We start from the raw sequence: 69,951 nt of genomic DNA on the forward strand, positions 1-69,951 counted from the left end.
CAGGTATACAATGAAATGCGGCTGGTCTTGCCCGCGACGATGTGCAATACAGTGGTACAACATATAATAGAATCCAATAAAAATACAGTGGTACAACATATAATAGAATCCAATAAAAACAACAGTGCAATAAACAGGTAACATGGTGTGCCATCTCTGTATCTGTACATAGTATTTACAGAGCATATAGGACATGCTAGGTAGCTTTAGTAGTGCAATACACTGTTCCTGTTGTTTTACTAATTTAAAGTGGCCTTTCCTCTGGCCATAAGTGTGCGTGTGTGCGGCATGAGTGTTAAAGTGGCTGCTAGTGTGTGAGCGTGCTCAGCGTGCGTGTCGTGTGTGTGCTTGTGTGTGGATAGTTCAGTTTCTGTGTCTCTCAATGTTCATTGTTCAAGGCTCTGATGGCCTGGGGGAAGAAGCTTAGCCTAAGCCTCTCCGTCCTAGTAGCTGGGGTTCGCAGGCGTCTGCCTGACCTCAGCAGCTGGAACAGGCTGTTATTGGGGTGGTGGGGGTCTTTCATTATCCTGCAGGCTCTGGATTTGCACCTCTTGTTGTATAGGACCTGCAGGGGAGGTAGCGCAATACCCGTGGTACGCTCGGCTGAGCGCACCACTCTCTGTAGGGCCTTCTTGTCCTGTGCCGTGCTGTTCCCATACCAGGCAGTGATGTTTCCGGTCAGGATGCTCTCTACAGCTCCTGAGTAGAAGGACTGGAGTATCTTCCCCGATACTCTGAACTTCCTTAACTGTCTCAGGTGGTAGAGGCGCTGCTTCGCTTTCTTTACTACTGTGTCTATGTGTGTTGACCATGTCAGGTCCTCTGAGATGTGGACCCCCAGGTACTTGAAGCTGCTCACCCTGTCCACGGTAGCCCCGTTAATCATCAGTGGTGTGTGTGTCTCCTGCTGTCCTCTCCTATAATCCATGATCAGCTCCTTGGTTTTACCAATGTTCAGGAGCAGGCTGTTGTCCTGGCACCAACGTTCCAGTACCTCAACCTCCTCCCGGTAGGCCTTCTCGTCGTTGTCCGAGATCAGCCCCACCACCACCGTGTCGTCCGCGAACTTCACTATGGAGTTGGAGCTGAACTTGGCCACACAATCGTGTGTGTAGAGTGAGTACAGCAGGGGGCTTAGAACACAGCCCTGGGGGGACCCGATGCTCAGGGTGATGGTGTTGGAGGTCTGACCCCCCACCCTGACCGCCTGGGGTCTTTCACTCAGAAAGTCCAGTACCCAGGCGCTCAGGGCGGAGCTCAGACCTAGCTCGATCAGCTTGTCCACCAGTCTGGTGGGGACTATGGTGTTGAACGCTGAGCTGTAGTCAATGAACAACAGTCTCACATAGCCCCCCTTCTGACGGTCAAGGTGGGAGAGAGTGCTGTGCAGTACCTGGGAGACCGCGTCGTCAGTGGACCTGTTTGTCCTGTATGCAAATTGCATAGGGTCCATATCACTGGGGAGGGAGGCACAAATGTGGGGTTAACCCTTTCACTGCGGCAATACACCCTTTCACTGTCACACTACCAAAGGGTTAACCCTTTCACTGCGACAATACAGCATGTTAACCCTTTCACTGCCACACTACCAAAGGGTTAACCCTTTCACCCCCTCCTAATGTACAGTCTCCTCCCCACCGCATGTATATATTCTCTCCCCACCGTATGTATATTTCTCTCCCACCCACCCACCCCCTCCTAATGTACAGTCTCCTCCCCACCGTATGTATATATTCTCTCCCCACCGTATGTATATATTCTCTCCCCACCGTATGTATATTTCTCTCCAACCCACCCACCCCCTCCTAATGTACAGTCCCCTCCCCATCATATGTATATACGCTCTGTCAGGATCTAGGGGTAACAGTACTGTATATTTGAATATCGTATATGTCACAAATGTAACAGTACTAAATACCTGTATGTCATGTATGTCCCTATGCCATAAATGTCATGTATGTTGTGTATGTCATAAATGTCACTATGAATTGAAAATGGGGGACCCTGATGTAAACAAGACAAACGTCTTTCTCTGGTCTGCATCCCCTTAACAATTGTGTGTATTGAGCTGTACTAGTATTGTACCCATTCTGCAATCTGTTAATAAAGTTTTCAATCAATCAATCAAAGCCCTTCATTCAAGTAAAGCGTCGCACGAGCCACCCCTCTAGCCCCGCCCCTTTCTCAGTGACGTCGCGGCCGAGGAGAAAATGCACATCCCTCTGCGGTCCAATCAGCAGCGCCGCCGGGCCCACGTGGTTAGTGTTTAAACATGTGTTTAAACGGCTCCGAGCAGACGGTGAGGCTCGAGAGAGACAACACTTCTAACTGACACTAGTGATGGCGGCCGCCGTGTCCGTGAGTAGCGCAGCAGCTGCTGACACTAGAGAAGAGAGGAGCACCGACACCACCGGGAGCACGGACACCACCACCACCCCCACAGCCCGCCCGCCGCCCCACCACGGGAGCTGCTACCCCGGAGACCCACCGGAGCTGGAGCCCGTCACCGGGGACCCTGAGCTCGAGCCCCCGGGGTTAGGCACCGGGAGCGGGGAGAGTCACCACCGGGAGCCGCTGACGGCGCTGAGCGCGGAGGAGGTGGAAAGCCGCCTGGACAGGACGCGCCGCGAGTTCTTTAACCGTCGAAAAATCATCATTAAAAACCTGCCCTCGGATGTTAGTAACCAGGTGAGAAGAGTTATGCTATTAATATTTATATTATATTATTATTATTATTATTAAAGGGACGTTACACAACTTTTAGTTTGGGGGGGAAGAGTTGATCCGAGTGGTTAGCCCGCCGGCTAACTCTAAGCTAAGCTAACCTGGCTAACGCTAAGCTAACCTGGCTAACGCTAAGCTAACGGCTGGCTAACGCTAAGCTAACGGCTGGCTAACGCTAAGCTAACGGCTGGCTAACGCTAAGCTAACGGCTGGCTAACGCTAAGTTAACCTCGCTAACGCTAAAATAAGCTAACGGCTGGCTAACGCTAAGCTAACCTGGCTAACTCTAAGCTAACCTGGCTAACGCTAAGCTAACGGCTGGCTAACCCTAAGCTAAGCTAACGGCTGGATAACCCTAAGATAAGCTAACCCGTCGGCTAACCGCTATAGCCGAGGTTCCGACAATAATGTTTCAAGTTTCTTTATTAGTTGTCATACAAATTTAATTTAATATAGCAACTTTATACACAACTCCACAAGTCATCTTATAACTTTATTACACAATAACGCTGAGCTAAAGCTAAACAGTGTTGCCTGGTTGGCATATAATAATGACTGGTTGGTTCTAACGGTGAGCTCAGCGGCAGCCAGCCGGTGCATTGTGTAGAAAGTTGCTAACGTTCGCTCTTTAATTAAAACATGTGTATTTTCCCGTTCTTCTCGTGTGCGATTCCAAAAGAATTACAAAAATAAATAAACAGACACACCCGTTAATAATAATCGTTAAACGGTCTCTGTGAACCGAGGGCGGCCGGGAGAATAGACTTGTAATTGTCATTGTTGCACACAAGTATACAACGACATGTCAGGGGAGCTCCCACAGACCGTAGTACAATATACATGTAACGCATAACACTGTACATAATATAACAGAATATATTTTAAATAATAAAGTGTAAATAGTTAGTGCTGGGACGGTTCAACAGGTGGCCAGATGGTGGTCAGTAATGGTCCCACCTCGGCCTGCATCACTCCACCTGACCCCGTCATCACCCTAACCCCCGGCCTAGCAGCAGTGTGGCCGTCATCACCCTAACCCTAACCCCCGGCCTCCATCATCACGCGTGTCAAACATCAAAACCACTAACGCAACTGTCCTCGTCCACCGGCTGACTGGTTTATTTGTTCTACAAGTCCACCTGGGTGACATTGATTTAGCCCGACCGGTTGTCATCATCAAGCAGCCTCGCATCAGTTTCACATGACGCCACATCTAGTTGGAACGTGCTTGACTCGTGGGGAACGCACCCCGGGCCCTGGGGCCATTGTTTGTGTTGGGAGTTCGAGATGGGGACGGGAGGGAGTATAATAACAAAAGCTGCAAGGCGTGGAGACAAAAACGTTTCGGAAAATGCTAGACAACAGCATTGCCATTCGTTTGTGGAACGGGCAAAGCATTGCAGAACAATTTCTCCTGCTACAATGAGTCAGTTATTTACACACACAGGTGTCATTACCTTAGGGTTCCTAGGATGTCACATGAATGGCCTGATTTTATGTGTTAAAATCCTGTGTATTCTGCTCAAACATAATGTTTAAAGTGGGCTTTGTGGCCAGGTGATGGGGATGTATTGATGAACATGAAGATTGAGATGTTGTATGCGTTTTGTGTTTCAGGAGGTCCATGAACTTCTCAGCAATTACGACCTGAAGTACTGCTTTGTAGACAAATACAAGGGCACAGGTTGGTCTGACGTCTCGCCCAATGTACTGCTGTTTGTGAAGATCTCTTTCCACCAAGAATCCAGTGGTGATTCCAGAGAATAGTTAAGATATTTGTCAGAGGTGCTTTTTTGGGATTACAAGAAAACCAAAACTTTGCCCCATGATATTTGATAAGATGTAGAGGTGGTGCGCAAATTTTCTTATTTTTTCAGAACCGATGATACTTTTAAAACAGATTGGCCAGTATGACGTGATTAAGTAAGGTTACAGTCATCCATGCTGATGAGTATTAACCAATTACAAAACAATTCTGTGTGTCAGCAGTAGTTTTTTAATCAGACTTCCATGTTACTGACGTTTTTAAAGGGACATCTTTTCTGTCATGTTATTTCGTTAGAAATGTGCAGGTGCACAATAAACATCACCATTAACACATTGGTCGCCAAAATCGCTTTCCAGCGTTATTACCCGCCATGCGTTGACCGCCAACATCGCTGTACAGTGTTTTTGAGATCAATATTTAATTTCTTCGCCATGGCATTCATAATTCATCCACCCAACCCCCGGTGCCCTAGCGGGACCCTAGATGGGACTGCAACGCCTCAATACCGCCGCCTGGTGGATGGTAGGGCGAGTTACACACTCAAAAACCGGATGTTGTCATCGGTGCGTTGAGGAAATTCCTCCGGCAGTCACATCTCGCTACCGGACTCCTGACGGACACTATAGTACATTTGGATCGCTGCCATAACGCAATAATCAATATGATTTCAGCGTTTATTGCGCCATACAAACCGGAAATGGATCTAGGTGATCGGCATCGAATAATTGGGATCTTTCTCCACCGTCTCATCGGCGCACAGTAAGAGAACAGTAACGTTTTTTCAACTCGATTGTGCATTTCCTTGTTTGCAAACAGTCTGATCAATATATCCACCCATACTACATAAAGCCGTTACTGATGATCAAGGAATTATAAACGACCCCCCCCCCCCTTTCCTCCATGCATGATGAAGCATAATGTATACCGATCACATTTTTTAATAGTGTGTATGGGAAAGAAACGCCATCGATCATATGCGTCAGGGCCTATAACTACTGTTTTTGGAATTACAGCAGAAAAGATTAAAAACATACTTATATTCTCGAAGGTATTAACCCTTTAATCGCCATGGATGACTTTAGACGTCATTCCTCGCCATGCGTAATCTGCCAATGACGTCGTACAGCGTCTTTGAGATCAATATTTCAAAAATCTGTCATGGCAATCATATTTCACCCACGGAGACTTGAGATCTTCTGTAGATCTCCTCAACTCTCCAACGGTTCAAGACCGTCATCTGGTGGCCGATCGGCGAATCGCCAAAACCGGAAGTGACGCTCCGGAAGTGGTGCTCACCCATATTTCGTCCGGCCACTCGCTATCGCTAGCGGGACTCCATCTTGATACACTGGACATCGATCAGTTGCCAATAACTCGATAAACAACATGATTTGGACGTATATATTATTATACAACCTGGAACTGGACCAACTAGATCGACATACCATAATAGCGAACTTTCTGCGCCACGCTGATCGCCCAACGCTACGAGGAAGCCGCGGTGAGTTTCAGCGTGTTTGATTATTATTATACATACGAACTGCTATGATCAACATATCACCCATACTACACATGAATCATTTAACGTCGGCCACGGACTTATAAACCCCCCCCCCCCCCCCTCCGGTCACCAGCAGATGATGAGGCATGACGTTTAGGACCTTGTACAATTGAAATTTTTTATCTGACGTCAATCGGTATCAAACTACATTTGATGATCTAATATATGTATTTGTGGCTATAACTCACGTTCTATGGAATGCTGCAGAAAACGATAAAAACATATTTATACTTTAGACCATATTTTAGTATGAATGTGTGATTGAAAAAGTAGAACGTTGCTACATCCTAAACGATAGATACTTGATGTTGAATGGGCCATAGTAATGTCAATTTAGCAATACAATTTAAAAAGTTATAGCCCTGCAATAAGGCCTAACAAAATTAATAGTTGGTTTCAGGTTGCCGACCGACCCTGCCGATTTAGGTGCGACCCAATATATTTTATGAGTTTAAAAAAAAATATATATATAAAAAAAAAAAAAACGTTTTTTTTTTTTTTTTTTAAGAATAAAGTTTCATAGAAATCTTAGTCAAACATTTAGTATTATGGATATTAAACATGCTGGCAGAGTACATGCATCCATGTTGTTGTGAACATTTTAATTAAATAAATAAATTCCCTATCCATAGTCGCCGTGGGAAAGAATAAAATAAAAAAATAAAATAAAATAAATTCCCTACCTACCCATGGCCAAACTGACAACCAACCTGAAACCAACTATTAATTTTGTTAGGCCTAAGGGGAACATCTCCATAGACAAATAGAGCTGGCAGAGGACGGTATAAGGATGGATATAAGCGTGTTGTGTCTCTCCAGCAATGGTCTTGGTCTAGTTGTGTCTCCAGCAGTGGTCTTGGTTAGTGCTGAGGATGGTCTAGTTGTGTCTCTCGTCTTGGTCTAGTGCTGAGGATGGTCTAGTTGTGTCTCTCGTCTTGGTCTAGTGCTGAGGATGGTCTAGTTGTGTCTCTCGTCTTGGTCTAGTGCTGAGGATGGTCTAGTTGTGTCTCTCCAGCTCTTGGTCTAGAGCTGAGGATGGTCTAGTTGTGTCTCTCCAGCAGTGGTCTTGGTCTAGAGCTGAGGATGGTCTAGTTGTGTCTCTCGTCTTGGTCTAGTGCTGAGGATGGTCTAGTTGTGTCTCTCGTCTTGGTCTAGTGCTGAGGATGGTCTAGTTGTGTCTCTCCAGCTCTTGGTCTAGAGCTGAGGATGGTCTAGTTGTGTCTCTCCAGCAGTGGTCTTGGTCTAGAGCTGAGGATGGTCTAGTTGTGTTTCTCCAGGTCTTGGTCTAGTGCTGAGGATGGTCTAGTTGTGTCTCTCCAGCTCTTGGTCTAGAGCTGAGGATGGTCTAGTTGTGTCTCTCCAGCAGTGGTCTTGGTCTAGAGCTGAGGATGGTCTAGTTGTGTTTCTCCAGGTCTTGGTCTAGTGCTGAGGATGGTCTAGTTGTGTCTCTCCAGCTCTTGGTCTAGTGCTGAGGATGGTCTAGTTGTGTCTCTCCAGCAGTGGTCTTGGTCTAGAGCTGACGATGGTCTAGTTGTGTCTCTCCAGCAGTGGTCTTGGTCTAGCACTGAGGATGGTCTAGTTGTGTCTCTCCAGCAGTGGTCTTGGTCTAGTGCTGAGGATGGTCTAGTTGTGTCTCTCCAGCAGTGGTCTTGGTCTAGTGCTGAGGATGGTCTAGTTGTGTCTCTCCAGCAGTGGTCTTGGTCTAGTGCTGAGGATGGTCTAGTTGTGTCTCTCCAGCAGTGGTCTTGGTCTAGTGCTGAGGATGGTCTAGTTGTGTCTCTCCAGCAGTGGTCTTGGTCTAGAGCTGAGGATGGTCTAGTTGTGTCTCTCCAGCAGTGGTCTTGGTCTAGTGCTGAGGATGGTCTAGTTGTGTCTCTCCAGCAGTGGTCTTGGTCTAGTGCTGAGGATGGTCTAGTTGTGTCTCTCCAGCAGTGGTCTTGGTCTAGTGCTGAGGATGGTCTAGTTGTGTCTCTCCAGCAGTGATCTTGGTCTAGTGCTGAGGATGGTCTAGTTGTGTCTCTCCAGCAGTGGTCTTGGTCTAGTGCTGAGGATGGTCTAGTTGTGTCTCCAGCAGTGGTCTTGGTCTAGTGCTGAGGATGGTCTAGTTGTGTCTCCAGCAGTGGTCTTGGTCTAGTGCTGAGGATGGTCTAGTTGTGTCTCCAGCAGTGGTCTTGGTCTAGTGCTGAGGATGGTCTAGTTGTGTCTCTCCAGCAGTGGTCTTGGTCTAGTGCTGAGGATGGTCTAGTTGTGTCTCTCCAGCAGTGGTCTTGGTCTAGAGCTGAGGATGGTCTAGTTGTGTCTCTCCAGCAGTGGTCTTGGTCTAGTGCTGAGGATGGTCTAGTTGTGTCTCTCCAGCTCTTGGTCTAGTGCTGAGGATGGTCTAGTTGTGTCTCTCCAGCTCTTGGTCTAGAGCTGAGGATGGTCTAGTTGTGTCTCTCCAGCAGTGGTCTTGGTCTAGTGCTGAGGATGGTCTAGTTGTGTCTCTCCAGCTCTTGGTCTAGTGCTGAGGATGGTCTAGTTGTGTCTCTCCAGCTCTTGGTCTAGTGCTGAGGATGGTCTAGTTGTGTCTCTCGTCTTGGTCTAGTGCTGAGGATGGTCTAGTTGTGTCTCTCCAGCTCTTGGTCTAGTGCTGAGGATGGTCTAGTTGTGTCTCTCCAGCAGTGGTCTTGGTCTAGTGCTGAGGATGGTCTAGTTGTGTCTCCAGCAGTGGTCTTGGTCTAGTGCTGAGGATGGTCTAGTTGTGTCTCTCGTCTTGGTCTAGCGGTGATCTCCTGAACCAGCAGCTCTGCTTGTAGAATAGAAACGCAGCGATGGCAGACTTCAAGATTCAAGACATTTATTTATCGCATACATATTACCAGGGCATACCGTGAAATGCGGTTGGCCATGCCCACTTCGATTGTGCAAGAATACAATGGTAAATAAAATAAGTAGAAGATGATAAAGTAGACATGTTAATAAATCCTGAGATAATTGCAATACAATGACTTTCATTCTCGCCAGAATCAAAACCGTGACACTCCTATTATATCACCAAATGCTGATAATCTTTGACTGGTATAACAGTTATTGCAATAAGCTCAATAAACACTGATAATATTTGACTGGTATAACAGTTATTGCAATAAGCTCAATAAACACTGATAATATTTGACTGAGCTTATTGCAATAACGTTATACCAGTCAAAGATTATCATCGTTTGAGCTTATTGCAATAACGTTATACATTTACATTTAGTCATTTAGCTGAACGCTTTTATCCAAAGCGACTTACAAGTTCTGTACGGCAAGTCATCAGGAAGGGCACAACTCTATCAGCTGAGTAACAATGTTCATAAAGTGTTGAGTGCTACAGTTAGGTTAGTTTATTAGGACAAGTGCATGACAGTAAGGTTAGTTAGGGTTAGATTTTTTATTTAATTTTTTAATCATTTCAGATACTGGTTGAAGAAGTGAATTATACCAAACGCTGATAATCTTTGACTGGTATAACGTTATTGCAATAAGCTCAATACTAGGACTGTCACGATTCGTCGCCGAGTAAATTTAGTCGATTTACATAATATTCATGATCGGCGCGTCGTATTGTTAATTGTATGTCGTGCCTTTTGCGGTGGAAATGGCAGACGTTCAAAGTCATAACATGCGCAACGTGTAGTTTAACTAATGCTCAGTGAATCGCGTTCAAAATAGAATTAACTTCTCTTGGACCACTATTGGTTGTTCTGCCTAGAGCCAGGACTCGATGTCACATAGCTTCTGTGTTTCACTCCAGCTGGAAGCGAGGGGCTGAGCCGGGTACCCCCACTTTACAGTTTCAGTTTCACTCACTTTCATGGAGTTCTAATAGTGAGGAAGGGGGGGGGGGGGGCTTAGTAGCCAAAATGTACACTATAAAAACTAACTTGATAGTTGATGATGATAAATATTTCACTTCATTAGCAAAAATATTGTAACATCATTAAGTCTGCTATAAGCTATTCTCCCTCTCGTGTGTGTGCAGACATTTACATTTTACATTTGTTACTCTTTTTGACACGGATTAGGCTAATTAGCTTTAACAATCCTGATTCCTGAGCCTATTTTATTCAAAAGGAAGATATTGATTTAAATATGTATAGCCTATATATAAAGAGACATTTTAATTGTATCTCCTGTGCTGGCACAAGCACTACCATAGCATGGAGTGGAGATATAACACACCATCTCGCGTGTGTTAAACTGCATGACAAATAAAGACTTCTAGTCAGTCTAACAATTATACAATACATATAATAATTCATGGAAATATACTAAAAAGCTATTTATGGCCGGTAATGATCTCTCTGGCTGGTAGTTTAAATAATTTTTTATATATAAATCTAACGCTAAAAAGGATGAGGATATTTATTAAACATTTTGAAATATTCAATTGAAATAGATATTTCTGGTAAATTAATGATTGATTGACAAAATAATCAACTGATTAATTGATAACAAAATAGTCGTTAGTGACCCCTGACCTCTCTCTCCCCCCCTCATGACTCCTGACCTCTCTCTCTCTCCTCATGACCCCTGACCTCTCTCTCTCCCCCTGACCTCTCTCTCTCCCCTCCTCATGACCCCTGACCCCTCTCTCTCTCTCCTCAGCCTTCGTCACCCTCCTGACCTCTCTCTCTCCTCTCTCCCTCCTCCTGACCTCTGACCCCTCTCTCTCTCCTCAGCCTTCGTCACCCTCCTGAACGGCGAGCAGGCCCAGTGCAGCATCAGAGAGTTCCACCAGCATGTGCTCCGTGAGCGTGAGATCTCGGTGCAGCTGCAGCCCACCGACGCGCTGCTCTGCATCGCCAACCTGCCGCACGCCTTCACGCAGCAGCAGTTTGAGGAGCTGGTCCGGCCCTTCGGGAACCTGGAGCGCTGCTTCCTGGTGTACAGCGCCGCCACTGGCCACTCCAAGGGCTACGGCTTCGTGGAGTACATGAAGAAGGACTCTGCGGCGCGCGCCAAGTCGGAGCTGCTGGGCAAGCAGCTGGGCTCCCGCATGCTGTACGTGCACTGGACCGAGGTGGGCTCCCTCACCTACCCCCTGCTGCACTCACGCTGCCTGTGTGTGGACCGCCTGCCGCCCAGCCTGCTGACCGCCCAGGACCTGCGCCACGCCCTCGCAGACACGCACCCCCCAGCCTTCTGCCAGGTACACCACCCCCCCCCCTTCTGCCAGGTACACCCCCCCCCCCCCCCCCCAAAACATTCGAATTTTTTATAAAACATTTAATTTTTTTTATCTTTTTTCTGTCTATTCAATCTGTTTAAACCAATGGGGGTTTTCTTCACAGTTGCAGTTAAAGTTTAGGCTACACTAATATTATACTATAAGACGTCACCATCACTTTCATACCAACCGTGCCCTTATTGGATTATTTATGTTGACGGAACTGATAAAGAAAGTTGAAAGACTAATTTAATCAGATTAATCACTTTATTCAAATTGAGGATTTAAAAAAATGTAAAGGAAAAAAAAAATAATAATATTAACACTTTGAGTGCACGATTTATCGCTTGAATGCCAGCAATTTGAGACTGATTTTCTGATCATGATTTTCGCGGAGCCATTTCTATATTCTATATTATGGCTGTGTCTAATACGCCCGTGGCTTATCAATGACTTGCTTGCAGTCAACATGTACGAAACGGATTGTTTTTTCATCTGTACATTTCTGTTTTATACAGTTTGAAAAACGGACGTTTTTGAAAATGTCCAGAAAATAAAAAAGATTCCGTGATAATAGCTCTTTAGTGGAATACACAAAACATGTTGTAATTTTTCGGCCTATTTATTAATCGTTTTCAAATAAACGCTAGATTATCGATAGTATGTGTACTTATGCACGCTAGAGAAGCGGGCTGAAGAATCATTTATTTCCATGTCAGTGCTAATGTCATACACGCACAGACAGACACGTTGAGATATATGTGAAAAATACATCTGATTACTAGGGGTGGGGAAAAAGCCTGTCGCATCTTTTCACCTGCCAGCGTGGACTCATTGGCGAGGTGTACCGTGTGCAGGGAGCGAAATTAACTTTTTGACTCACCGGCCAGTGGCGGGTAGATGGGAAGAGTCTACCCGCCAAGCATATTTCTTACCTGCCAAATTTTTTTTGATTAAAAAAATATATATATATATTTTATATAATTTTTTTTTTTAAATAAAATATATATTATATAATCATACTTGTAGTTGTATTATCTGCGAGACATCGCCACCACGCAATAAGTCAAAATGCTTGCTATCTGCAAACAGCTCCACTGTCTGTGTGTATACTTGAGTAGCCTCCAGCTCCAGCAAGGATTCTCCGGCCCTGCAGCTAGACCCTATATTCAGCTAGACCCTACATTCAGCATGCAAGGATTCTCCGGCGATGCAGCTGGACCTATTTATAACGTTACCGTTCTTTTGTCAAATCACATTCAACATGCCCTCAGCTAGAATACGCATTCAATCAATGTTATAAGACATTGATATCAGGAGCTATCTGTAGCTACTGCTAGCCCGGTAGATAACGTTAAGACAATTTAGTTTACTGGGACATATGGATCAACGTGAGCTAGCTAAGCTAGCTAACGAGGGACCGGAGGTATTATGCACTCGAGTAGACTATTGCTGGAGCATTTGTTGATATCAGCAGCTATCAGTAGCTAGCCAGCTAGATACCGTTAGACAATGCCTCGTCATGTATTAAACTAAAAGTGAATAGTTGACTGGGTCATTGTTTAAACAGTAACGTTAGCTCTTGGAGGTCCGATATAGACTAGAGCAGATGAAGTAAACAAGCCAGATAGCTTCCGATTGGTCATTTGCTTTTTTTCTCATGAAACCAGTCACGTCACTCTACTGTGATTGGACCTAGTGCGATGTGGGACTTGTAGTTTTTTAACGATCTCGCGGCGGAGAAAAAAAAGACGAGCGGCTATAATCTGTACTCGCACAAGAGTATCGTTATGAAGTTATGAACTACACGTCTACACGCCACACGGCGGGCAGCCCTCTAAGTGTCATGCGCCAAAGGTAAAAACAGCCCGCCCCTGGCGGGCGGCGGGCTTTAGTTTCGGTCCCTGACCGTGTGGGAGGCTCACACTGCCCCCGCCATTTCCTGTCTCTGCTGTGCAGGCGTCCCCCAACCGACCTGTAGGAGTCGCTGTCCACAACGTCCAGATTACCACCCATCGACTTCCACCCGCTAACTCTGCCAATTGAGTCAGTATGACGGCCGGCCCGAACCGGAGGCAACGCCGACAGCCGGATTCGAACCCGGTGTCTCTTGAGTTGGTTATGAGCACAGTGTCCGCTGCACCACCCAGCCACTTTTGTTGTTGTTTTGTTTCTGTTAAATTAATTGATAAAATAATCGGACAAAATAATCGTTTTTGACAGCCCTAGTACTATAGACGAGGAAGATTAATTGGTGGGAAAATCCATGATTGTAGAAGACCGTAAGAGGGTTAGGTTTTTCTTTCTTTTCATTTCAGATATTGATGTGTTTTTAGTTGATGGCGACCGACGGGTGGGGTTTGGGCCACCCTCCATCAGTCTGTGATTCAGACGTGACCTGTGCAGCAGATGGGATGAGGGAAACATGCAAACAGTAATGTAACTTTAATGAAACGCCTCTGGCAGTTTACATGACTGGGATAGAAATTGTAATAATAAAAAAGAAAATCCAGCATTTCATATTTGTCTGTGGTTTTGATCACAATAGCTCTCACCCTGCCCTGCTCTCCCCTGGGCCGCTCGGTTTCTATAGCGATGAGCAGCATAGCTGGTTTCTATGGCGATGACCACCTGACTCCCCCAGGTGGTGTCATTCAGCAGGCTGTTCTGGAATGAGAGAGCAGTGTCCTGTTGGCTTCACACTCTGTGATGCTTTCGGTTGCTTCCTGGTAGAGAGAGAGAGAGCAGTGTCCTTTTGGCTTCACACTCTGTGATGCTTTCGGTTGCTTCCTGGTAGAGAGAGAGAGGTGTCCTTTTGGCTTCACACTAGGGGTGGGAATCTCCAGAGACCTCCAGAGACCTACTATCGCAGCGGTTCCCAAACTTTTTTGGCCGCGCACCTCCCGACCTAGCTTGCGCACCCCCCAATGCAAACATAAAAAAATAAGTCCCGAGTCCGTGCTGACTTTAAATAACGAATTCCGTTATATTGGACATTTGTATTAATTATATCAAGCGAATAACTGAGAAATTTGGCAGAGAGACGGCAACATTATCGTGAAATATAAACGTTGCGTGATGACTATTATATCTCCCCTCCCAGTCCCAACGAAGCACATCCCAATAGTATGCAACTGCAGAGCCGCAGAGCCAGCGGCGCTCTCAGGTCCGGTCTGGGGACCGCTCAGCAGCGCCCCCCACCCAACAGCTGAATTGCCAATGGCTGAATTGGAGTATTGCACTGTGCGCGCACAACTGTCTGCTCTGCGGCTCTGCAGCTGCATGCTTCTCGCAAATCTAGCTCTCGCTGCCAAACCAAATTAATCTCGACATCGCTTCACCAATAGTCGTTATCAGAACACTACACGCATATCATAATTATAGAACACACATCGTTGTCATTATTAGACCTGTGCTTAGAGGGAATTATTTAAAAAAATGTACCGAATGTACAGTGTATACCAACAGATTGGCCAGATTTGCCACATCAGTGGACTTATCTACTTGGAGAGAATAAAACTCAGTTATTCACGCGACTGACTAATGTAGCCAGGATGTTTTCGGACATCATATTGATGCGTCGCGACACCGTGTTGTTGGACACCGGGATAATATCCAATGTTTTTGCTTCTTTCTCTCCAATCATACATTCAACCATATCTTTGGCAATTGGCAGGCACAAGTCAAGTCAAGTCAAGAGTTTTAATTGTCACGGCATACAGGTATACAATGAAATGCGGGTGGTCTTGCCCGCAACGATGTGCAATACAGTGGTACATATAATAGAATCAAAAGAAGAAACAACATTGTGCAGTAACAGGTAGCAGGTAACATGGAGTGACATCTCGGTATCTGTACATAGTTATTTACAGCGCATGTGTGACATGCTAGTTAGCTTTGGTAGTGCAATACACTGTTCCTGTTATTCTAATTTAAAGTGTCCTTTCCTTTGGCCATAAGTGTGCGTGTGTGCGACATGAGTGTGTGCCCGCTCATGTTAAAGTGTTAAGTGGCTGCTCGTGTGTGAGCGTGCACAGTGTGCGTGTCGTGTGTGTGTTCATGTGTGCTTGTGTGTGGACAGTTCAATGTTCTGAGCACTCAATGTACATTGTTCATGGCTCTGATGGCCTGGGGGAAGAAGCTGAGCCTAAGCCGCTCTGTCCTAGTAGCTGGGATTTGCAGGCGTCTGCCTGACCTCAGCAGCTGAAACAGGCTGTTATTGGGGTGGTGAGGGTCTTTCATTATCCTGCAGGCTCTGGATTTGCACCTCTTGTTGTATAGAACCTGCAGGGGGGGTAGTGCAATACCCGTGGTACGCTCGGCTGAGCGCACCACTCTCTGTAGGGCCTTCTTGTCCTGTGCCGTGCTGTTTCCATACCAGGCAGTGATGTTTCCGGTCAGGATGCTCTCTACAGCTCCTGAGCAGAAGGACTGGAGTATCTTCCCCGATACTCTGAACTTCCTTAACTGTCTCAGGTGGTAGAGACGCTGTTTCGCCTTCTTTACTACTGTGTTTATGTGTGTTGACCATGTCAGGTCCTCTGAGATGTGGACCCCCAGGTACTTGAAGCTGCTCACCCTGTCCACGGTAGCCCCGTTTATCATCAGTGGTGTGTGTGTCTCCTGCTGTCTTCCACAAGTGTGTGAGGTAGTCCCTTTTTAGCAATTCTGTAACTTGCGAGATAAGAAGACTTTCATGCCTTTGTGTTAGCTCCACCACATGAATGAAACTGGAGTTTATTTTGTCTGCCTTTCAAGTCCTCCAATTTTGATTTGAAAAATGCAAGGGGTTCTTTAGTAACTTCGGCATGCTTAGTCGTTAAGTGGCGACGTAGATATGAGGGCTTCATGCTGCTGTTAGATAGGACGTCACCGCTAGGGATGGGTACCGAATTCGGTACTTTTGAGGTACCGAACCGAAACACGTCGGTACTACAGAGTATCGAATCAAGTGAGAAACCGGAAAAAAAATAATAATAATAAAAAAAAAAATTACATTTTTTTTTTTTACTTTTTTTTTTTTTTTTTTTTTTTTAACTTTTTTCTTTTCATGTCAACGTTCACACGCACAATATATGCTTACCTAGGATTTGACTTGATTCAACAACAAAGCAGTCGGAGCAATGACGAGCCGAAAACTGTCGAAATTGTAGTTATTTGAAGTTTGGATTTTTTTTTTACGACTGAGGTAGGTAAATTAAATTTCTTGAGACTAAAGTACCGAAAAAAGGTACCGTTGGGTACCGGTATCGATTCACAGGTACCGGTACCGGTATCGGTTCAAATGTGAAAGGTACCCATCCCTAGTCACCGCACATCACACTGGGGATCTGGGTGATCCACATCACCAATCTAAGTGAAGCCCAGACAGATAATTTTCATCATATTTCCCTTTGCTTTTTCCAGTCTGTCGCCCAGTCTCGTTGTCTTTTTTACCCTGTTTTCTTGGTGGAGGGCCGGGCTGTTGTGTCATCATCACTCTCTGTCTCCACTCTAACGCTGCTCTCCGCTTCTCTCGCCTCCTGTCCTCTTTCATTACTTTTATTGACTTTAGATTCACCTGACAGTTTCCATGTTTTTAGCCAGCTCTGCATGTTGTAAGTGCCACAATCCCGCGCTGGTCCCGCGCTTTTGGCAGGAAGTTATTATGTGCACTGGCTTGTGCTCGCTACTGTCATCGGCCCGCTGTTAAGCCCGCATATAGGAGACCTGAGGAGACAGACTCCAGGCAGAGCGGAGCGCATCAGCACAGACGACGCGCACCTCGCTCGAGACATTTATTATTATTATTAAAACGTATTTTTTTATTAAAAGTTTCTTGAATTTCATGATTTACACAGTGAAAATCCCCATTTGAAATGTATATTAGTTATATATTTATTAGTAAAATAATGACCTAGAGGTCGCTCGCGCACCAGTTTGGGTTATTTTCATATTTGAATCCCATGCCCATTGAACGAAGCTTCGAAGTATTTAAGGGCGCGTTCACACCTACCCTGTTTGGTCCACTTTAAGTGGACCATGGTCCCTTTAGATCGATAGTCCGTTTGGTTTGTACAGGTATGAACGCAAACCGAACTATAATGAGGACCAAACAACCGAACCATGGTCCTCTTGAAAAGTTGGGACTCGGTTCGTTTCAAAGTGGACCATGGTTCGTTTGCTGTTGGTGTGAACGCAAAACGAACTTTATATAGTATCTAATCTAGAGCAAATGGAGTGACGGGTGCCTAGTGGCGGTGGTCGCGCGACCCAACTTGACAGCGCCCAGTGACAGCTTGCGCGCACGTTGCAACCCAACTCAAATGAATGACAGGCGCGCGGACAGTCTCTCTTCCTCTCTGTCTCTAGATGAATGAGCAGTCGCGCGAGTCGCGACCCAACTCTTCCCCAAAGAGCGCGCAGGCGCAACTCCCTTAATAACTTCATCCTCACATTAGCAGCCTTGTCTGTATCTCACAGCGGCAAAAAATTAAAAAAGACAGCAATGAGTCGAGGATCAACGTGGGGTAACGACGAGGTGAAGGCTCTTTCCCTCGCGCGCTAAACCCGCAAATGTTAATACGTCACTTGTGACAGGCATAGCAACAAGCATAGCAACCAGGCATGAGAGTGACAGCTAGACAAATGAAATCTAAACAGTCGGCGTTTGGGCGAGGTGTGTCAATACGCTGGCGGCAACTGTTTACGTTTGTGAGTGCTAGTCCAATAGATGAACGACTTGGCGACAGCATGTCCTTTGTTTACAAATTAGATCCGCACCAAACAGGGTAGTGTGAACGCAGACCAAAAGCAAACTATGTATCATTTTCACATTTGATCCACCAGAAAGTCCGGACTATCCACGGAAAGTCCGGACTATCCCTGGACTTTCAGATGTGAACACAACCTAAGACAGCCCTATTAAATTGACTGTTATATCTTATTAAATTGTGGACATTTATTCATTCCCACTTATTAGACACTATTTCTGATGGTAAAATGAGCGTACATAGCAAAATACAGAATTCTGAAATATTAAAACTGATTTCATATGGCTCTATCTTCTCTCCAGTTGGCTCAGGGACAGGATGGAAGCTTCCGGCGGTTTGCCGTGCTGGAGTTCTCCACGGCAGAGATGGCAGAGGAGGTCCAGAGGCTGACTGACGGCAGGGTGCTGGGTGGGGCTCGCATCAGGGTGTCCTTCTGCGCCCCGGGGCCTCCTGGCAGGAGCATGCTGGCTGCTCTCATCGCTGCCCAGACCATGGTGGGCACACACACATGATCACTGCTCTGCCCAGACCATGGTGGGCACAAATGCATTACTACTGCTCTGCCCAGACCATGGTGAACACATGATTACTGCTCTGCCCAGACCATGGTGGGCACACACACATGATCACTGCTCTGCCCAGACCATGGTGAACACAGACACATGATCACTGCTCTGCCCAGACCATGGTGAACACAGACACATGATCACTGCTCTGCCCAGACCATGGTGGGCACAAACACATGATCACTGCTCTGCCCAGACCATGGTGGGCACACACACATGATCACTGCTCTGCCCAGACCATGGTGAACACAGACACATGATCACTGCTCTGCCCAGACCATGGTGGGCACATGATCACTGCTCTGCCCAGACCATGGTGAACACAGACACATGATCACTGCTCTGATATGTGAACTACATACAGTATTGTACACAATTGGAAATATATTGGGCACATGACATGACGTAATTATGTTAATGAAGGATCATTGCATTTATAACATGCTTTTTTACAATGTAGAGTGGAAATTGTCTCCATCACCTCCCCTGACTGGCTGTCCTCCTCCTCCTCCTCCTCCCCTCTCCCTCTCCCCTCCTCCTCTCTCCTCTCTCCCCCACTCTCTCCTCCCCCCCCCTCCCCTCCCTGTCCTCCCTCTCTCCCTCCCCTCTCCCCTCCCTGTCCTACCCTCTCCCCCTCTCCCCTGTCCTACCCTCTCCCCTCCCCCCTCCCCCCCCCCCCCTCCCCTCCCCAGGCTGTGAACAGGGGGAAGGGTCTGCTCCCGGAGCCCACAGCGCTGCAGATCCTCACTGGTCTCAGTAACCCGGCCACCCTGAAGATGCTGCTGAGCCCCCTGACGCAGGGCCGCAAGCAAGGTGAGGGGGGACCCTACTAACTTACACTCAGGGCCCCCTGACGCAGGGCCGCAAGCAAGGTGAGGGGGGACCCTACTAACTTACACTCAGGGCCCCCTGACGCAGGGCCGCAAGCAAGGTGAGGGGGGACCCTACTAACTTACACTCAGGGCCCCCTGACGCAGGGCCGCAAGCAAGGTGAGGGGGGACCCTACTAACTTACACTCGGGGCCCCCTGACGCAGGGCCGCAAGCAAGGTGAGGGGGGACCCTTTAACTGTTACAGTCAGGGCCCCCTGAGGCAGGGCCGCAAGCAAGGTGAGGGGGGACCCTACTAACTTACAGTCAGGGCCCCCTGACGCAGGGCCGCAAGCAAGGTGAGGGGGGACCCTATTAACTGTTACCCTCAGGGCCCCCTGAGGCAGGGCTGCAAGCAAGGTGAGGGGGGACCCTATTAACTGTTACACTCAGGGCCCCCTGAGGCAGGGCTGCAAGCAAGGTGAGGGGGGACCCTACTAACTTAACACTCAGGGCCCCCTGACGCAGGGCCGCAAGCAAGGTGAGGGGGGACCCTACTAACTTACACTCAGGGCCCCCTGACGCAGGGCCGCAAGCAAGGTGAGGGGGGACCCTATTAACTGTTACCCTCAGGGCCCCCTGAGGCAGGGCCGCAAGCAAGGTGAGGGGGGACCCTACTAACTTAACACTCGGGGCCCCCTGACGCAGGGCCGCAAGCAAGGTGAGGGGGGACCCCATTAACTGTTACACTCAGGGCCCCCTGACGCAGGGCCGCAAGCAAGGTGAGGGGGGACCCCATTAACTGTTACACTCAGGGCCCCCTGACGCAGGGCCGCAAGCAAGGTGAGGGGGGACCCTACTAACTTAACACTCGGGGCCCCCTGACGCAGGGCCGCAAGCAAGGTGAGGGGGGACCCTACTAACTTACACTCAGGTAGGGCTGGGCGATAAAACGATAACTATCGCGATAAATTATTTCCTCGAAATAAACATGAAACGTGGTCGCAAAGTTTCGATATATAGATTTTCCAAGCTTGGATATGAGCACACGCACTAACAACCAATCAGTGAAGGAGATGGCCGACAGCGGAAGGAGACCCGCGCTGCACCTCTGGGTAGAGAGGTAGGACTCAAGGCTGGCTAGGATAATTAGCTTGCACGGCGCTATTTTATATATTTACGTGCAGAGTGTGTGTGGAGTGAATTCTGATGCCACGGTTATAGTAGTGTGTTATACGGTGGACGTCGTTGCAATGTATTGGGGCGGAACAGAGTATTTTAGGGTCATATTTAGTACATTGTCATGGGATACACCGCTCGCTCTGGCTAACTGCTAATGTGCGCGGACTGATGACGACATCAACTCGAGACATTCGCAGCAGAAAAACAAGTCTATTAATAGCCCGTCCATCGGCGCCGGGCATAATAAGTTAATTAAACTTGACAGACATTATATCGACGATAGTCAAAATGTTGGTATCGTGACAACAGTACAACAGCAGCTTGACAACCGATATCCTTTGCGTCTAGTAGGCATGGACCAATGTGTGATTTTGGTGGTATGTGCTATTTGCACATATGTTTGTCCCTTAGTATGCACATAGTATAATATGCATGTAATAAATAGTTTGTAAATAAACTGTTACTTGAAACTTTTCACTGTGCTCCTAAATTTCTTTGTGTGCTCCTACATTTTTCATTTAGGAGCACATGTGCTCCTTGGGAAAACAGTTAGTGTAGAGCCCTGGCATCTAACGTCCTATATGCAGCCTCTTTGCTAACGTTGCCACAAAGTGTGTTGCACAGCTAGCTTAGCGTTGTCTAAAAGATAAAAACAGCATTTTGTGTTTTTGCATTTCCAAATCGTGCAAACATGTCGCCCGCCTTGAGTAGCGCTCATAGACTATTGATACGGACATGCCGTTCCATGAGCAGAGAAACTTGTTGCAGACAGAGTGCAGGTAAAGTAATTATACAAATGCTAACTGTTTTGACTGACGAGGCACATTAAGCTGTTTATATTGCTGTGCATTATGTCCACGGAGCGAGACGATCAAATGTTAGTGAGTGAGACTCCAGCACTGAAGTCATTCATGCCTGGACTGGATCTGGGAAGACGTGATCTGCTGCTGGTCTGAGCCGTGGTCCTAATAGCTGCTGGTAGGGCTGGACGATAAAACCATAACGATTATTATCGCGGTATATTTTGCTAATCGATATCTATTGATATTTTTTTTATATATTTTTTTGACCTGCAACAGGGACAGACTTGTCTTTCTTGCCTGCAACTTAAAGTAATGGCTTTGCTTGTCCAAATGACAATACTGACCAAATTGAGATTTATTTTTCTCTTGTCCATTTATTTTGTTTGCTTTCTAATTTAAAATACAGTTTGAAACCGTCTGTACACAGTAGGCTATGTGTGCTAGCAGAGCTAGTCTCCAGTCACGAGTCACGGTGCACATGTGCGGTGGTTTGTCCACCAAAAAAGTGCCAAAAGATAGAAAATAAACTAGCAGAGCCAGAACTGTTCAACTCCCCTGGAGCCACAGCCAGCAGAGAAGCCGGTTTACTTTAGCTTTTAAACCAGCTGCAGCCTGAGAACTGGAGTTTAAGTTCAAGTTCAAGTTTCTTTAATAGTTGTCATACAGAAGTACAGAATACTTTTATACAAAATGCTTCTTTCTGTTACGCTCCAGAGACTGCTAGACAAAAGATAAGTGAAATAAAATAAAATAGTATAGCATGTAAAAATAGAAGTCACGTACGTAGACACGGTGTTCAGTTTATACATATGTACAATGTTCGATGCAGAATAGAAGTAACTGAGTTACCATACAATATACTATGCAATATACTAATATACAATACTATATAGTGCAAAGCAGAAATGGGATGAGGTACAATTTAGGTACAATTTACAGTAAGGTGTACTGAGGTATGGGTTGTAGTGCAAATCCTTTACCAATAAATATAAAGTGTGTTTAGGTGTTCTAAAGTGGGTTCTGCAGTGCGTTTGTTTAAAGTGAGTGTGCGTGTGGATGTGTGTGCTGTGAGTGCATTTGATGGTTGTTGCATAGTGTTTATTGTTCGTTGAGCATCCTGATGGCCTGAGGATAGAAGCTTCTTCTGAGTCTCTCTGTGCTCGCCATGAGACTCCGGTATCGCTTGCCTGACCGCAGCAGTTCAAAGAGGCAGTTGTTTGGGTGGCTGGAGTCCTTGATTATTCTCTTAGCCTTACCCCTGCACCGCTTGTTGTAAATTTGTGAGGGGATGTAACACTAAAGATGGCGGCAACGACAAATAATTGCTGCAAAAGAATATATTTTGTAATACTTATAACAATATCGATATCGAGTGATATAACATTATCATGTCGTTATCGTGATATCATTTTTGGATCGCCCAGCCCTAGCTGCTGGTGGTCCTGATTGGTTGCTGTGTCCTCTCCGTGGTCCTGATTGGTTGCTGTGTCCTCTCCGTGGTCCTGATTGGTTGCTGTGTCCTCTCCGTGGTCCTGATTGGTTGCTGTGTCCTCTCCGTGGTCCTGATTGGTTGCTGTGTCCTCTCCGTGGTCCTGATTGGTTGCTGTGTCCTCTCCGTGGTCCTGATTGGTTGCCGTGTCCTCTCCGTGGTCCTGATTGGTTGCCGTGTCCTCTCCGTGGCCCTGATTGGTTGCCGTGTCCTCTCCGTGGTCCTGATTGGTTGCCGTGTCCTCTCCGTGGCCCTGATTGGTTCCCTGTGTCCTCAGGTCTCCTGGGCGCTGCTCCCACCCTGCCTCTGCTGACCAACCCTGCTCTCTCTGCTGCTCTGCTCCAACTGCTGCTCCAGAACCAGGCGCAGGCCCAGCAGGTGTCTGTCTGTCAACCTGTCTGTCAACCTGTCTCTCAAACTGTCTCTGTCTCTCAACCTGTCTCTGTCTCTCAACCTGTCTGTCAAACTGTCTCTGTCTCTCAACCTGTCTCACAACCTGTCTCTCAACCTGTCTCTCAACCTGTCTGTCTCTCAACCTGTCTCTCAAACTGTCTGTCTCTCAACCTGTCTCTCAACCTGTCTCTCAAACTATCTCTCAAACTGTCTCTCAACCTGTCTGTCTCTCAACCTGTCTCTCAAACTGTCTGTCTCTCAACCTGTCTCTCAACCTGTCTCTCAAACTATCTCTCAAACTGTCTCTCAACCTGTCTGTCTCTCAAACTGTCTCTGTCTCTCAAACTGTCTCTCAAACTGTCTCTGTCTCTCAAACTGTCTCTGTCTCTCAAACTGTCTGTCTCTCAACCCGTCTCTCAAACTGTCTCTGTCTCTCAACCTGTCTCTGTCTCTCAACCTGTCTCTGTCTCTCAACCTGTCTCTCAAACTGTCTCTCAACCTGTCTCTCAAACTGTCTCTCAAACTGTCTCTGTCTCTCAAACTGTCTGTCTTTCAACCTGTCTCTCAAACTGTCTCTGTCTCTCAAACTGTCTCTGTCTTTTAAACTGTCTCTCAAACTGTCTCTGTCTCTCAAACTGTCTGTCTCTCAAACTGTCTGTCTCTCAACCTGTCTCTCAACCTGTCTCTCAAACTGTCTGTCTCTCAAACTGTCTCTCAAACTGTCTCTGTCTCTCAAACTGTCTCTGTCTCTCAAACTGTCTCTCAAACTGTCTCTCAACCTGTCTGTCTCTCAAACTGTCTCTGTCTCTCAAACTGTCTGTCTCTCAACCAGGGTTTCCGTTAGAAAAAATTGTTGCCGGTCTCCGTGACCTGCAAGATTTCAACTACCGGACAAATGAGATTAATTCCGGTCATAGTTTATTGAGCTTTAAAACAATTGATAGGCAGGCTCATGTCATCCTCAAGGCATGTAGATTTATAATATTATTACTTAAAACTAGGCTACTTTTGCGTATACAGTCATTAATATATTCCAAATAAAATAAGTCCCTCGATACTCCGTCTCCGTGCTGCTGCTGACTTGAAATAAAATAGACCGCGTATGTGGCAGTCGGTCCGACACTGAACAGCAGTCTGTTATAATCACATTTTTATGAGCTAACGAATTCCGTTATATTGGACATTTGTATTAATTATATCAAGCGAAGAACTGAGAAAGCAGAGAGACTGCAACATTATCGTGGTTTGCGTGACTACTCTCTCCACCTCAATGTCACGCGGTCGAAAAGGGCGCTTGTCTATTGGACAGTGGAAATGTGTGTGTGGCTGCGATCCTGTGTGTGCGCGCGCGCGTGTGTGTGTGTGTCTGTGTGTGTACTGCGGAGCCCAGATCAGCGGAGCCGAGTTTTGACATGGCATTGATCCATTGTTCTATTGAAGCACATTACCTACCACCATCCTCTCGCTAAACAACTTGTAGACCACGGTGTTTTTATGAGTGCCCACAAGTAGCCGTTTTAATAATATAATAAGCCGCGCGCCTCGGTAATAATAATAAGCCGCGTTTTTTCTTCCTTCTTCCCAAGATGCACAGACATAGAGAGAGAGAGAGAGATAGATAGATAGATAGATAGATAGATAGATAGATAGATAGAGAGAGAGATTAGATGCAGTGTGCTTGTTTTGCAGTGAGTGCTGCGAGCAGTGGTAATAATAATCACTTCCTATATTTGGTTCGCGTTTGGTCCGATGAAGCGAACCGAGACCTACGTTTTTAAAGCTCTCGCTGACAACGTCGTTGTCATTATTAGAAGCAACGAGGAAACAAATGTAATGATCGTTTCGTTCATCGCATAGGCTATTTAATTTTAGCCTATTTTAATACAATTAAAATAATCAAATTGTGCTTAGACTCAGGGAATTATTTTCACCGGACATTAAGACCGGAGAAATTAAATATGTCGGACTTCAGGAGATTTTGCCGGACAAATACCGGTAATTACCGGCTAACGGAAACGCTGCTCTCAACCTGTCTCTCAACCTGTCTCTCAACCTGTCTCTGTCTCTCAAACTGTCTCTCAAACTGTCTCTGTCTCTCAACCTGTCTCTGTCTCTCAAACTGTCTGTCTCTCAAACTGTCTCTGTCTCTCAACCTGTCTCTCAAACTGTCTCTCAAACTGTCTCTGTCTCTCAAACTGTCTCTGTCTCTCAAACTGTCTCTGTCTCTCAAACTGTCTCTGTCTCAAACTGTCTCTCAAACTGTCTCTGTCTCTCAAACTGTCTCTCAAACTGTCTCTGTCTCTCAAACTGTCTCTCAAACTGTCTCTGTCTCTCAAACTGTCTCTCAAACTGTCTCTGTCTCTCAACCTGTCTCTCAAACTGTCTCTCAAACTGTCTCTGTCTCTCAACCTGTCTCTCAAACTGTCTCTCAAACTGTCTCTGTCTCTCAACCTGTCTCTCAAACTGTCTCTCAAACTGTCTCTCAAACTGTCTCTGTCTCTCAACCTGTCTCAACCTGTCTCTGTCTCTCAACCTGTCTCTCAAACTCTCTCTCAACCTGTCTGTCTCTCAACCTGTCTCTCAACCTGCCTCTCAAACTGTCTGTCTCTCAAACTGTCTCTCAACCTGTCTCTCAAACTGTCTCTCAACCTGTCTCTGTCTCTCAACCTGTCTCTCAACCTGTCTCTGTGTCTCAAACTGTCTGGCTCTTAAACTGTCTCTCTCAAAGTTGTGTCTCTCTCAAATGGGGTGTCTCTCAAACCCTCTGCTGGTATCATCTGTCTGTCTCTCAAACCCTCTGCTGGTATCATCTGTCTGTCTCCCTCTGCTGGTATCATCCAGGCCTTTACCTCCAGTCATTCACACATTCTTCCTCTTCCCTTCTCCTCTCCTCTCCTCTCTCCTCTCCTCTCCTCTCTCCTGTCTCCACTATCAGCAAGCCTTTCTGGGAAACCATCTTCTCTGGGCTCAGGTGCTGCACAATAAAGAGAACCGCCTAGTCCCTTGTGTGAGTGACTCTGGGTGTGTGTGTTTTCAGTGTGTAGATGTGTGGTGTGTGTGGGGTGTTGGTAGACCTGCTGAATAAAGAACTAGTGGCTGAATGGGTAAGTGCTCTGAGTGGTGTGCTGTGGTGCTGAGTGACCCGCTGTGTTCCGTCTCTTTGCCCACAACTAGGACCTGGTCTCTGCTGGCCAGCTGCCCGTAGCTCTGCACGAGGGAGGCACACATTCTATATAATGGCAGGCGATTGGTTTCATGGTTTTGGGACGAAGTATCTTAAGATGGACTGTGTACATGCATTGGGCGACTGTATTAAAGTTCAGTTTTTTATTTACATGAAGTGGTATGAAATACTAGCCAGTAGTGCGGCCGGTGCACTAGTGGGCCGGTTCCAAGCCGACTGGGCAGCTGGAGACGGGCAGGACACCTGATGACTCGGACTCTTCTCAGACTGACGTGGTGTCTTGGAACTAGTCCCAGTGCCTACAGTTACTACTTCACTAACCCTAACCCTACAGTTACTACGCATAACATTGGATAGAAAATGGGTTCAGGCTCGTTTCTGTATGGATTTGTTTGTAAAGGGGATGTTACTCCTGGGTTTGTGTAGGCACACGACAAGGAAAGTGTAGACCCACAATTAGGAACTTGTGGTGAGTAGGTCCTCTGCTGGTGCAGTACCAGCACAGACCTGCAGGGGGAACACACTCATTTTATACCAGAACTCTCACCACGGGACGCGTGTAGTCTTTTACCAACGCACTTGCAGTTCCGCGTTCGGGTTCCGCGATCTGATTTGCCAGTGACGTTTCTCTCGGAGCCAATCGCGTTACGCCTAGTTATGCCTCTAACTAGCTAACGCCTAGTTCTATCACTGGTTAAGCTTGGCGACTCTTTCGAAGTTGGTTAAGGTTAGAGTTTGGAATCAGGGCTGGTGGTCTATCACCCTGCTCTAAGACAAACTCTAACCTTAACCAACTTCAAAAGAGTCGCCAAGCTTAACCAGTGATAGAACTAGGCGTAATGTGATTGGCCAGTGACGTTTCTCTCAGAGCCAATCAGATCGCGGAAAACGGCATGTGCGTTGGTAAAAGACTACATGCCCACGGCACTCGCTAAGTAAGCTAATGGCTACACTCCTGGACAGCATTTCATACAAACTAAAATCCCCAACTATCTAGGGCTGAGCCCAAACTTTCAAACCTTCGTTCGTTACGTTGGCATTCGAATTCTAAATCAAACATTCTAAAAAATATATATATAAATAATAAAAAATACAAATATTTTTTTCTAGGTTTTTCTTCACAGTTGCAGATAAACTAGATTAGGCTACACTAATATTATAGTATATATATTTTTTTGTTATATTCATTAACACATCCACCGCCATTCACGCTGTAACACGTTATTGCACGCCATGCTTTGACCGCCAGACCACGCTGTACAGCGATATTGAGATCAATATTTCATTTTTTTGCCATGGCATTCATAATTCATATATACACCTCCGGCGCTGCAGCTGGACCCTACGGCTCAATACAACGACAGCTCAATACCGCCGCCTGGTGGATGGTCGGGCGTGGGAGGTGTGCGTCGATTAAATTCATCCGGCCGTCAGACATTGTCGCAAGACTCCCGACAAACACTATGTACATAATGGATCGCTTTATAAACTTAATAATCGATATGATTTCGGCGTTTATTGCGACATACAAACCGGAAATGGACCTAGGCGATCGACGTCCTATACTTGGGATCTTTCACCGCCAGTCTCTTTGACGCACGGTAAGAGGACGCTAACGTCATTTTCAGCCCAATTGTTCATTCATTTCACTGCAAACCGATCTGATCAATATATCACCCATACTACATAAAGCATTTACTGACGATCACGGAATTATAAACGACCCCCCCCCCCCCTTTCCTCCGCTCATGATGACTCATAACGTATTGGATCATATACAGTTGAATTTTTTTATATAGCGTGTATCGGGAATAAACGGCAATCGATAATCTATATATGCGTTTAGGCCTATAACTCACGTTCTATGAATTACTGCAGAAAACGATAAACACACTTATATTCTAGAAGGTATTTTTGTATGAATGAAAAAGTATAACGTTCCTACATCCTGAACGATGGATAATCGATGTTGAATGGGCCATAGTAATGTCAATTTAGCAATATAATTTAAAAAGTTATAGCCCTGCAAAGAAGGTGATCATCAAAGTTGATTTAGTTGGGCTTGGGCTTCTCCCTGGGCTGGGTCTGGAAAGTTGATTAAAAAAAAAAAAAAAAAAAAAAAACGTATTGAATCACTATTCAAATTGCGGATTTAGTTTGAGGATATTTAAAAATATCTATATATAATTTTTTTTATAAACGAAGGTTCAAATGTCCGTTAGAAAAACCCTGACGAAGTTCGAATCCCAAAAACAGGCTTCGGGGAGACAGCCTTACAACTATCCCTTTTTAACGATGCCTCTTGTTTTTCTGAAGATCGGTCAGAAAATATTTACTTGCTCTGTGGCTACATTTGTACCAAAAGGCTTTCCCACGATCTGTGCCAGTTCAGTATCTGCCCATATGGACTGATGTTGGCATCTGCCTGGAAAGCCTGGTTAGGGTGCGTCCCTGGGTTAGGGTGTGTCCCTGGGTTAGGGTGCGTCCCTGCTCTGTGTGTGTCTGTGTGATACTAACTCACTCCTCTCCTCTCCTCAGGCGGGCCTCCTCGGGGACCTGAACCCTCTGGCTGCTCTGCCTCTCCAGCACGGAGGCCACATCCTCGGGGACCTGCCTCCAGGTTTGGCCTCTTCGTCTCTACAGCCTCTTGTATTGATCCTCCAATCACAACTCTCTCTGATACAAGAGGGCAGTGTTTGCGATTGATCAATTGCTTTGCTACGTAACATCTGTGATCATCTTTGTCCGTCAATCACGTTAATTTAGTCTCTGTGCATTGTGAGTGGTGTTATGTTCATCATGCAGTAGGTTTAGGCCTTATGTAAGTTATGGTTCAATACATTTCCCATGTAGAAGAATGTCTGCACTCTGCAGCCACAAGTTTCACGCAAAGTACTGCATGCGCTCCTCCTTTGGTGATGTGAATCATGTGGGTGGCGCAGTGGACTAAGCGCTCGTCACCAACGCGAGAGACACTGGTATCGAATCCGGCTGTCGGCGTTGCCTCCGGCTTGGACGGCCTTCATACTGGCTCGATTGGCACAGTCAGCGGGAGGGAAGTCGATGGGTGGTATTCTGGTCGTTGTAAACAGCGACTCCTACAGTTCGGTCGGGGCGCCTGCACAGCGAGGGAAGGATCTCTAGGAGAGGTAGTGTGACCTTCCACACGTTACACTCTCCCAGTGAGAGTCCGCGCTGCCAGGTGAAAAGAAGCGGTGGGCTGGCTACACATGTGTCGGAGGAAGCATGTGATAGTCTCCGCCCTCCCAGACCCACGGTAGGGGGTAGAGTGAGCAACGACCAGGAAGGGGAGTGGGAATTGGCATAACGACTAACATTGGGAGGGGAGGAAAAGGAGGAAAAGATGATGATAAAAAAAATATTTGAATCATGATTTTTCTCTAAGAATTGAGATCACTATTCTCTCACACGATTCTTATTTTTTCAATATAATCGTTTATTGCACTCTTTTCTTAAACAGACAACATAATATGAAAGTGCTTGACTTAAAACTTTAACATAACTAGGGATGGGTACTGAATTCTGTACTTTTAAAGGTACTTACCGAAATACGTCGCTACTACAGAGTATCGATTCACGTGAGATACAGTTAAAAAAAAAAAAATCGAAACATTACCAAAAACATAAAAGAGATTTAAAAAAATTACAGAATAACTCTAGTCAGAATCGTCATCTAAAAGTTAAGTAAAAAGTTTTATATATATATCGTCATAATTTAGAAATGAGATTGCATAAGTCTATGAATCGTGCAGCCCTAGTTGGAATGTGCCTTTAGTGTTGTGCCTTGGTGCGTTCTCTCTGTAAAGCGGTGGTCTTCTGCCCGTAGGCGCTGTGGTCCCGGGCCTCGGCCTGCAGACGGACCCCCTGGGCCCCATTAAAGCCCCTGGGTCTCTGGGCAGAGCTCTGGAGTCCCCCACAGCAGGGTGCCGGTTCTCCCAGACCCCCTCCCCCACTCTGCAGTGCCTGTCCCTGCCTCTCCTGAGTGGGCTGATGGGGCCAGAGGGCCTCACTCCACCAGGGGTGAGATATACTTGCAATACTTCACCGTCTGCCAGATCATCACTCTCTTTTATCCAAAACAAGAAACCTCAACGATGGCCTTTCCTCCCAAATCAGGTGTCCATCCTGGGAGATCCTCCCAAAGAAGGCCACCTCCCCCAGAGCTTCATGAATGTCCACAACCTGTTCCCCTCAGGTGAGACGCTGCTGATCGCTTCGGTTAATCCAATTAATTTGATACTTTATAGTTGATTAATCAAATTTTAAATGCATATCAATATTTGTAATACGGTATGTTCAATTCAAATGGATTTTGGTATGAGTGAATCAATGAATATACATTGAATGAAGTTTATTTCTAGCCATTTAGCATATACAAAAAAACAACCCACAAATCAAATTACAAGTTTGCCCTGAAAAGGTTAGGGCTGAAGCTACAAGCTTGTAAATGCCCTAACCCAGTGCATCATCTTAAATGTATTGTTGATCTTCGTTATCAACAAAAAAATATAATTGACGACAATCAGACATTTAAACAATTGATCTAATACATTTTGTTTTTCGAAACACATGGTTAACCATCCACGGCATACTTCTCAAGAATAAGTTGTTTTAACTTTTTGAAATGAGCAGTATTTTTACTTTCTTTTAACTCCTCTGGTAGACTATTCCACAACTTCGCCCACAGACAGATATGCACATGCTCTTCAATATGTTGTGTACAGTCTGCTGTTTTAAGTTATATCCCCCTTCTATCTATGAATCTTTTGGATGTTGTCTGGTAATAAATTGTCTTTCTTTTTATTAGTCTTTCTTACATTTCCTAATGGAAAATTTGTTTCTTTGTCTTTACTTCGTGTTCTGTTTCTTACAGGCATTTAACAAACTGCTTGTGAACCAGGGTCTAACCGAGTGATCTGTTTATTTAACAAACTGCTTGTGAACCAGGGCCTAACCGAGCGATCTGTTTGTTTAACAAACTGCTTGTGAACCAGGGCCTAACCGAGCGATCTGTTTGTTTAACAAACTGCTTGTGAACCAGGGCCTAACCGAGCGATCTGTTTATTTAACAAACTGCTTGTGACCCAGGGCCTAACCGAGCGATCTGTTTATTTAACAAACTGCTTGTGAACCAGGGCCTAACCGAGCAATCTGTTTATTTAACAAACTCCTTGTGAACCAGGGCCTAACCGAGCGATCTGTTTATTTAACAAACTCCTTGTGAACCAGGGCCTAACCGAGCGATCTGTTTATTTAACAAACTCCTTGTGAACCAGGGCCTAACCGAGCGATCTGTTTATTTAACAAACTCCTTGTGAACCAGGGCCTAACCGAGCGATCTGTTTATTTAACAAACTGCTTGTGAACCAGGGCCTAACCGAGCGATCTGTTTATTTAACAAACTGCTTGTGAACCAGGGCCTAACCCAGCGATCTGTTTGTTTAACAAACTGCTTGTGAACCAGGGCCTAACCGAGCGATCTGTTTGTTTAACAAACTGCTTGTGAACCAGGGCCTAACCGAGCGATCGGTTTATTTAACAAACTGCTTGTGAACCAGGGCCTAACCCAGCGATCAGTTTGTTTAACAAACTGCTTGTGAACCAGGGCCTAACCGATCTGTTTGTTTAACAAACTCCTTGTGAACCAGGGCCTAACCCAGCGATCAGTTTATTTAACAAACTGCTTGTGAACCAGGGTCTAACCGAGCCATCTGTTTGTTTAACAAACTGCTTGTGACCCAGGGCCTAACCGAGCGATCTGTTTATTTAACAAACTGCTTGTGACCCAGGGCCTAACCGAGCCATCTGTTTGTTTAACAAACTGCTTGTGACCCAGGGCCTAACCGAGCCATCGGTTTATTTAACAAACTGCTTGTGACCCAGGGCCTAAACGAGCCATCGGTTTATTTAACAAACTGCTTGTGAACCAGGGTCTAACCGAGCGATCTGTTTCTTCCTGCTTTGTTGCGCTGGACCGTTTCTTTCATACAGCAACACATCAGCATCCGCTGCTTCATACACATTTCTCCAATCTTGAGACGACGGTTTACTTTTAAAAGCATTAATGTTTTCGTTAGTTCTTCTTACTCTCCTCCGACTAATTACATCATATATTACAAACACCGGCAGGTGGTCACTGATATAGTTTTTTAATAATCTAATTGTTGCTGAGTGGGATGTTACTCTACTGGGTTTGGTGATGATGGGATATAAGCTCATGCTATACATTGCATTATAAAACGCAGCCCGGCGCCGACGGACGAGATCAAAGTGCAGCGTTGTGCGATAAAATGCGTACTTTTAACGTTACATTTTTTCTGTAGTTGATTAATAGAAATGAATGCGATAAAGTCCCAGCCCTAATTAAAATGTATCGTCGTCATACAGTACAACAAAAATAAGTTTGGCATCCAACCAGAGTGCAAATGTAACTGTAAAGTGCAATATACAATGTAAAGGTGATTAAACTGGTTATAAAATATATAAATGAGTACTACTTTAATGGTGCTAATCGGATGTATGGACAGGGTTGTAGTATTAATATGTACAGTGATACAGGTATAAAGATTAGATTCAAATGTATTGTCATCATACGGCACAATTACAGTACAACGAAAAGTTTGGCATCCAACTGAGTGCAAAAAGCCAATATCGAACATCCCAAGTTATTAGGGCCGTCTTAAATACTTCGAAGCTTCGCTCGATGGGCATGGGATTTGAATGTTTATTTATTTTTTTGTTTTTTTGCAAAATCAACTCTGCCTCTCCTTGTTAACTACAACAAGCAATGCTGTTTGTTATTTAAGATGAGGTCGGACTCGGCACTCACAGATTTGTGTTCATTGTGCTGCTTTTATAAAGCCTCAAATGACGGCTTACAATATTTCATGAAAGCAAAGTGTTTAGTTTGTCGATTTAAAAAGGTTTAAACTTTACAGCACTGACAAAGTTGAACAAAGTGCTGTACAAGTCCCACAACATAAAAAAAATGATTTATAATTTGTTTCCCGTAACTTAGAATTAAAATCAAATCTCGGCCCCGAAGCTTAGAATTCCAAAAAATAAAAATCGAAGGTCAGCCCTACTACGGTAGTTATATGCGCATGTATAGAAGGAGGTATATTGAGATGGATGTCTTGTCTGCTTCCCACCAGCAGGGGCGAACTGTAGACCCCACCCCTACAGGAAGAGGCCCACTCTCTGCAACCTGTCCAACCAGCGCATCAGTCAGAGCGCCAGCTACAACCTGCGCTACCAGGAGTCCTACACCCCCGACTACCTGTCTCTCCACCAGGTAGGTAGCCTCCACTACCAGGAGTCCTACACCCCAGACTACCTGTCTCTCCACCAGGTAGGGAGCCTCCACTACCAGGAGTCCTACACCCCAGGTGCTCCCTCAGATCAGAACCAACACACCCCTGGTGCTCCCTCAGATCAGAACCTACACCCCCCTGGTGCTCCCTCAGATAAGAACCTACACACCCCAGGTGCTCCCTCAGATCAGAACCTACACACCCCTGGTGCTCCCTCAGATCAGAACCTACACACCCTGGTGCTCCCTCAGATCAGAACCTACACCCTGATGCTCCCTCAGATCAGAACCTACACCCCCCTGGTGCTCCCTCAGATCAGAACCTACACACCCCTGGTGCTGCCTCGGATCAGAACCCATGGTTATAACCAACCTGACCAGATGTACTCTAAGCCTTTACCCTCCTGGTTGGCAGCAGGTCTGAACCTGTATTAAAGGTCCAGTTCCCTGGCTGCGTGTTGCTCTGATGCCCAGCTGGTGTTTGTGCCCTGTAGGACCCCCTGGCCCACCTGTACGAGCAGCAGGAGAACCTGGACACCGGGGCCTTGGCAGGGTTCGGTCAGCAGGTAACTCGTTTACACCGTTTATCCTCTAGTTTTATATTCGGACCTGATACTATTGTTGCCTATATTCATGTCTTTCTGCAATGACCCTGCCCATACCTGTACCCCCCCCCCCCCCCCGAGGGGCTCGGTAAGTAAAGGAACATCTTCTCTCATGTATCTCCAGTTATCTCGGCAGCCGGACTACAGCGACCGCTCCTCCCACTACGGCTACCCTCCCAGCCCCCCCCTGGCCTCCTACTTCAGCTCTGGTCCCGCGGGGCCCGGCAGCCAGCCCGCCACACACCTCAACAAGGTCAGTGAGCTGCAGCCACCTGGGAAGTGTAGTTTTATTTTATTTGAAAGCCCTGGGTCTCTTCTCTCAAAAGACTACGCTCAAGTTAGTCGTCCTCGCGTCTAAACGCCTTTTTCCGACTACTGAGATTTCTATAAACTCATATTTCACTAACACTTAAAATCATTGGTAAACAAACGTAGTGCTGAAAATATACGTGTAATGGCTTCTTGTAGGTCAACCAGGTAGTGTCTTTAACACGCACATTCCAAAGAAATCCAAAACGAGATCCAAGGTATTATGAATTAAATTATAGATTTATTTTAAGCATCTAAATAAAACACCAAAAGAAAGATTCCAATACTCATAAATAATAGTATTCTAACACTGATGTGGTTTAAAGAAAAATGTATGACCTGGCACCTTCACCAAACATTTTTACCATGCCTAGGCCTTCTCTTCCTGCTCATTAAACCACCTGAGATTCCAAGAGTCCCCGCCCCCCACTCTCAACATGCACTACCGGCCTTTGGATACTAGGTGGGGTAGATGACTACAGAGGGGCAGAAACAAAATGTAAACAAATGATAGATACACTAAGAACACAATAGAATGGCTCCAACATACCGGCCCCTAATTGCCAAGCAAGGCAATTATCAATAGAAATGGAGCCCATATAATATAAGCAGCAATTACCATGAAAACTAGTTTATATATATATTCGGCTGTAAGCTCAAGTCTTGGAATGGTAGTCTGCTTTAATGGAGACACTCTAGCTTTCCCCATAACGAAGGCAGTATGTATATCATCCTTGTCACTTGTGAAGCGTAGGTAGGTCACTGTCCCATACCCTGCTTCACTGGCATCACAGAAATGATGTAACTGGGCTGTCTTTATCTCAAAGTCTCTTGGTAGGAAACATCTGTCCACATAGAATGCATCTAGCTGGTGCAATTCGGTTTGCCATCTGTGCCACTGTTGAGCAATCGTGTCTGGAACGTCTGCATCCCAGCCACATCCGATCCTACACAAATTCTGTAGAATTATCTTGGCAGTTAGTATGACTGGAGACAGAAATCCCAGGGGATCGTACACAGAGCTGACAACTGAGAGGATGCCTCGTCTTGTAGTGGGCTGTTCTTTTACTGCCATGTTGAAGTTGAACGTGTCAAGGTCAATGTTCCATTGGGCTCCTAGAGCTCTTTCCATAGGGAGACTCTCCCTATCCAAGTCAAGGTTTTTTACCTCTTTGGCCTTGTCCTCTTCAGGAATCCGAGAGAGTACAGAGCGACAATTGCTTATCCATTTGGTCAGCTTGAATCCTCCCTTGGAACACACCTCCTTGAGGCCTTGATACAGTGACAAGGCCTGACCTTCGGTTTTGACGGACTTCAAACAGTCATCCACATAAAAGTTCTCTTTGATGTTATTGATTACCTCCTGTGGAAAGTCATCCTGATTGTCATCCGCAGTATTCCTCAGTGCGAAGGTGGCACAGCTTGGAGATGATACGGCAACGAACAGGTGCACAGTCATTCTGTACTCGACAAGCTCTTGGCTGATGTCACCATTAGGCCACCAGAGGAAACGCAGCAGGTCAACATCTTCATCTGCTACCTTTACCTGGTGGAACATTCCTTCCACGTCAGCCATGAGGGCAATTTGACTCTGGCGAAAACGGAGGAGCACGCCGATGAGGGAGTTTGTTAAATCAGGTCCTTGGAGAAGTTCTTGATTCAGGGATGCACCCCGGAAAGATGAGGCACAATCAAACACAACACGAATTATTTTCTTTCTTGGATGAATGTGGAATGTACCACACTTTCCCGCCGTCACGTTTTACTTGCTCTTGGGGAACCATTTCAGCATATCCTTTGTCGATAACATCCTGAAGAAAGCCTTTGTACTCCTCAAAGAATGTGTTATTCTTTTTGAACTTTTTCAAGAGGTGCAGTGCTCGCTGCTCCGCCAATGGGCGATTATTGGGCATCTTTACATCCTTCTTCCGAAAGGGTAGTTTCAAATGATAGTGCCCATCTTTTAGCATAGCAGAGCTGGACACAATCTGCATGAACTCTTGGTCTTCCATGGACATCTCGCTTTTGTCTGTATCATGCTGCTCTAGAAAGTCTTGATTATACTGCTTGATTAGCAGTTCCTCCACTCTTTCAATGGATGTACGGTTGACACTAATGCTAGGATGACCACATTCATCCAGTGTTGGAGCCAGATTCAGTCCTTAATATTTATTTAGTTAAAAATATGAAGCAATATTGTTTGGAAAACGATTTGAAATGAACTTGATTGATAACATCTTTTATTTGTTATGACTTGGATGTGTGTTGCTTCAACAACATGGAGGCGTGTCTGGTCCAGCCCATTTTGAACCGGTGATTACAGCACCTTAGTGTGTGAACTCACTTTATCAATGGACTGGTGCGCTAGTAAAAAACATGACACTGGAATGTAAGGCATGCAGCCCAGACGGTTTTTGACCGTCGCAAGCGCTATGGATTTGGAACTTTAGAAATTGGAAACAGGACACCATGCAACGGGAATAAGCCAGCACACCTCCACGTCATCCGGTAGGAACCCATTCACGCTAAACAAAGCTTCAAGTAAATGACAATAAATACTCTTTTCTATAAACCAAACAATTCATCTGTTTTCTTACGGAAAAGCGCATGCGCGCGTCAACCAAGGCTGTGGATCTCACATCCAGGCCGATGTTATCATGGAGTGGCCCATTGACCACCCATCCAAGGAGAGTCTTTATAGCGTAAGGCCCATTACCTTCACTGCTGACGATTCTCCATGGTTCCAAAGCCTTAGGTGTGTTGACACCAATCAGTAGCTCAACATCGGCATCAATTTGCATTAACTCAACATCCATTAGATATGGCCACTGTCGGATATCGTCTTCTGTAGGAATGTTGTCCTTTGTGACAGGAATGCTTTGTTGAGTATAGCAGTCTGGCAATTGCAGGAAAGAATCACTCAAGAGCAGCCACTTCTAGTCCAGAAACTTTAAAACTGGGAACAAGCCTCGACTGCCTGGTATCTTGGCCCATTGTTGTCGGAATTATCTCCACCTTTTTTCCTGTAGCATTTAGCGTCGTCATCAACTTTTCAGTACAAAATGTACCGGTGCTTCCATTGTCCAGAAAGGCATATGTGTGCACAATCTTGCTTCCTTTCGAGAGCTTTACCTGAACTGGTACAATGGCAAGCGCACATTCTTTGTTACCGGCCCCAGTAGAGCCGCTGAGATCTAGAGAGACCATTGCACTGGTTACTGGAGCTTTGTCTTTAGTAGCTTCTTTTGAAACATTTACCTCTGCTTGCATGCTTCCTTTATTTTCAACTTCTCTGTGCAACAGAGTGGGGTGGTTTCGCTGGCATTGTTGACGGGTCATGCGCTTCTGACAGTTCTTGCTCATATGTCCCCTTGTGAGACATCCAAAACAGTCCTTTGCTTCTGAGAAACTCAACTTTCTCCTCGTTTGGTCTGTTTCAACTTCTGACAGAATTCCAATGCATGCCCATTATCACAAAGTGCAGCGTTTTTTTAGAAGCATCCACTATGTTGTCCTGTTCTTTGTTTCTAGTCAGACTTGACTCTACAACTTTTTCTGGTATAGCAGTTATCTTTGTTGCAAAACTGCTCCCTCTGCTGGACGGTTTAGCTTTTTGCGTTGAGTCTGTATACTTAGGCTTTGTACCTGGTTTTTGAGTTGCAAAGTCTTGAATGTCCCCAAAGACTGGGTCCAATGCTATTCTGGCTTGCTTCTCCACAAACTTTACTAGATCTCCAAACCTGGCTCTTCTTTCGTATCTTTCCTGAAAGTCACACACGGCTGATCTCCATTTATCACGGAGCTTGAATGGTAACTTTGAGACGATGGTTCTGAGATGCGTTGGATTTTCCAACTCCATCATGTGCTCCATATCCTGCATTGTATTACAACAGCCTCTCAAAAACAGTGCATAGGAATGCAAACCATTACCATCTTCTGCTCTAAGGACTGGCCAGCTCAGGGCTTTATCCATATAGGCAGTTGTTATTTTCATCTCATTGCCAAAGTTTAACTGAAGCTGTTGTCTTGCTTTGTTGTATCCTCTTGTAGGATTCATGTGTAAACAGCTGTGAATGAGTTCTCTCGGTTGGCCTGTTGTGTACTGCTCCAAATAGTAAAGTCTGTCTTGGTAACAAAGCATGTTATCGGTTTTACTCTCAATCCCATGTTGGAAGGCTTTAATGAATGACCTATAATGAGTGGGTCACCACTAAACACTGGTATGTCTCTTGTTGGCAGTAGAGAGCTCTGCTGTTGCTTTATCAGGAATTGAGTGATGTCATTTTGTCTTTGGATAGCATTAGCAAGAGCATTCTGGTTATTGTTCACATCATCCTGTCTGTAACCTGCTCTTTGAGAGTCAAATACATTGGCACCTCCTGTATTGGTCAATGGTGTTTGTCTCAAGCTTGTATGCAGAGCAGGAGAATGGGGCCTTGATTTGCAAAGACTTGGTCTCCCTTTTGGAATCATGTATTCAGTGGCATTGGATACATCCTGTAATGCTGGAGGATGTTTGTGTTAACGATGGTTTGTATTCATGAAAATTATTTTGCTCACTTCCATTCCAACTTGCTTTGCCATCCAGTGATGTTCTTATTCTTGCCTGAGCAAGAGAGGATTTTTCACCCTCTTCCAGTTCCACAATCTTTATTTTTGCAATTGAAGCAGCCAGCTCAGCTTCAATTTCCAGTGCTTCTCTTTGTGATTTTAGTCTGGATTCTTCCATATCAAGCATGCGTTTCCTTTGCAAAATTGCAGCTTTAGCCTCCAAAGCAGCATGCTCAGCCTTTGCTCTTAGTCTAGCAGATGATGCTTTTGATGTTATGGATGCATGTGACTTTGTGCTAGATCTGCTTGAAACAGCAGAGATGCTGTCATGGGGATGAATCATATCCTGTAGGTTTGAATCCTCTTTCAACTTTACAGCACATTCTGATGTAACATCAACATCAACATTTAAGCCCAAATTACTTGGCAAGTCATGGTTATCGGCATCCTTATCATCAAACTCCAGCACGCCATGCACCCACATGTTAACTTGACTAAGAAAGTCTTTGAAATCCAAGAGCTTTGGTTCAAACCAGCTGGCATGATCAGCCTCTTTTTCCTCTTCAGGCAACATGTGCTGCACAGCCACTTGCATCTCCATAAATGCTGACAACAGATCATTGAACATGCAAACATGATAGTCCATATCATCTTTCTTGTCTTTTTTCATGAGTGTGATGATTTCATTCTTTTTCTTTGTCAACATGCCCAGCCTACTTCGCCGAGTGCCAATCAACTTCCATAACATTTCCTCATGACTGGATTTAGCAGCATCGGCCATTTTGATTTCCAGTCGCAGCTCTTTGTTCCAAACATCCAATTCAATACAGCATTTCCAGTGAGGCTTTACTTGTAAATCCATTCACAGTTGTGACATCATGATTCTGTGACATTTGTGACATTTGCTTCCAACAACAGATTACTTGTAGACAGTTGATGAGCATCTTTGGTTCTTCATTAACTTGATTTACTTGTAAATTCATTACATCATGATTTCCATTGAGCTTCAAAACACTTGCTGTTAACAACAGATGAATGGTAGACAGTAGATGAGCATCTTTGGTTCTTCATTAACTTGATTTACTCAGTGTTTTCATTGTTGTCCTTGATTTACTCACTGTTTTCATTGTTGTCTGTATTGTTCCAAGTTCAACTCCATTGTGTGGAATTCCATCCATGGTAGAATTTTTCTTTAAACTTTAATGTAATGGCTTCTTGTAGGTCAACCAGGTAGTGTCTTTAACACGCACATTCCAAAGAAATCCAAAACGAGATCCAAGGTATTATGAATTAAATTATAGATTTCTTTTAAGCATCTAAATAAAACACCAAAAGAGAGATTCCAATACTCATAAAATGATAGTATTCTAACACTGATGTGGTTTAAAGAAAAATTTATGACCTGGCACCTTCACCAAACATTTTTACCATGCCTAGGCCTTCTCTTCCTGCTCATTAAGCCACCTGAGATTCCAAGAGTCCCCGCCCCTCACTCTCAACATGCACTACCGGCCTTTGGATACTAGGTGGGGTAGATGACTACAGAGGGGCAGAAACAAAATGTAAACAAATGATAGATACACTAAGAACACAATAAGAATGGCTCCAACAATATGCTTTGACAGGGTCTTTACTCGTCTACATTTGAAAAAGAAACGCAACATTAATACGTTCTGTATTGATGGATTTATGGCCCGTGAATATTATTGCGAGAGATAATTCATACATATTATGAAAGCCAATGTGTGTTGTTTAGAATCTGTCCAGTGCTACAAGCTGGAGGGGGTAGCGACAATCCGACAAGTCTCTGCGGGGGTCTAAACCCTATTCGTAGCACTTTCGTATTCGTATCATATACACACCCACTCTGTCTCTGAGTGTGTGTGACGTAGCTGCAGTGACTAGTTCTCTGGAGAACCGGGATAATTACAGCCATACAATCTAGCAAGAATTAAACCTATTTACAAGTCGTATTACGTTTTGCAAATAAGGAAACGTATGTAGAACAGTTCAAAGCACTCAAAAATGTCATTTCTCTATTTTAACAGATTTCTGAAATGCGTGACACTTTGGGTATTTCTGAGGAATCCTCTCTGCGATTTTCACACTTTGTTCTACGGCATGCCCGACCCCTCTTCCACCCGGAGCCTGTTTTCAGAAAATCTGCCTAAAATACACAAGTAAATGGAATATTGCTCCACTTCTACACGGTCCATTTGCATATTCTTGGTATCTAGGGACATCTATGGACCTCAGTGAATGTATTTATTCCCAGTGTAAATATTGTGTCTATTACTAGGCTTGCTTAAATTGTGATGAAACAAAGGAGAATATGAATTATGATTTCTTTGACGGTGAATAACATCATGCTAGAAATGACCAAACATTAAAAACTGATCTCGTTCAGTACCTTCTTGAGATCATGTGTACAAAAAATCTAAGGAAATGAATAAAGGGAAGATGATTAAACGGAAGGTTCTGTAGAGTGTACAGTACTGAATTCTCCTATCCGGACCAATGCAATTTGAAATATTATTATAGAATAGCAGGCTTATAAATTACCTTATTATAGCCAATTCGCACATTTATATATATTATCTTTCAAATGCCCGAGTTCAATTTGGATTTAGTATCACCAGGCGTGCATAAGAACAGATAATGAAATCTACTGTACTTTTTTATTTTCACCACAGTGCAACCGTTTTGAAACTAATTTCAGATCTAATTGTTGCTGCATGCTAACGATAGGGAAGAGAAACGGAGTTTCAATATTTGTCAAACGTTACCTTTTGTGGTAGAATTATCCCCAATAAGAGTTATTGAAATAATTCATACAGAACTATGAACCTTGAACCCCATAGAATCTTACAGGAAGTGTAGTTTAAAAAAATTCCAACGCAGATCCAGACCGCCTGAATACTTTTACCAACGGATTTCCAGTTCCGCGTTCTGCACTCTGATTGGCCACTGACGTTTCTGGTCGCGCCAATCGTGTGACGCCTGTTTCTCTCACCGGTTAAGCTTAGGCACTCTTTCGAAGTTGGTTAGGTTAGTTTGTCTTAGAGCAGGGCGATAGAACACCAGCCCTGATTCCATACTCTAACCCTAACCAACTTCGACAGTCGCCTAAGCTTAACCAGTGATAAACTAGGCGTTAGGTAGTTTGCTGCTGGTCGAGGCGGAAATGGGCGCGTCACGCAATTGGGAGCACATGTCGCATGACCAGAAACGTCAGTGGCCAATCAGATCGCACCAGAAACGTCAGTGGCCAATCAGATTGCAGAACGCGAACGCGGAACTGGAAATCCGTTGGAAAAAATAGACTCATCCAGACCTCTGAATGTCGGCTGCAAAATGGCCGCGATTCAAGGTTTTACAAAATGGTCGCCTCTCGTGGAATATAGACATTTCGAAGAGGAAAATCTATCTATATAATACTTTAACCTATTCCTAAACTAACGTATTGATGATAAAAATATACATTCTAAATGCTGTTGTGACATGGTTAGGATGTTTATACTTGAATACGTTTGAAATAAAAATCGCTACTTTTATAGAATAGTCTGGAAATGATTGATTTATGACCAGATGTCATTTGCGGTCCACCGACGGGAAGAGGTTAAGAGGTTAACATTATCCTCACTTGTCTCTACAGGCTGTAGGCATGCCTCCTGTGAGCCACACCCTCAGCTACCCGCCTGGGCTGGGGAACGGGATGAAGGTGATTATTCTTCTTTCTGCTCCCCTGTCGTTAATATAATTCAGCCCCATTGACGTCCACTAGCCTTGCTAATATAATTCAGCCCCCTTGACGTCCACTAGCCTTGCTAATATAATTCAGCCCCCATGACGTCCACTAGCCTTGCTAATATAATTCAGCCCCCTTGACGTCCACTAGCCTTGCTAATATAATTCAGCCCCCTTGACGTCCACTAGCCTTGCTAATATAATTCAGCCCCCTTGACGTCCACTAGCCTTGCTAATATAATTCAGCCCCCTTGACGTCCACTAGCCTTGCTAATATAATTCAGCCCCCTTGACGTCCACTAGCCTTGCTAATATAATTCAGCCCCCTTGACGTCCACTAGCCTTGCTAATATAATTCAGCCCCCTTGACGTCCACTAGCCTTGCTAATATAATTCAGCCCCCTTGACGTCCACTAGCCTTGCTAACATAATTCAGCCCCCTTGACGTCCACTAGCCTTGCTAATATAATTCAGCCCCCTTGACGTCCACTAGCCTTGCTAATATAATTCAGCCCCCTTGACGTCCACTAGCCTTGCTAATATAATTCAGCCCCTTGACGTCCACTAGCCTTGCTAATATAATTCAGCCCCCTTGACGTCCACCTGCCTTGCTATCCCATAATACTAAAGGTGTTTACGTCTCGCCTGTACTGACTGTACCGTCTCGCTCCACAGACGCCCATCGGGGGCCACAAGAGGCTGTTCTCCCGCCTCATCCCCTCCCCAGAGCCCAGCCCGGAGGGAGGCTACGTGGGCCAGCACTCCCAGGGCCTCGGCGGCCACTACGCAGACTCCTACCTGAAGCGTAAGCGTATCTTCTGACCCTGACGGCCCCGGAGCCAGGTGCCGTCTACAGCCAGGACCCCACGGCTCCCCAGAGCCTCCGGTCCAGTGATTCCTCTCCTGTGCTGCTCCTTGCGACCCCTGGAGGGCGCTGGGGAGCGCAGCCTGTTGCTGTCCAGACAGTCGTGTGTGCCGTCTACGGGAGTTTTTGATGTGTTGTTTTTATCCTCCTTTCTTTTGTATATATGAGTTCAGTGAGTTAGTAAATTAAGTTTTTAACCTTTTTTCTTAACATTTTTATGAGATTCTTGTTGAATACTTTTGAGTATCTTGTACCATAGGAAATTGTGAATAAGCTCACGAGGTCTTTTGCTCTTAATCAGGTTTTTTTTCCCTGTTGAGTGTGGTGTGTCAGCGGTTCAGAGCCGTGTATTTATATATATATATATATCTCGAGTCGGGCCTCAGCGGTCAGCCACACGCTCCTGGTCCAGGGCTCGTTCCAAGTCACTTTAACGTTCTGCCACCAGCTGGGCGTCTCCGTGACGATACGGTATACACTGACGACTCTTTTCTATAAAGGGCTTGGAACAGATTTTTTAATGGCCTCCCTATTTGTATAAAATCGAGTAGTTTGTTCAGAGGTTTTCTCTTCTTCAGGGTCTTGGATTCAGACTTGTGTAGATCTTCAGTATTAACCGTCTGTTTCTCCTAGTTTCTTTTTATCCTTCGCAAACTGAAGCTTTGGCCAAATGTACACCGAATATTATTCTCAAGCCTTCACTCCACTCTTAGCCCCTCCTCCTCAGAGCTCCACCCCTCTTCCCCAGAGCTCCACCCCTCTTCCCCAGAGCTCTACCCCTCCTCAGAGCTCCACCCCTCTTCCCCAGAGCTCCACCCCTCTTCCCCAGAGCTCCACCCCCCTTCGCACCAGCTATTTGAGTTGAGTGTTGCACTCAGAGGGTTTTGGTCTCACCTGTCACATCTGTTCTCACCTGTCCCATCTACCCACATCTGTTCTCACCTGTCCCATCTACCCACATCTGTTCTCACCTGTCCCATCTACCCACATCTGTTCTCACCTGTCCCATCTACCCACATCTGTTCTCACCTGTCCCATCTACCCACATCTGTTCTCACCTGTCCCATCTACCCACATCTGTTCTCACCTGTCCCATCTACCCACATCTGTTCTCACCTGTCCCATCTACCCACATCTGTTCTCACCTGTCCCATCTACCCACATCTGTTCTCACCTGTCCCATCTACCCACATCTGTTCTCACCTGTCCCATCTACCCACATCTGTTCTCACCTGTCCCATCTACCCACATCTGTTCTCACCTGTCAAATCTGTTCTCACCTGAATCATGAATGTTTTGTCCAACGATGAGTTTGGTATCGGGTTACCTTTTTTTTTTTTTTTTTTTGCATCTGCACTTGGCGTGTGTTGGGGGGGGGGGGGTGTAACGGTGACACGCCATCGTGTGTTGGGGGGGGGGGGGGTGGCATCGTGTGCCTTTTCTAGATCCATCTGCAGAAACTGACACCAGGGTCCACCTCTACTGTAGGCAGGTGCCTCGTCTCCCAGTTCCATGGGTGTCTCTCCTCTGCTTACCAGTAGGGGGAGCTGTTCATCCTCCGGGGGGGAGTTTGCTTTCCCAGCCCACTGTTTTTTTTAAAGTTTTCTGGTGACCATGATGATGGCAGTTGAGTCTGTTTAGGACGTCCTAGAGAAGCTAGCAGCTGAGGCACGAGGGGGGGGGGGGGGGGGGGGGTTGGTTTGGGCAACATTCCCAGAAGTGAGAGATGGAATGGGAGAATTCTATTTGGATAGTCTTGAGAAAGGGCCACAAATGAAAAATGGAATTTGGGGGTAATTCCTCGGGTAAGGGGGTACGGTTTCCTAAAACGGTTGCCCCGTCTGTCAGTGCCTTGAGAGTTGGCGGTCTGTGTGCGTGAAGTCGTGAACAAAGCCCTGGTTGACAGATTGATTGTGAAAACCCATTACCTCTGACTTTGGATGGGAACTGCAATTACACTTGAGTCTTCCCAGCGTCTCCCCTCTGCTCTGCGTGGGCGGGGCTACACCTACAGTTCCCCTTTTCTGTGTTCTTTTTGCTGTGTAAATACTTACGCTTTGATCACTTCCCCTCGAGTCACAATCGTTTTCTTCTTTTTTTTTCCTTTTTTTTTTTCTCTACTATATCTGCCTCTTGTCTGGCGTTTTTCCGATTTGAATCTGCTGCTCAGATGTTGTGTTTGTCCGCGTGACTGACGACCTGAGACGGGCGCCCCAGCGGTGCCCGGAGCTCACGTTGTGTATCGTTGTTTAGGATCGTTCTAAATCTCAGATTGTATCTTCTCTACCGACATTCCTGTTTCTTCTGTATGTTTTGAGTGCATGGGTGTGACGTGAGCAAGTAAATGTTATTTAAATCTCACCTGCTGTCGTGTCGTTATTTTACAACACATTTCAAACCTTTATTTAAACTCAAAAGGCAACAGGTTTCCCTCGTTTAGTCGAGCAGAGTGTACAGACGGAAATAAGAAATAGCATCATAAACTCATCGCAAGACCAGGCAAAAGCAAGGATAACAAATTAATTAAAATATGTACAACTTTATTTAAAAAAAAATATTTTATTTTGATTTTCCACTATTCAAAACATACAAAAATGACTTGAGACGTTTACAGGACCGTAATAACGGCAACAATAAACTATATGTGGGTGCCTATATACGCCTATGGTAAATGTGTAGATAAAGTGATAGAGGTCCCTACATATGTAAACAAACGCATCAAGAAAAACGGCAACAATAAAAATGTCAGACCTGAGAGATACAGGATGTCCTCGACCCATCTTTACCAGAATGGAGCTACTAGAGAGATCATTGAGATGGTCATTCAATCAAGTCGGTGGGAGAACTCCTAGATGGTCCAGAAAAGGCTGCCAAAACCCTGTTCCTTAGTGAACAAGTCACCTTTTCTAGAGGGATACAGCTCTTCACCTCTGAGAGCCACATCCCAAAGGGAGATCTGACTTCCACTTTGTTGCAATAAATGTTTTGGCAATAACCAGGAGGAGTTCTGTAAGCTTGATGGAATGACTGTGTAAGGTTAGAGTTTGTAAAGTTACCAAGAAGGCATATTTCAGGATCTGTTGGAAATGTTATATTATGAATTTGTGATATAGCCTCAGACCCGCTCCCAGAAACGTTGCAGTTTGATACAATGCCAAGTGGAGTGAAGGAACGTGCCCTCCTCCTGACCACACCTAAAACGGGGACGAGATACTAGAGTTGAACCCATGTAATTTTGAGGGGGTAAAATACAACTGATGTGGAAAATGTACTATATCTTGAATTTAGTGTGCATGTGACCCCATCTTTATATAGGTCCTCCCAGAGGTCTGGATAAATGTATGGGTCTAAATCTCTCCCATCTAGTCCTGGACCTATCAGGTTCAGTGGTTGGCAGAGAGGGTAGTAAGGTGTTGAGAGATGGTTCTCACCATCATTATGAAAAAGACTCAATGGGAGATTTTTTTGGTAGTTTCCATTGACCTTGAGTGTTAAACCTCACAAAATCTCTCAGTTGCAGGTATTTAAAGAACAATACCAGGAAGTTGATATTTCTCTTTCATTTGCTGGAAGGACATAAAAAAAACTCATCTTTATAACAATGTTCCAGTCAAGTGATACCTTGTAAAGACCAGGACTCAAAGTCTCTATTCTGGTATAAGATGGGTATAAGCCTATTTCCCCATAGGGGGGTTTTAGGTGATAGAGGGCTATTGTGTCTGAATTATTTTTGTAATTTTAACCAGGTTTGGACTGAATGGATCATGAAGGGGTTCTGGGTGATGGTCTTAATTGATTTCAGGTATCAGACGGGGTGGTCTCGTTAATGTCTAGACATTCAATGTTCAACCATGAGGCTGAGAAGTCCCCCTCAAACATTTGAGCCAAAAATCTGGCTTGTGCCGCCAAGTAATACAATCTAAAATTAGGAAGTTTAAGTCCTCCCTTTGTATAGTCTAGACTCTAAAGTAAGTTTAATTAAGGCGATCCATGGGGATTTACCTCGCCATATAAACCGTCTGATCAATCCGTCCAAGAGGAGACATTTAGAAGGGACTTGGATTGGGAGGGACTGAAACATAAAGAAACTTTGTCACAACATTCATTTTTATAGCATTGATTCGGCCTAGTAAGGTGAGGGAGGTTCATCCATTTTTCCAAGTCCTTTCAGTCTTAACAGATTGAGCTTGTAGAGATTTCCATCTGTATACCCAAGTATTTTATACCATTCGGTTACCATTTAAAAGGGAAGTTATGTTGAATGGTGTCTTTATTAAATTCTGATATGGGCAGTATTTTACTTTTGTCAAGGTTAATTTTATATCCGGAAAAGGAGCTATACAAGTCCAACAGTTCGACTAAACGTGAGAGGGAGCTTTCCACATTTGTTAAAAAGAGAAGAATATCGTCGGCAAAGAGCGAGATTTTATGTGTTCGGTCCAATTTCGAAGCCCGTTATTTTAGTGTCTATTCTGATTGCTTCTGCTAGGGGTTCTAGGGCTAGCGTAAAGAGGGTTAAGAGCGCAGCCCTGTCGGTTACCTCTGTATGGAGAAGTAATCTGAGGTAGTCCCATTGACCGCAATCCTAGCTTTGGGGGAGCCATAGAGTGATTTGATCAAGTCGACAAATTGAGCGTCAAAACCAAATTTTTCAAGGACTTTGAAGAGAGAGGGACATTCCAACCGGTCAAAGGCCTTTTCGGCGTCCAGGGAGAGATGCTGGGAATCTTGTTTTTATGTGCGAAATTGATAATGTTAAAAAAACATCTGAGATTTTTAGAGGAAAGTCTGTTAATTATAAAGTCAGTCTGATCGGGATTAACAAGGCGGGGAAGGAATGTTTCTAATCATGGATGTCCCCGTCTTGTGAATAACCGATATAATGGCCCGAGAGAACGTCTCAGGAAATAGTTTTTTTCTCTCTAGCTAATTGAAGGACCTCCATTAACTCAATCAGTGCCAGACCCCAGGATAGTCGGGTTATCTCGCCATGTGTTGAGCACCAGGACCCCCGAAAACCCCAGTATAGTCGGGTTTTCATTGTTATTTCTTTTATTCGATATTTCTATTCATTACAGGCACACAGACTCTGGGTTAACATGCGAGATCACTAAAGTGCAATACCGGCTGCATCCTCCCAGGTCAGGAGGCAGTATCGAGCACCCTTTGAAACCTTATATCTTGGCCTGTGCAACGAACCCAGCATCTCCTGTGTTAGTGGCGAGCGCCTTGCCCACTGCGCCACCCAGCCGCCCTGAACGATAGATAGTTGATGTCAAATGGGCCATAGTATTGTATCCATAGCTATAATATAGAATATATTAGGGGTGTAAAGGTACATGTATCCGTATTGAACCGTTTCAGTGTGTACCGTACCGAACGGCTGTGTACCGAACGATTACAACGGTATGTTAACCACTAATGGCCACCGGGGGCTGTTTTTTTCACAATCTAATAATTAAAAAAAAGATTCTCTTTACAAGTCGATTATTAATTTCAATATAGAATATTCGTTGACAGCCCTACAAGTACAATTAGTTACTGCACACTACATCACCCCTGAGTGGAACATGGAAAGCCAAACTTTCCCCCACTGTACCGAAAACCCGTACCGAACCGTGGCTTCAAAACCGAGGTACGTACCGAACCGTGGTTTTTGTGTACCATCACACATATATATATATGTGACCCAGTCTGGCGATCATGCCTACAAGTCGCGGAGGTGAGATGACAGAGACACAATAAAAGGAATTATTAAATTTTTTGTGTGTTTTTCGTTAATTTTTTTAATATATATAATTACAGTTAGAGTGTTGAAGAACACATTTACTATAAAAGCGAACCGTTATAGTATCTCTAATAGTAACAATTATTTGTTTAAAAAAGGCTCTTTATGAGACAAGTTTCTTCCCAGCGCAGGGGCGGAGTTCATTTGCATGTGAAAGAAGGTGAGAGCGTCGTCATCAACAGCTCATCAGAGCAGAGCCAGAGTCCAGAGTGCTTTGGTTATGGATAAGTCAGCCAGATAGCCTTCTACAGAACGAGTCAATGAATGAATAACGCTAGAAATACATAATGCCTACATGCTGGCTATGTGTGTGTGTGGGTGTGGGTGTGTGCGTGTGTCTGTGGATTCAGTAGAAAGCTATCTGGCTGCATTATTCGCCTAGCTAACCGGCACATCCGCTTCTATTCATTGTGCTAAGCTAGGCTAATAAGAATGGATAAGTCAGCCAGATAGCCTTCTACAGAACGAGTCAATGATTCACTGTACATATTGATACTACAACTATGTACATACATCTGATTAGCACGACACCCAGTAGTACTCAATTTATATATTTGATTAGTTAGTTAGATGTTGGAAAAGCTTGAAAAGGCACCTTGAAAAGTGCTTGAATTTTGCTTTGGAAAAGGTGTAAAATGAGGATTGTGTGTATGTGTAACTAGGAGGGATATGATGTGTGATTATAGTTAGTGCTCTCACCACTATGTAACTATGATTATAGTTAGTGCTCTCACCAGTATCTCACTATGATAGTTATCTACTGTATAATATCATGTAGGGTAGGGTATCTGCTGTATAATGTCATGTAGACTTTTCACAGTCATTACTGTGACGGCACTTAATTATGGTAATGTTATTCAGGTGAGGGTAGTTGTCCACACCCAGCCCAAACTAGCTCAAGTGTGAACATCTTTGCGAGGCCTTTTTCTCCCCTTTAGTGTTCTAGAAAACAGACTGCTTTACAATATTTAAATGAATATATGATATTCAAAACATTCTCAGATTTCATCATTTGAAAGCTTACATTCTGTACTTTCACAATCTGGAAAAATCTGGAAAATGAAAATGGAGACTTGTAGGCATTTTCGCCAGACTGGGTCACATATAGCCCTGCAAACACTGCCACTTATTCCAATCTTTTAGAGCGTGGCGTGGTAGGAACAAACGATGCTCAAGTGCGTGGTGTCCAATGAGTTAAGAGGTCTTTAAATTCCTTATAGAACTCTGGGGGGAAGCCATCCCCAGGAGATTTATGTGATGGTAGAAGTTTAATGGCCGCTGTTAATTCGCTAATTGAAAATGGTTTGCTCATAAAATCACTATCCTCAGAAGACAAAGTTGGGAGATTGAGATTGGAAATAAAAGAGTATTGCTGTGCTGTCCCCGCTAGACTGAGCAGTGTATAAATCGCTGTAATAGTTTCTAAAAGCATCGCTAATTTCTGTGGGTTTATTGGAGATTTTGCCTGGGGCTACTTCAATTCCGTTAACTTCCCTCTTACTTTCTTCCGTTTTTAATTGCCATGCCAGTACTTTACTAGCTTTCTCCCCCAACTCATAGTATTTTTATCTAGAACGCATAATGGATTTCTCCGATTTGTATGTATTTAAGTTATTGTATTGTATTTTTTTGTTCACCAGAGTCCTATATGAATCTCTATTTGATGTTCTCTCATAGTCCTTCTCAAGTGTTTGAATTTCAGCCTCAATAGAATCAAGTTCAGCACAATATTTCTTTTGCAGTCCCTTTGTATAGGCGATACTGTGGCCCCTTAGGTAAGCCTTGAGTGTATCCCAAGAGATGAAGCTATTAGGGGCAGATTGTTTATTTGTTAGTGTAAAGAATGCAATTTTTTCTCTAATAAAGGAGCTAAATTCTGGTTGTTTGAGAAGCATATGGTTAAACCGCCATCTATATGTTGTTTTTACCTTATCTGGCATAAATATGGATATAATCAGGGGGGAATGATCGCTCAGTAACCGAGTAAGGTATTGAGCGTTCAATACTGTGTGACATTGGTGGGTGGATAGCAGGAAGTAGGGATGTCCGATATTATCGGCCTACCGATATTGGCATTAAAATGTGATTTTTCAAAAAGAAAAATATTTTTATCTTTTTTTTACATTTCTATAACCTTTATTTACCCAGGCAAGCAAGTAAGAACAAATTCTGATTTTATTTATTGTCAAAAGTATCCATAATGTTGTGTTACTTCCACAACAAGAGATATGTAATGTTAATTACCTGAAATTATTCCGTTTTTGGGGGGGAAAACCCTGCATTAAGAGTTAAGAGTTTAAGAGTTGGACAATATCGGTATCGGTAAAAAAGCCAATATCGAGCATCCCTAGCAGGAAGTTATCTATACGTGTGTGGGTGTGGTGGGGGTGAGAATAGAAGGAGTAATCTCTAACCCCTGGTTGAATTCCCCTCCAGGCGTCTGTCAAGTTATAGTCCTTCATAAAATAAATTGTTGTTTTTGCTGCCTTGGTAGGGGAAGCCGGGTTGGTTGAGGACCTATCTAGTACTGTATCCAGGCAGAAGTTGAAGTCCCCTCCCACTAAAATTTGCCAGTTGCCTGAGCTATAAGAAGGAAAATATTTTGGATGAAGGCGGGGTCGTCGAAGTTAGGTGCATAAATGTTCAATAGTGACCAACGTTCTGAGTACATTTGTCCCTCAACAAGCACAAATCTGCCCCTAGGGTCAGAGGTGGTTTTGGTGGCAACGAAAGGGATGTTTTTATTAATAAGGATTGCGGTTCCTCTTGATTTGGTATTAAAGGAGGACGCAAACACCTGTCAAAACAATTTTATTTGTAAGGCCCGATAACACGTTAATGTCCCCATGAGCCGGACACGTCTTCTTTAACACTTTCAGCGCCAGAGGGCGCTGTTTACTGTTACTGTTGAAAGGCCAGCGCTTTAAAGTATACGAATAAGTGGCGGTGTTTCCAGGGCTCAAACTATATTATATATCATAGCTATGGATATAATACTATGGCCCATTTGACATCGAGTATCTATCGTTCAATTTGTGAAAAAGAAAATATTTTTTCATCCATACATTCCCGTTTTATACCGTGGTGAATATGACTAGTTTTAGAATAATCCTGTCTAATCCCAGAAAACGACGCTATGCAGCAATACGTGCAATTCACTAAATGACGTTTAGGCGTCATTTCTCGCCTGTACACGCTACTATTTTGAAATCACATCTATATTATCGGTATTATGTTTAGTTTTTTTATGCTTTGATCATCACCAACGGAATACGTTACACAGTACATTACACACATACACCAATAATGATGTAGTATAAGGAGGTAGCTTACCAATAATGATGTAGTATAAGGAGGTAGTTTACCAATAATGATGTAGTATAAGGAGGTAGCTTACCAATAATGATGTAGTATAAGGAGGTAGCTTACCAATAATGATGTAGTATAAGGAGGTAGCTTACCAATAATGATGTAGTATAAGGAGGTAGCTTACCAATAATTATGTAGTATAAGGAGGTAGCTTACCAATAATGATGTAGTATAAGGAGGTAGCTTACCAATAATGATGTAGTATAAGGAGGTAGCTTACCAATAATGATGTAGTATAAGGAGGTAGCTTACCAATAATGATGTAGTATAAGGAGGTAGCTTACCAATAATGATGTAGTATAAGGAGGTAGCTTACCAATAATGATGTAGTATAAGGAGGTAGCTTACCAATAATGATGTAGTATAAGGTGGTAGCTTACCAATAATGATGTAGTATAAGGAGGTCGTTTACCAAGTGAGAGTGAGATTGATTGATTGATTGATTGAAAACTTTATTAACAGATTGCAGAATGGGTACAATACAGTACGGCTCAATACATACAATTGTTAAGGGCATGCAGACCAGAGAAAGACTTTCGTCTTGTTTACATCAGGGTCCCCCATTTTCAATTCATCGTATAAGAGTGAACAGAGTCTAGGGATTTAAGCGTTGAGGCTGCAGCCTATACATGACATCACCATCGTCCAGGACTGATGAACTGATTGGACAACTCACAGAATAGCCTCTATAATATTATTGGGTTGGTGTTTGATCACCCAGAACCTGTTCGCTTGGAGTCTGTATGTAGCCTTATGATGCAGTCCCATATGTACAGTATGTAGCCTTATGATGCAGTCCCATATGTACAGTATGTAGCCTTATGATGCAGTCCATATGTATGTAGCCTTATGATGCAGTCCCATATGTACAGTATGTAGCCTTATGATGCCGTCCCATATGTACAGTATGTAGCCTTATGATGCAGTCCATATGTATGTAGCCTTATGATGCAGTCCCATATGTACAGTATGTAGCCTTATGATGCAGTCCCATATGTACAGTATGTAGCCTTATGATGCAGTCCCATATGTACAGTATGTAGCCTTATGATGCAGTCCATATGTATGTAGCCTTATGATGCAGTCCCATATGTACAGTATGTAGCCTTATGATGCAGTCCCATATGTACAGTATGTAGCCTTATGATGCCGTTCATATTGCACAAGTTCCTCTGTTTAAAATAAATAAATAGCTGCTAATCTAAAGGGAGGGTTGCCCCCAGGTGTCAGAGCTGCCTGTACGTCCAGCCTGCTGTGTGGGAGGATTCACATTTATACTACAATCCACATTTGAAATGTAAGTTGAGTTGTCATGGTAACAACATTTCTAGTGTTTTTCTTCTCAAAATCACTGTGGAAATCCCAGTAGACTTATTGTAGGATATTTGGTAAAAACGTTGTTCTGCAGTGGTGTTGGAAGTACACAGTTCCTCTACTTAAGTAAAAGTAGAAATACCAAGATAAAATATTACTGTGGTAAAAGTCCTCCATTTCAAAGTTCTACTTAGGTCAAAGTAGAGAAATATTTTATATTGCATATTGCATATTTAGAATGCAGCTGTGACTGCGTCCCCGACCGCCAAGAACCTTGGTGTTGTCCTCGACGACCAGTTGAACTTCTCTGCTCACATCGCAGCAACGACCAGAACCTGCCGATTCCTCCTGAGCAACGTCAGAAGGATCCGCCCCTTCCTGACAAAAGAAGCCACCCAACTCCTCGTCCAATCAACAGTCATCTCCCGCCTCGACTACTGCAACGCACTGCTCGCTGGCCTCCCGGCCACTGCCACTAAGCCTCTTCAACTCATTCAGAACGCAGCGGCCCGCCTGATCTCAAACCTACCGAAGTCGGCCCATGTCACCCCACTTCTTAGGGACCTGCACTGGCTCCCCATTGCTGCACGAATCCGCTTCAAGGCCCTCGACCTAGCATACCGTGTGGCAAAGGGAACCGCTCCCGCCTACCTCCGGTCAATGGTCTCTAACTACACACCCTCAAGACCTCTATGCTTTGCATCTTCTGGCCGCCTCAGACCTACTCCTATCCAAGCTCCCGGAGGGTCATCAAAGAGAAGTCGCCTATTCTCAGTCCTTGCCCCACAATGGTGGAATGAACTACCCACCCCAGTTAGGACAGCCGAAACACGTCCAATCTTTCGCCGTCGACTAAAGACGCACTTCTTCAACCATTATCTGAATAAAAAAAAAAAGAAAAGAAAAAAAAAATATATATAAAAAAAAAAATCTAACCCTAACTAACCGTACTGTCATGCACTTGTCCTAATAAACTAACCTACACTGTAGCACTCAACACTTTGATGAACATTGTTACTCAGCTGATAGAGTTGTGCCCTTCCTGATGACTTGTCGTACAGAACTTGTAAGTCGCTTTGGATAAAAGCGTCAGCTAAATGACTAAATGTAAATGTACTTAAGTATAAAAAATTCGACATGATTGTGTATTCCAGTGCTTGGGAGTGTTCAACCTTTAGACCATTGACCTGTCCTAAAGGTTAAAGGGGTATGTGGTCCACCGTCCAGTTATGCTGCTCAAGTTTCAAGTTTGTTTATTCTTTGTCATAATAAAATACAGAATACTTTATTATGAAAGGCTTGTTTCTGTATGAGCCCATGAGTGCGCTACATACAGTAAAAAAGTACGGTAAGTAAAAAAAGAAAAGGAAGTAAAGGAATGTTCAGTCAATATACATATTATATTTAATGCTCAGATTAAAGGTGATCCCAGTGTTTCTCTGTGTCCCGGCTCCATCCAGTTCACTTTCACATATCAGTCCCACATTCATATATATATATATATTTTTAAAGAAAAGATAATTAGTAAAATACTAAATGTGTTATCAAGCGTGTAAGTCAGACAGCATTATAAACAACATGTTAGAAACACAACCATAGCACGACCATGTACGACTACATTGATCCGTCAATGAACAGATAGAAAAGCGACGGAAGGTATTCCTGTCCGTTGGTTTATTTTTAAATTAGAACCTAACGTCAACTCTGTCTGTCCAACAGATGGATACTAATCAATCACTTACTAATCAATCACTTACTAATCAATTAAAATGTATTAAAAACAGACGTGGACGGGCGGCTGAGTGGCGCAGTGGGCAAGGCGCTCGCCACTAACACAGGAGATGCTGGGTTCGAGCCCAGCTCTCGGCGTTGCTACCGGCTTGGCCGGTCGTTCATACTAACACAACTGGCAGTGTTAGAGGGTGGGAAAGCCGGTGGGTTGGGATTGGACGTTGTGGACAGCGACTCCTACAGGTCGGTTGGGTGACAGGAAGCATCGGGGCAGCGTGAGCCTCCCACGCGTTACTCCTCGCCACTGAGAGTTCGAGCTGCTGCAGTGAAAAGATGAGACAGGCTGCCTCCTCGTGTACCGGAGGGGACACGTGATGCAAGGCTTCTATCCTCCTCACTACAGCCGACCAGTGGGAGGCATAGTCTAGCAACGTTCAAGACAGGGGAGGGGAGAATTGGACACACGAAATTGGGATGGGAGAAAAATAGAAGATGGGGAGAAAAAGTGGATAAAGAAAAATAAAAAACAGACATGGACGGGCGGACCGGATCAATGTAGCCGCAAAGTAAGCGCTCTACAGATATTCCTCATCACCACGGCAACCCTAGTTAAGGTTAGGTTTGAGGAACCAGTATCTTCACTCTGTCCTTCCAGAGAGTCTGAACGTGACAGTAAGTGGTAACAAGAGTCTCGGTCACAGTGACTGTCTGGTGTCCTGGCCTTTTACCCATCATGCACTGGGGCAGAGGAGCAAGGGCCCGTAAGGAGGTCCCGTTCCCCTCTTGAGACGGTGCTGATTGGCTCTTCTCCTCTCAGAGGCGTCTGACACTGGAGGCCGTTTCATTCGTCTGCTGGCCAAGAAACAATCCCTTTTTTGAACATTGACATTATTTGGACAAATCCTCAGCTAGCAATCATGTGTACTGTAGAGTTGTTTTGTTTTTTGTCTGGTGGCTTTATGTAATTTTTTTTAATGAAATGCATTGTCATCAGACAGCACAAGTGCAACAGTAATGTACAGGAACATCACTGCCTGGTTTGGAAACAGCACGGCCAGGACAGGAAGGCCCTCCAGAGAGTGGTGCGCTCAGCAGAGTACTACAGGTATTGCACTACCACCCCTGCAGGACTTATATAACAGGAGGTGCAAATCCAGAGCCTGCAGGATAATGAAGGACCCTCACCACCCCAACAACAGACCCTCACCACCCCAACAACAGACCCTCACCACCCCAACAACAGACCCTCACCACCCCAACAACAGACCCTCACCACCCCAACAACAGACCCTCACCACCCCAACAACAGACCCTCACCACCCCAACAACAGACCCTCACCACCCCAACAACAGACCCTCACCACCCCAACAACAGACCCCCACCACCCCAACAACAGACCCTCACCACCCCAACAACAGACCCTCACCACCCCAACAACAGACCCTCACCACCCCAACAACAGACCCTCACCACCCCAACAACAGACCCTCACCACCCCAACAACAGACCCTCACCACCCCAACAACAGACCCTCACCACCCCAACAACAGACCCTCACCACCCCAACAACAGACCCTCACCACCCCAACAACAGACCCTCACCACCCCAACAACTGACCCTCACCACCCCAACAACAGACCCTCACCACCCCAACAACAGACCCTCACCACCCCAACAACAGTCTGTTCAAGCTGCTGCGGTCAGGCAAGCGCCTCCGTATACACGCAGCAAGAACAGAGAGACTCAGACTCAGCTTCTTCCTGAACACTGATCTCTCCACACACAAGCACACATGAACACACACACACACACCACACATTCTGCACTCTCTCACACACAAACACAGCACAGGTCACTTTAATCACATGAGAAAAGGCCACTTTAAAGGAAAGGAAAAAGGCCACTTTAAAGGAAAGGAAAAAGGTCACTTTAAAGGAAAGGAAAAAGGTCACTTTAAAGGAAAAAAACAAAACACAACTGGATGTTTTTGTACAGTATAGTTAGGATAGCATAGTCACATAGGGCAGAACTGTATATTGTATAGAAAGTGTACATAGGACTCATTGCCTTTTGTATTTTATCTTTATTTTCATGTCGATTTTATTTTGATTATATTTTATTCTTTTATTCTATTATTATTATTTGTATTTTTTGCACAATCAAACCGCTTCGCATGGCCACCTTCATTTCACTATATGTCTTGTGTATGTATGTGATGAATAAACCTCTTGAATCTTGAATCTAAAATATATGAATTAGTACTACTGAGTATAGTGCTAATCAGATGTATGGACAGAGTTGTAGTATTAATATGTACAGTGATACAGGTAGAAAGACACTATGGTAGTAAGTCATACTGGCCAGCAGTGTAACTAGTAAGAATATATACAGTATATACAGTATTATTGTACATGCTATCATGTTCTATGGGTTATATGCAGGTGTATAAGTAGGTATATAGAGGGATTGTATGCAGGTATATTCAGACATGGATATATATCTTTATGCTATATTATAGTATAGTATATATGGATATATTGTCTCTAAGGGTTGTCTCTATAAGGGTTGTCTCTAAGGGTTGTCTCTATAAGGGTTGTCTCTAAGGGTTGTCTCTATAAGGGTTGTCTCTCTAAGGGTTGTCTCTAAGGGTTGTCTCTCTAAGGGTTGTCTCTATAAGGGTTGTCTCTCTAAGGGTTGTCTCTATAAGGGTTGTCTCTATAAGGGTTGTCTCTATAAGGGTTGTCTCTCTAAGGGTTGTCTCTCTAAGGGTTGTCTCTCTAAGGGTTGTCTCTCTAAAGGTTGTCTCTATAAGGGTTGTCTCTAAGGGTTGTCTCTATAAGGGTTGTCTCTAAGGGTTGTCTCTCTAAGGGTTGTCTCTCTAAGGGTTGTCTCTATAAGGGTTGTCTCTAAGGGTTGTCTCTCTAAGGGTTGTCTCTCTAAGGGTTGTCTCTCTAAGGGTTGTCTCTATAAGGGTTGTCTCTTTAAGGGTTGTCTCTCTAAGGGTTGTCTCTCTAAGGGTTGTCTCTCTAAGGGTTGTCTCTAAGGGTTGTCTCTATAAGGGTTGTCTCTCTAAGGGTTGTCTCTCGAAGGGTTGTCTCTATAATGGTTGTCTCTATAAGGGTTGTCTCTATAAGGGTTGTCTCTATAAGGGTTGTCTCTATAAGGGTTGTCTCTAAGGGTTGTCTCTATAAGGGTTGTCTCTATAAGGGTTGTCTCTAAGGGTTGTCTCTCTAAGGGTTGTCTCTATAAGGGTTGTCTCTCTAAGGGTTGTCTCTCTAAGGGTTGTCTCTCTAAAGGTTGTCTCTAAGGGTTGTCTCTATAAGGGTTGTCTCTATAAGGGTTGTCTCTCTAAGGGTTGTCTCTCTAAGGGTTGTCTCTATAAGGGTTGTCTCTATAAGGGTTGTCTCTCTAAGGGTTGTCTCTATAAGGGTTGTCTCTATAAGGGTTGTCTCTAAGGGTTGTCTCTATAAGGGTTGTCATAAGGGTTGTCTCTATAAGGGTTGTCTCTATAAGGGTTGTCTCTCTAAGGGTTGTCTCTCTAAAGGTTGTCTCTAAGGGTTGTCTCTATAAGGGTTGTCTCTATAAGGGTTGTCTCTATAAGGGTTGTCTCTCTAAGGGTTGTCTCTCTAAAGGTTGTCTCTATAAGGGTTGTCTCTCTAAGGGTTGTCTCTATAAGGGTTGTCTCTATAAGGGTTGTCTCTAAGGGTTGTCTCTAAGGGTTGTCTCTATAAGGGTTGTCTCTATAAGGGTTGTCTCTATAAGGGTTGTCTCTATAAGGGTTGTCTCTATAAGGGTTGTCTCTCTAAGGGTTGTCTCTATAAGGGTTGTCTCTAAGGGTTGTCTCTATAAGGGTTGTCATAAGGGTTGTCTCTATAAGGGTTGTCTCTATAAGGGTTGTCTCTCTAAGGGTTGTCTCTCTAAAGGTTGTCTCTAAGGGTTGTCTCTATAAGGGTTGTCTCTATAAGGGTTGTCTCTATAAGGGTTGTCTCTCTAAGGGTTGTCTCTCTAAAGGTTGTCTCTATAAGGGTTGTCTCTCTAAGGGTTGTCTCTATAAGGGTTGTCTCTATAAGGGTTGTCTCTAAGGGTTGTCTCTAAGGGTTGTCTCTATAAGGGTTGTCTCTATAAGGGTTGTCTCTAAGGGTTGTCTCTATAAGGGTTGTCTCTATAAGGGTTGTCTCTATAAGGGTTGTCTCTATAAGGGTTGTCTCTATAAGGGTTGTCTCTCTAAGGGTTGTCTCTATAAGGGTTGTCTCTATAAGGGTTGTCTCTCTAAGGGTTGTCTCTATAAGGGTTGTCTCTCTAAGGCCCCGTCCACACGAACGCTGGGTTTAATGTAACCGTGATTGTATGTGCGCAGTTGCACTGTTCGGCCACACACAACCGGGGATTTGCTACACTGCAACCGCGGTCTTTTGAAACCGGTGGCCAGGGTGGAGTTGTGCGGTTTTGCAGTTGCGTGTGGGCATAGCAACCGAGGTTATTCCCAGTGTTTACAGCAGAGCTGTCGCAATTATTCCCCATGTTCACGGCAGACCGCGGGGTAGAGAGATTAGAGCAGAGCCAACTACACCAGTGTTTACAGCAGAGCTGTCCCAAGTAGCGTTATATGAAAATGATTGTAACAAACTTTTGTTCAAAACGTATCGTCTGTGTTGAAGAGTGTTGTGATCGACTGATGTCTGTTGACGCTCAGAGTAAACATGTAGCTGCAGCTAAACTAAACTCATGTGTTGTCAAGTTATTGTTATAACTTATAAGGAACCCAGTCCAGACTGCATCCCCTTAACAATTGTTTGTATTGAGCCGTATTGTATTGTACCCATTCTGCAATCTGTTAAATAACGTTTACATCCATTTCATATCGGTAACGTTACTTCTTCTTCTTCAGTTAATTAATGGCAGATCGCCACCCAACAGGACGTTTAGTGAGCGTTCAGTCTTTTCTGATTGGTTGAAATGGCCTTCATGTCTGAACAACATCGCCGCCTACTGCTTTGGCATTGTATTACATTGTACTAAATGTATCGGTTGCTGGGTTCCAGCTCTGCCCGTGAGTACGCAGTTATACACGGTTGTCCACCTGTGTTCACCGTGTGGACGGAGTTTTATTTTTTCAAACTTCGGTCATATTAAATCCAAACTCTCGTGTGGACAGGGCCTAAGGGTTGTCTCTCTAAGGGTTGTCTCTATAAGGGTTGTCTCTCTAAGGGTTGTCTCTCTAAGGGTTGTCTCTCTAAAGGTTGTCTCTATAAGGGTTGTCTCTATAAGGGTTGTCTCTATAAGGGTTGTCTCTCTAAGGGTTGTCTCTCTAAAGGTTGTCTCTATAAGGGTTGTCTCTATAAGGGTTGTCTCTCTAAGGGTTGTCTCTATAAGGGTTGTCTCTATAAGGGTTGTCTCTAAGGGTTGTCTCTAAGGGTTGTCTCTATAAGGGTTGTCTCTATAAGGGTTGTCTCTCTAAGGGTTGTCTCTATAAGGGTTGTCTCTATAAGGGTTGTCTCTCTAAGGGTTGTCTCTATAAGGGTTGTCTCTCTAAGGGTTGTCTCTCTAAGGGTTGTCTCTATAAGGGTTGTCTCTCTAAGGGTTGTCTCTCTAAGGGTTGTCTCTCTAAAGGTTGTCTCTATAAGGGTTGTCTCTATAAGTCAAGTCAAGTCAAGAGTTTTAATTGTCACGGCATACAGGTATACAATGAAATGCGGGTGGTCTTGCCCGCAACGATGTGCAATACAGTGGTACATATAATAGAATCAAAAGAAGAAACAACATTGTGCAGTAACAGGTAGCAGGTAACATGGAGTGACATCTCGGTATCTGTACATAGTTATTTACAGAGCATGTGTGACATGCTAGTTAGCTTTGGTAGTGCAATACACTGTTCCTGTTATTCTAATTTAAAGTGTCCTTTCCTTTGGCCATAAGTGTGCGTGTGTGCGACATGAGTGTGTGCCCGCTCATGTTAAAGTGTTAAGTGGCTGCTCGTGTGTGAGCGTGCACAGTGTGCGTGTCGTGTGTGTGTTCATGTGTGCTTGTGTGTGGACAGTTCAATGTTCTGAGCACTCAATGTTCATTGTTCATGGCTCTGATGGCCTGGGGGAAGAAGCTGAGCCTAAGCCGCTCTGTCCTAGTAGCTGGGGTTCGCAGGCGTCTGCCTGACCTCAGCAGCTGAAACAGGCTGTTATTGGGGTGGTGAGGGTCTTTCATTATCCTGCAGGCTCTGGATTTGCACCTCTTGTTGTATAGAACCTGCAGGGGGGGTAGTGCAATACCCGTGGTACGCTCGGCTGAGCGCACCACTTTCTGTAGGGCCTTCTTGTCCTGTGCCGTGCTGTTTCCATACCAGGCAGTGATGTTTCCGGTCAGGATGCTCTCTACAGCTCCTGAGTAGAAGGACTGGAGTATCTTCCCCGATACTCTGAACTTCCTTAACTGTCTCAGGTGGTAGAGACGCTGTTTCGCCTTCTTTACTACTGTGGGGTTGTCTCTATAAGGGTTGTCTCTAAGGGTTGTCTCTCTAAGGGTTGTCTCTATAAGGGTTGTCTCTATAAGGGTTGTCTCTCTAAGGGTTGTCTATAAGGGTTGTCTCTATAAGGGTTGTCTCTCTAAGGGTTGTCTCTATAAGGGTTGTCTCTAAGGGTTGTCTCTATAAGGGTTGTCTCTCTAAGGGTTGTCTCTATAAGGGTTGTCTCTCTAAGGGTTGTCTCTATAAGGGTTGTCTCTATAAGGGTTGTCTCTATAAGGGTTGTCTCTAAGGGTTGTCTCTATAAGGGTTGTCTCTATAAGGGTTGTCTCTATAAGGGTTGTCTCTATAAGGGTTGTCTCTATAAGGGTTGTCTCTATAAGGGTTGTCTCTAAGGGTTGTCTCTCTAAGGGTTGTCTCTATAAGGGTTGTCTCTATAAGGGTTGTCTCTATAAGGGTTGTCTCTATAAGGGTTGTCTCTCTAAGGGTTGTCTCTCTCTAAGGCTCTCGCTCTGTCAGACACATTTAGATTCCTGCCGCCCACACAGTCACCCCGTATACAGCTGCTACCAGAGGCTTTTGAAGGAGGAGGAGGTGGAGGAGGAGGTAGAGGAGAGGAGGTGGAGGAGAGGAGAGGAGGAGAGGAGGAGGAGATGAGAGGAGGTAGAGGAGAGGAGGTGGAGGAGGAGGAGACGAGAGGAGGTAGAGGAGAGGAGAGGAGGTGTAGGAGAGGAGGTGGAGGAGGTAGAGGAGAGGAGGTGTAGGACAGGAGGAGGAGAGAGGAGAGGAGGTGGAGGAGAGGAGGTGTAGGAGAGGAGGAGGAGAGGAGGTGGAGGAGAAGAGAGAGGAGAGGAGGAGGTGGAGGAGAGGAGAGGAGGAGGTAGAGGAGAGGAAGAGAGGAGAGGAGGAGGTGGAGGAGAGGAGGTGGAGGAGAGGAGGTGGAGGAGAGGAGGAGGTGGAGGAGAGGAGAGGAGGAGGAGAGCAGTTGGAGGAGAGGAGGTGGAGGAGAGGAGAGGAGGAGGTGGAGGAGAGGAGGAGAGGAGGTGGAGGAGAGGAGGTGGAGGAGGTGGAGGAGAGGTGGAGAAGAGGAGGAGGAGAGGAGGTGAGCTGACTTCACTGTTCTTGCTGAGTAATGTAAGTTAGTACTCAATCCATTGTATATTTTGATAATTGTTTGTTCTTAATCAATCAGGCTCTGTGCAACCCCATTGGGTTTGACTTGAGCAGCCTGTGGTAATTAGTCCAATCAGTCAGAGGCAAAGCTTGTTAAATACATTTGCCTGTGCTCACATTTCTCTAAAACCTGAGCTGACTTCACTGTGTTCTTGCTGAGTAATGTAAGTTAGTACTCAATCCATTGTATATTTTGATAATTGTTTGTTCTTAATCAATCAGGCTCTGTGCAACCCCATTGGGTTTGACTTGAGCAGCCTGTGGTAATTAGTCCAATCAGTCAGAGGCAAAGCTTGTTAAATACATTTGCCTGTGCTCACATTTCTCTAAAACCTGAGCTGACTTCACTGTGTTCTTGCTGAGTAATGTAAGTTAGTACTCAATCCATTGTATATTTTGATAATTGTTTGTTCTTAATCAATCAGGCTCTGTGTAACCCCATTGGGTTTGACTTGAGCAGCCTGTGGTAATTAGTCCAATCAGTCAGAGGCAAAGCTTGTTAAATACATTTGCCTGTGCTCACATTTCTCTAAAACCTGAGCTGACTTCACTGTGTTCTTGCTGAGTAATGTAAGTTAGTACTCAATCCATTGTATATTTTGATAATTGTTTGTTCTTAATCAATCAGGCTCTGTGTAACCCCATTGGGTTTGACTTGAGCAGCCTGTGGTAATTAGTCCAATCAGTCAGAGGCAAAGCTTGTTAAATACATTTGCCTGTGCTCACATTTCTCTAAAACCTGAGCTGACTTCACTGTGTTCTTGCTGAGTAATGTAAGTTAGTACTCAATCCATTGTATATTTTGATAATTGTTTGTTCTTAATCAATCAGGCTCTGTGCAACCCCATTGGGTTTGACTTGAGCAGCCTGTGGTAATTAGTCCAATCAGTCAGAGGCAAAGCTTGTTAAATACATTTGCCTGTGCTCACATTTCTCTAAAACCTGAGCTGACTTCACTGTGTTCTTGCTGAGTAATGTAAGTTAGTACTCAATCCATTGTATATTTTGATAATTGTTTGTTCTTAATCAATCAGGCTCTGTGCAACCCCATTGGGTTTGACTTGAGCAGCCTGTGGTAATTAGTCCAATCAGTCAGAGGCAAAGCTTGTTAAATACATTTGCCTGTGCTCACATTTCTCTAAAACCTGAGCTGACTTCACTGTGTTCTTGCTGAGTAATGTAAGTTAGTACTCAATCCATTGTATATTTTGATAATTGTTTGTTCTTAATCAATCAGGCTCTGTGCAACCCCATTGGGTTTGACTTGAGCAGCCTGTGGTAATTAGTCCAATCAGTCAGAGACTAGCCCCCTACAGGTGTGGGACAATATTCAATAAGGATTTAAGTGTAGTCTATCGAAGCGCCGGCGACCGACTAAGACAGACAAAGACTTGGAGTTTTCCTGCTGGAGTTCTCCGAGGAGGCAACCGAGTGCACTAGAGTATCTACTGCCCCTCACCTGCCCTCCTCTAGCAGGCCACTCCTTTGTACCTGCATTTTCTGGTCTTGCCTTGTTAGCTTGTCAACTTACTCGACCCACTGGTTTTAGCTCATTAGCTAAACCTTCAATCGGCTTCATACACATAGCCTTTAGCAGTTGATCCATAGTACTTCGTATCTTTATTTGTTCCTGCTCTACCTGGTGTAAGCATGGCTATGTGTTCTGTCTGTCCTGTCTGTCCCTCTCTCCTAGAAAGGTTAACTCTGTTAGAGAGTCGTGTCCTTGAACTTGAGTCAGGAAAACAGTCAGCTTTAGACGTCTTGGACACTACAGGCTTTTCTGAGGAGCCTCTAGCGGGGTCTTCTCGTCTGGAGAGTCCCAGACATAGTGCTCAGGACAAGGCCTTTGCGCCCACTACGAAGCGGCAGTGTAACCGCTCGGCCTCGGCCTCAACAGCACCTGCTCCGCAACATGATTTTACACGTGTTGCGGGTTCCGGTCCCAGTACGCAGCCGGTTCCACTGCAACCCCGTCGTTCCGTCCTTGTGATTGGCGACTCCATCACCCGGCATATTTTGCTAGACAAGCCAGCCGAGATCAAATGTTATGGGGGAGCCAGAGCTACCGACATTGAAGCCAACCTGAGATTTCTGGCGAATAGCATAGTCAAGGCAAAAGGTAACCCACGTATCACACCCACTGAAGATAAATTCGACCATATTGTTATACACGTCGGAAATAATGACTGTAGGATGAAAGTCTCTGAGGTCACAAAGATCAACATAGTTAGGCTTTCTGACCTCGCCAGAAAGATGAGTCGGCATCGAGTAATCTTCTCTGGCCCCCTGCCTGTAAACCGGCATGATGATGAGTTCGTGAGTAGGACAGCTTCTCTACACCGATGGCTGGAAAAATACTGTAAAGAACAGGGCTTAGGGTTCGTGGATAATTGGTCCTCTTTCTGGGGGCGCCCTGGCTTGCTGAGAAAGGACGGCGTGCATCCTAACATGCAAGGCGCCTCTCTCTTATCTCGCAATATAGACAAGATTATAGCTTCGGGCTGACAGCCACCCCACAAGCATGCCAGGGTGCAGGCTCTTAGCGAGCCTGCTAGTCATGCTAAACTGATGGACCCTGCCAATCCTTATACCTTTCTTGCTCGGTCCCTCCTCCACCAGGCTCCCCACTCCTCTCTTTCTATCTCTATCCCTAAACCTGTATACCCAATCAAAACTAGAATATCCCGTTACGCTCCGCTTTACCCAGCTCGTCCTTGTGCGATAAACCATGCCAACTTAATTGCGATTAAACCTACCCACATGGCTGAAAACCGCGCTGCTAAGTATACAGAGAGTGTGAAGGTTGGCCTTATCAACATCCGCTCTCTGCCAACCAAAGCTCTTTTGGTAAATGAACTGATAACAGACCATAGTCTCGACCTATTTGGCCTCACTGAGACATGGCTTAAACCTAATGATTTTCTGCCCTTAAACGAGGCCTCACCCCCTAATTTTAGTAGCTCCCACATCGCACGCACCTCCAAGAAAGGAGGCGGAGTTGCTCTAATTTATGACTCTAAGCACAACTTTACATCCGACGCAAACTGTAAGTTTTCCTCGTTTGAGGTGCTCCTGTTGCATCCCTCTCCACCCAACAGAAAGTGTGGCGGTCTGATTCCTACCTCCACTGCATCCTTTGTAATGGCTGTCCTATACCGCCCCCCAGGCCCTTACACCCTCTTCCTAGATGAATTTTCAACTTTCATCTCTGAGCTTGTTATGCGCTCCGATAACATTTTAATTGTTGGTGATTTTAACATTCATTCCAATAAAACTCTAGATCCCCTAAATAAGGCTTTTACCGACATCATTGACTCTGTCGGTCTCATTCAAATCGTTGACCAACCCACTCACAGTGGTGGGAACACCCTTGACCTAGTCCTAGCCCGCGGTCTCACTGTGTCAAATTTGACCGTCTCCCCCTATGTTCCTGCTCTCTCAGACCACTACCTCATCAAATTTCAAATTGATCTGACGGTTTCTCGCCCAGACAGTGTAGAATCCTACATGAGCCGTCGTATTAACGCCTCAACTGTCCCAATTCTAGTTAACTGCCTACCAGACACCCTCTCTCCCTTCCTCTCTTACTCTGGCCCCCTTGATCTCTTTACAGACAAACTTAATGCCGCCCTTCGTAGCACCCTCGACATTGTCGCTCCCCTTAAACCTAAAATTAAACGTGCTCCGCAAAAACTAACTCCCTGGTTTACGGAGGAAACGCGCTCCTTTAAAAAGGCTTGTCGCAAACTTGAACATAAATGGCGTTCGACCAAACTCGAAGTATTCCGCCTCGCCTGGAATGATAGTTTACGTAACTACAAAAAGGCACTCTCACTTGCCAAAACCTCTTATTTTTCCAGGCTCATAAATGAAAACAAAAACAACTCAAAGTTTCTGTTTGACACAGTTGCAAAACTTACGCAGAAACAACCAAGTGCCCTAAACCATGCGTTCTCGGCTAACGAATTCATGACATTTTTTACCAAGAAAATTGACCTCATTAGAGATGAAATTGTTGCTTTACTCAACAATCAGAGTCCCTCCCAACCTTTGACGGGCATTCCCCCTGACTTTGATTCCAGTCATACGCTATGCTGCCTTGAAAACGTCTCACTTAGTGCCCTCTCTAAACTGGTTGGCGCGGCTAAACCTTCAACCTGTCTGTTTGACCCTCTCCCAGCAACTCTCATCAAAAAACTCTTCCCAACTCTAGGCCCTGCCCTACTCAATATCTTCAACACCTCTTTGTCTACTGGCGTGGTGCCCCTGGCCTTTAAATCAGCCGTCATTAAACCATTACTTAAAAAACCGAACCTCGACCCTCTAATCTTGAAAAATTACAGACCTATCTCCAATCTCCCATTCCTATCCAAAGTGTTAGAACGGATCGTCGCAACGCAACTTACTGACCATTTATCAAACAATAATCTTAATGAATCATTTCAATCTGGCTTTAGAGCCTTACACTCCACCGAAACGGCGGTTACCAAAGTCACAAATGACTTACTGCTCTCTCTTGACTCAAACCTCACCTCTGTGCTCTTATTGCTTGATCTCAGTGCAGCCTTTGACACTATCGATCACTTGATTCTTCTAGGTCGGCTTGAGAACCATGTTGGCATTCGGGGTCTCGCACTAGCTTGGTTTAAATCCTATTTAACTGATAGAACACACTGCATGGTCTATAATGATTTAACATCTGAGACCCTCCCAGTGCAATGTGGTGTCCCACAAGGCTCTGTCCTGGGCCCTTTGCTATTTTCGATTTACATGCTACCCCTCGGCGATATCATACGCAAATTTGGCATAAACTTTCATTTTTACGCTGATGACACCCAATTATATATACCTATTAAGCCAAATGATTCCTCCCAACTACAAAACCTTGAGGCCTGCTTGCTTGCCGTCAAAAAATGGATGTTGCAACACTTTCTACTCCTTAATGCAGATAAAACTGAGATGTTAATAGTTGGCCCCCCAAACCACAGAGGCCTGTTTCAGGACATCTCCCTCAACTTTGATACCTGTCATGTATCCCAGAGCTCCACCATAAAAAACCTCTGAGTCATTTTTGATTCCTCCCTCTCATTTAATGCACATATAAAAAATGTCACCAAAATTGCATTCTTCCATCTTCGTAATATCGCAAAAATACGCCCCATTTTAACTCTGGCTGATGCTGAAACCCTGATTCATGCTTTTGTCTCATCACGTCTGGACTACTGTAATGCACTTTTTTCAGGCTTACCTAATTCAAGCATCAAAAATCTTCAACTCGTGCAAAATGCGGCTGCACGGATACTAACTAGAACTAGAAAATTTGATCACATCACACCAGTTTTGTCCGCCCTACATTGGCTTCCTATCCAAGCCCGCTCTGACTTTAAAGTGCTACTCCTCACCTACAAAATTCTAAATGGGCTTGCACCGCTCTATCTATCTGATCTCATCTCCCGATACTCGCCCGCTCGTGCTCTGCGCTCACAAAATGCGGGGCTTCTATCGACCCCTAGGGTTAAAAAGAAATCCGCCGGCCACAGAGCCTTTGTCTACCGCGCTCCCTACCTGTGGAACAAATTACCTGCCGTCATCAGGGGCGCCTGCTCTGTCGAAGCTTTTAAATCCCTGCTTAAGACTCATCTCTTCTCTCTCTCCTTCAACCTACCTTGATCTCACCTGGTCGGGGACTGACCTTTAGATTAATCTGTGTAGTTTAGTTATGGTACAGGGTACTACATGGTACCACTGGGTAGTTTACTATAGGGTAGTTTAGTTAGGGTACAGGGTACTACATGGTACCACAGAGTACTACTTGGTACTGCATGGCATTACAGGGTACTACATGGCTTACATAGCTCTACATGGCACTACATGGAACTACAAGGCACCACAGGGTACTACATGGCACTACAGGGTACTACAGGATACTACGGGGTACTACATGGCACTATGGGGTACTATAGGGTACTACATGGCATTACGGGGTACTACATGGCACTACAGGGTACTACATGTCTGCTCCTTTGCAGCACCACAAACATGGGAACTCTCTAACTCTTCCCCCCCCCCCCCTCTCCCCCCCCCCCCCCCTCCCTCCCCCTTCTCTCTGAGTACCCGTCTCCTGGCGCTGACCAAGGTGATGGATGCCTCGGGGTCTTGGCCAAGCTTGTAGTGACTGCTCTACATGCACCTCCGAGGCATTGGATCAGTTATTCACCGCCGTCTGTCCGTGGTCCTGTCAACTGATTAACAGACTGTTAACAGATTAACAGTCAACGCGGTTTCATT

At 44.9% G+C, this 69,951-nt stretch overlaps 1 protein-coding gene across 1 annotated transcript; it reads left to right on the forward strand.

Annotated features, from left to right (window-relative positions):
* Positions 1-2,340: 2,340 nt before the first annotated feature.
* Positions 2,341-45,169, forward strand: raver1 (ribonucleoprotein, PTB-binding 1; the record flags this gene model as incomplete). Its single annotated transcript, XM_084328300.1, has 15 exons — positions 2,341-2,688; positions 4,342-4,408; positions 10,757-11,226; positions 18,299-18,490; positions 19,255-19,375; positions 23,123-23,223; positions 26,174-26,245; positions 28,961-29,042; positions 30,270-30,463; positions 30,560-30,638; positions 33,598-33,737; positions 34,250-34,321; positions 34,485-34,613; positions 42,876-42,941; positions 43,643-45,169. 15 exons carry the CDS (start codon positions 2,341-2,343, stop codon positions 43,787-43,789), a joined length of 2,280 nt encoding a protein of 759 aa, XP_084184426.1. The 3' UTR covers positions 43,790-45,169.
* Between the last annotated feature and the right edge of the window lie 24,782 nt (positions 45,170-69,951).

Source organism: Notolepis coatsorum (assembly GCF_963971535.1).
Source record: "Notolepis coatsorum genome assembly, chromosome: 14".
NCBI lineage: Eukaryota > Metazoa > Chordata > Actinopteri > Aulopiformes > Paralepididae > Notolepis > Notolepis coatsorum.